Source organism: Podarcis muralis, chromosome 7 (assembly GCF_964188315.1).
Source record: "Podarcis muralis chromosome 7, rPodMur119.hap1.1, whole genome shotgun sequence".
NCBI lineage: Eukaryota > Metazoa > Chordata > Lepidosauria > Squamata > Lacertidae > Podarcis > Podarcis muralis.
This window is the reverse complement of record NC_135661.1, coordinates 38362072-38434160: the sequence shown is the minus strand read 5'-3', so window position 1 is coordinate 38434160 and position 72089 is coordinate 38362072. Positions and strand designations below refer to the sequence as shown.

At 43.3% G+C, this 72089-nt stretch overlaps 1 protein-coding gene and 1 non-coding gene across 2 annotated transcripts; one reads left to right on the top strand and one right to left on the bottom strand.

Annotated features, from left to right (window-relative positions):
- Positions 1-36544: 36544 nt before the first annotated feature.
- On the bottom strand, positions 36545-36737 carry LOC114603641 (U2 spliceosomal RNA). The gene has a single exon (XR_003708118.2). It is a non-coding gene; the product is annotated as a U2 spliceosomal RNA (small nuclear RNA).
- Positions 36738-40015: 3278 nt separating this feature from the next.
- Positions 40016-71512, top strand: MMP2 (matrix metallopeptidase 2). The gene is made up of 13 exons (XM_028740122.2): positions 40016-40421; positions 45398-45624; positions 49462-49610; positions 51695-51823; positions 52635-52808; positions 57305-57478; positions 57974-58147; positions 60384-60539; positions 61336-61465; positions 63447-63583; positions 66833-66992; positions 68161-68270; positions 69539-71512. Exons 1-13 carry the CDS (start codon positions 40218-40220, stop codon positions 69640-69642), a joined length of 2028 nt encoding a protein of 675 aa, XP_028595955.2. The 5' UTR covers positions 40016-40217; the 3' UTR covers positions 69643-71512.
- The last annotated feature ends 577 nt before the right edge of the window (positions 71513-72089 follow it).

Sequence of the window (72089 nt, the reverse complement as noted above, 5' to 3'; positions counted from 1 at the left end):
AGCCACAGCCCTCCCCCAAGGCCCAGAGGTTTGCCTGGCATGAACAACTAGGATCTTGCCCCGGGTGTCGAAATAACTACTTACAACACTGTACTAACTAAATATATATTGGCGATGATTATATGATGATTAATGCTAGAATGCCTAACCTCTCTTTCCCAGAGCAGGTATCATGCAACCCAAAGAACCTGTGCATCCAAACTGATACTGATTAGTTCGTACATAATAAATTATCCCAAAGCAACCTTTGACGCCACACATCCCCTAACACTTTAAAATTAAAACTAAATTCAATTTAAAGGAAAAGGGGGGAGGGAAACGCTCCTGCAAACCATTTTTCCCTTAAATTAATCTTCAATGAACTTGCCGTTTTGGCCTTCCCGCTGGATGCAGATAATCAATCTTGACACGGGGAACGGAAGCCCTTGCAAGGAAGTAGAATTAGAGCAGGGATCTGAGGCAGCAACATGAAAAGAGATATTATCAGTATTTTATTAGGAACAATTAAGCTAATACTCAATTAGTTTCCATCCCCGAAGCCAAATGACAGATCGGAAAACAAAGAACGAGCCCCCGACAAGGTGTTCATTTTCTAATAAATGGCCGGTGCGAGGAATCATTTATTGGTGTTTTGCCCCCCGGTCAAAGTCTCTGGGTGACCTGCCTAGTGCGAGGCGATGGTGCTGGCCAGATGCCAACATTAACTGTACTTATTACACTCATCCCATGCAGAACGCATCCATCTCTGGCTCAGCTCTGACATCCCATTTATTCCAAGATTCATTTGTCATGTCCCCCAATCACCAAAATGAATAGAAACTTCCCAGCATGATGGATTGCAGTCCTAATTAGGAGTAAAGACAAGATCTACACTCAAGTAGGGTTTTCTCTCTCCCTCTCCCTCTCCGGCACTCTTTCTTCTAATACAAAAAGGGTGCCCAGCTAATGTCCTTCTGAAGTGCCCGGATGCTCTAGGTCAATGGGTCGTCAAGGAGTTGTCACCCTCCCATAAAAGCTTGATTTCCCTGCATCAGAAACACTTTCCAAAGGGGATGGAACCATTGGACACACATTTTTCCCCAGACGTAGGATTTCTCATGGGTAAGACATTAAGAGAGAGAGAGAGAGAGAGAGAGATGGAATCCTCTGGAGAAAGCATGTTAACACTATTGAAGTCTATCAGATGCTCCCCAAGGCTGTGTAATCAGGCTGGGAAAAGACTCTACCAGTCAGTATAGATAATGTTGAGCTCGAAGGACCACTGCACAGCTCATATCTCCTTTCAAAGCTCTGCCCTCCCCACCAGGGACCAGTACTTGCAATGAGAAGAGTATAGGAATGTAGGAAGCTGACTTACACCAAGTCAGACCATTGGGGTCCATCTAACTCAATTTTTCCTGTACTGACTGGAAGCAGCTCTCCAGGATTTCAGACAGGGCTCTTCTCCCAGACTTACCTGGAGATGTCTGGGATTGAACTTCTGCATGCAAAAACACTTGCTTCACCACTGAGCTGCATCCTTTCCCTGACATGGATATATGCAATGATGTCATTTTGTATCATATGAATGAAAATATCACACACATACACCATATTCGTTACACAGGTATGAACATCCATAGCATAAATGAATACGAATTTGGAACACACATTTATATCTAAATTAATCCCAAGGTGGTCTCTGCTTTCCCAACACCTTTTGCTCATTACAACATCTTGTATCAAAAAGTGGCCATAAACCTTCTATTGATGGCAAAGAGCTTTTAAAAATGTGGAAATTCAAGGGTGAGACCTCCAAGGAGGCATAATATTTTATGTCTTAATTTATGGGAAGAAAGACTCCTCTTGTTGCCATTAATATAATAATAAAAAAATGGCAATGTCTTCCCTTGTGCAAAGCCTTTGCTTATTTTAAGCACTCTCACAAGCCCCTTTGGCTCCAGAACGGGTTTGCATTATGGAGCTACAAATCAAAGAAACTGGGATTTTAAAAAAGAAAACTTGGAATGGGTCTGACCAGAAATGCAAGGCAGAACTACACATTGCATTATTCTATTACTTACTAACAGTGTTTACATGCCACCCAGAAACAAGTGTTTCTTGGAGGGGTAGTGAAAGCATTGAAACTCACCAAAGATCACAGAAAAATAAAAAATATATGAATTCCAGGGTACAAATTTCAGAAGCATTGTGTGAAGCAGCACAGAGCAATAGATGCCATCACTAAATAGAGGAAAAGCTATAACCCATCTAAAATTCAATGGATGCAAAGTCTCACAATAAAGCTGGAAGTAAAAGGGTGGGCAGAGGGGAAGACCTTACACTGGAAATACCACAAGGAAGGTGTTAGGCAGGTCACTCTTGCCTGGGAGGTCATTCCCTAACTAGGATGCCACTACTGAGAAGGTCCAAGGTGTCACAAACTAGGATGCCTTAAAAGAGGACAGGGCAGATTCATAGATGATGATTCATCAGTAGCTACAAGCCATGATGTCTATTTTTCACAGAGAGTGCTGTTGGGCTGTTTTTGGACTTCCCATGGGTATCTGACAGGCAACTGTAGGGGTGCATTCAGACTTGAATAATATTGTGTTAGTTTTTCTGATTATAATGCTATTGTAATATTCCTTTTCCACTGCAGTACCTGGAATTATGGCTTTTTGACCAAGTACACTGGCCCAACCCACTAAATTTCCTTCATACGGGGGGGGGGGGGGGAGTGTGGCACAACAATGACCATCATTGAATGATGCTGCTAGCCTCCTACTCTTCCCACACATGAGTGCTTCTGTTCCTTCATGATTCTCATGAGAGAAAAAGGGGGAAATAAGTGTATCTTGCAACTCCCTCTTCCCATATGAACCTACCCGGTCCCTGATATCATCTTTTGAGGCCCTTCTTCGTGTGCCTCCTCCTTGAGGGGTCCGGAGGGTGGCAACACGAGAGCAGGCCTTCTCTGCAATGGCTCCCCATCTGTGGAATGCTCTCCCCAGGGAAGTTCACCTGGCCCTTTATTATACACCTTTAGGCGCCAGACAAAAATGTTCCTTTACAACCAGGCCTTTGGTTGATCTTATTGACATCCAACACCCTTTTAGAATGTGCCTTTTGGGGAGCGGGGGGGTTTTGGGTTACTGCTTTTGGTTTGATTTTATATGTTGTGATCTTGTTGTGAGCCGCCCTGAGACCTCTGGGTATAGGGCGGTGTATAAATAATAAATAATTATTTGAATAAATTGAATAAATAATAATAATAATACCATCTCAAATTTTGTCATTTTGCAGTGTCAATTTTCTGAGTGGTGGGAGGCTGCAACCATGTTTTTTTCTGAATCAAATAGTACGGAAATGAACACTAAAGATGTGTTATATTCCATTGGTTGTCCAAAAGTGGCTTTTACATCATGTTAAAGCTCAAATATAATATGGAAATTAACAGTTAGGGAAATGGAATAAATTGCTGTAGGAATGCTGGATGTTATGTCATCTGAAGGTTCTGGGTAGGAAACAGGAGGAAAAGAAAGAAAGAGGGGAGAAACTGCTATCTATAAGCACCCCTAGTTCTGAATGCTGTTCTGAATATTGGTGTTCACTATGGAGGACCAAACAGCCTTTCATTCTCCTGCTATGGGCTTGTACTACAAAGGATCACCCTCCTTTTAGTTTTCGCTCTACATCCTGTTGCAAGCTCTCTTTTTAAAAGAGATATCCAGGTACTTGCTTCATGGGCAGGACGTGATCTTTGCTCTCATTTCTTCCTCCTTTAGGTAACTTTGCATCTTCGCCTCTAAGGGTATGCATTCTGTCCCTCTATCTGTCTTAACTACAATTGGCCAGATTTTGGCACAATTTAAAGGATGAGCCAAATGAACTGATTTAGTCTGAATATACCCTAAAAGCAAAATCCTGAAAACCACTTTCAAAGCAATCTTTCTGCTTCTGCGAAGATGGATAATTTAATCTTCGTCATTGGCCTGTCTCTGTCAAAGAGAACAATGGATAGTCTATTCACAACTGATGACTATATAGAAATTAATATTAGTAAAAGGTGTCCATTTAGTGTCTCACCTTCTGTGCTAAAGGTGACAGGTGTGATGGATGCCTCCCCAGACAATGGATTTATCTTTAAAATGGGGTAATTACACAGGGGATGCATGGTTGACATAATGACATTGTGGTTTTATATTAATAAAGGAAAGAAAGAATCCTCCTCCAAGCAGAAGACAGTATGGTCAAGCCAAATCATATTCTTGACTGTGGTAAGGGTGAAATTTTGTAACTTTAGTAAAAAATAATAGCTGTTTCCCTTGTGTATGCATATATAACAGGTTCTTTCTCATGCACTGTCATTGCAGCTGGGCTAAGTTCAAGGTGTTAGTGCTGGTGTATGAAGCCCTATACAGCTTGAGATCAAGGTGCCATAGCACCGGAAGATCCCTTCTGCTTGAGAGGCAGAATCAGGCCATAAGTGAGATGGCACCTACCCTCCTGTTACGTATCAAGACAGGTGCTGCCTCTGTCGTCTTATTGGCTTTTGTTGGAGATCTTTTTGTTTCAACAAATCTTCTAAATGAATATTTTTTATGCCAGCCAATATCTGCATCGGATTTGAAATGGTTCTTAGAAATACAATTGTTTTCAACTGTTTTTATATATATCCAGTTCTTTTACATATGCAAATTTGTAGGGTATTGCAAATTTGCTTTGGGTTGTTTCGTAGGAAACAATTCACAAATGAAGTCAGTCAAACCCTCCTTGTGTTTCAGGAACTGCTGAGGTTAGAAGGACCATAACTCAATAGTTCAGCTTCTGCTTTCCATGGGTCCCAGTTTCAACTCCAGGTACGCCTGGGAAAGACAACCCCCACCTCTGCTTTGAAACCAGCCTGAATGAACTTCAAATTGGGCAGGGGGAGCGTCCCCTATGCTTCCACAGCTCCTTCTGGTGGTCCATACCATCTGGAGAACACTGGGTATTCAAAGGCTGGATTAAGCCGGGTTGGAAATTACTGTGACTTCCCATGAGCCTTTGGGACGAAGTGGGATTATTTGGGGGGGGGGTCTTATGAAACAATAATATACACAGGACATATGAGACTTATGGTGTATTCAGACATGGGGAATTGTGTTCGTTTTCTTGGTTATGATAATAGCACTTGTGTTCTCTTTTCTAATGTTCCTTTCACACTACAGTATCTGTTGTTTCATGAAATGGTGACTGATACAGTGGCACAACATGTTCAGTTTAATTCACAGCAGTGGGTGTGGTGCAACACAGCAACGAAGGTCTTTGGACAACATCACCGCTCCCCCCCCCCCTCACAAGTGTGTGCTTATGTTCCCCCATGATGGCCCCATGAAAACAGCAGGACTGTATGCCAGTATATTGCCCCAAATTTTGTCACTTTACTCCCACAATTTCCCAGGTTAGGGGGGCTGCATATTCCATTAATGTTATGTACTGAGTTGAATAGGATCCAAACTGCAGCAGTCTGATTGGTCCTAGAACAATAGGATTCAGAATGCAGCAGTCTGATTGGCCCTAGAACAATGCAGCAGTATGATTGGTTGGCAGGAACTACCCAATCATGCTCCAGATAGAAGTGAATCCACAACCTGATTGGCTTACAGTAGAATTCCGGAATTAGCCAATCATGTGCAGCCCATTGTGTAAATAATGTATATAAAGCAGATACTTTGAGGGGACATTCATTCACTCCTCCTCACCACTATGAGCTGAATAAAGAGCATGAAATCACTTTGCGACTCTGAGTATATTTCAATTAACTTTCTGGAACTGGCTTTTATGTCTTGGGAATGCTCAAATACAATGCAAACATTAACAACTGTGGAAACATTGGTGAAATAGCCTTACTGGCACCTGCTGTTATTTGTACCAATAAAGATAACCAGATGCTTTGATAAAATAAAATAAAATATAAAATAAAATATAAAATAAAATAAAATATAAAATAAAATAAAATATAAAATAAAATAAAATATAAAATAAAATAAAATAAATATAAAATAAATTAAAATATAAAATAAAGCAGCAAACCTTTTGGGAAAATACAGCCATCACTGGGATTATGAACAAGCTGATCTTCATTTAATTCCCTCTGCAGTCACCACAGAATAAATGCCTGATAATTATACGCCCCCAGGTGCCGTGATCAGAAATATTCTATTTAATGTCTCAGCCATATCGTCAGGAAGGCGTCTTATAAATAGCTGTTGATTTCCCTGTTCAGGCAAATAATCTCTTTGCAGGGAAAGAGCTTCTTAGAGAGCAGAAGTGCCACCTCTCTCCTCAAATTCCATTTCAAATGTTTGATTCCCAAGGGAAAAGGAATTGGCTCACATCAGGAAGGAAAGGAAAGAAGAGGGGTGGGGGGAACTGCGGGCTAGATTAAGGATGTTATAATAATATTCCTTTGTTCAGCATCTGCGTGCTGGAGAGATTACACAATCTTTGCCCGATCTCGGTTGAGGGGATTTGAAACTACTTGTCGACAATCTTGAGACTGGATGAAAGGAACATACAGTCCTTTCTCGTGTCCCCCATGCTGACCTCTCTGGGTTCAGAACAGCAGCTAGAATTCATGAGCCCCTTTTCACCATTCAGTTTCGTATGTAGTCAAAACATGCTGCAGTAACACTCTTGGGCACACTGGGAAATGCAAACTTCTGAAAATGTATCCAGTATAGCATATGCCAGGAAAACTATAAAACTACTTCCAAGCTGTGACTCCAGCTTGAGACAGAGACTGAAGCTCCATCCACACTATGCATTTAAAGCTTTAAACAGTCATGGCTTCCTTCACAGAATCCTGCAAAATGTGTGCGTGTGTGTGTGTGTGTGTGTGCGTGTGCGCCTCAGCTGCAAATAGCGCCAAAGGTACATTCACACCCTACACACTATCATCTCACTTTAAATCGTCATGGCTTCCCCCAAAGAATTCTGGGAGATGTAGTTTGTTAAGAGTGCTGAGAGGTGCTCCTATCCTCCTCCCAGAGCTTCAGTTCCCAGAGTGGTTCAACAATCAGTGCCTCTTTCACAGGTAAGTCTGGGAGTTGTAGTTCTGTGATGGGAACAGGTCTTCTCACAACTCTGTGCACCCTTAACAAACTGCATTTCCCAGAATTCTTTGGGAGAAAGTCCTTACTGTTTAAAGTGGTATCCTGGTGCTATAAATGTACAGTGTGAATGTGGCCTAAGTTTGGAAATGTCTGCTCTTAATTCTGTCTGTGCTCACACTCCCTTAGGCAATGTCATTATGTTATTTTGGTTTTGTTTGTTAAAGAAGAAAGGTTTACAATATTGTAAACCTTTCTTCTTTAACAACAATAAAGATCCCAGACCATAACGACACCGCCTGAGGGAGAAAAGGGAGGTTGTGGGGGGATATATTAGTAGGAAATTTGCCGACCACTTTTAACGAGAAGGAACATGTTGAGATGAGTGAGACAATGCATACCAAATGAATTTAAGCAAACTATTAAGAGAAGCCGGCCAATATTTTTTCTTCCCTCCCCTTTTTGCAATGTATTTGTCCAATTGCAAACAAGGCACATACGAACCTTCCCCAATTCCAATCTCCTGGAGAAGAGCCACTTCACTGGATGCTGCCAATGATTAACATGTCAGGCGTGCAATTTCCGTTTGCAGAAGACTGACGCCAAAGCACATGTGCTGGTGGGCGTGAGGGGTTCCAGCAAGGATGGAGGGCTATGTAAAAGGTTTGCATATGATGGACACCTTTAAGGATTGGAGAGAAATTTTGTGATGGGCCTATGCAGCTATCCTTTGAAATATATGCTGCTCCAAATTTTCAATGCAGTACTCCGGCCCCCAAAATGCATATAAAAATGCATATGAAACGGGGAATGTGTGCCTAAAAATGCATGTACTACTGAAGAAAGCTCCCCCACAATACATTGATTTGATTTATTACCTGCCCTTCACAGGGTGGGTCACAGCAATGCAAAAAATACAATATTAAAAACCAGTTACAACTCTTCATCCATCTCTCTCTTACACAGAGAGGCATGTAGCCTCCCCACTCTTTTTTCACACAGACAACTTTACCCCCTCTCACACATACAAATATTTCCTCTTTTTGCCCTCTCGCCTTCTCTCTCTCTCTCTCTCTCTCTCTCTCTCTCTCTCTCACACACACACACACACACACCCCTCTCCTCCCCCCCCCTCTCTCACACACCTTCCAACACAATGTGGCCCAAATCTGGGATGCCATCTCCTGGGTCAGAAATCCTGCACAGGTCACGTGACCCACACGAGATTGCGGACACAGAAAAAACACTTTTCCCGGGGTGAGATCTCAGCTCAAAATTGCACGAGAGAAAGACACCTAAAATGGCCCTGTGCTGGATGTCCCAGTTATTCTGTGGCAGTTGACAGGTATGCGCACGCACACACACACACACCACTTATCCACCCCCCCTCTCTTTCACACACATACACTTTAATCTCCCCACAGAGCTCCCGACACAGCCAATATGATGCTTCCATGCTTGTGAGAAGGTTAAAGTCTTGATTTACCAGAAGCATGAGCGCAGTGATGCTTTGTATATCAGAATTTCTGGAGTGTGGAGGCTTTAACTACCACCACCCCAAAATCCTGATGCAGCCAAGGAAGGAGCAGCATGACCAACAAGATCTGTGAGAAGACTGTTCAGGCAAATGCTAATTTCCCCTCCCTGCAGAGTTCTTATTGGAGGGGAGTGGGAGAAAAAGTAGCTCTGTTTCGAACTATCCCTGGCCTGTAACCTGACCTTCAATTTCCAGGGATGATTTTACTGGCAAGGACATGGAGCATGCCCTCCTCCTTCACATTGTTGTTGCTTCTGTCCCACAGAAGTGTATAGAGGTAATGAATGGACAGAGAATGTGACAAGCTCTCCCAATTCCACAGCTATTTGTTTTGCTCAGAGTACGGAAATAACCCACCGCAGGAGCCCAGACCTTGCTGGCAGCTTGGAAGCCATGATTGTGCAAAATCTGTCTGAAATGCAAACATCTGGTATTCTCATTATACCAAGCTTGCTCCTTCTACAGGGACTAGAAATGTATCTCCAGGAGGGAACAAGTTTAAGATGTTGCAACAGCCCATCTTTGTACATAGAACATAAAGGCACATTTCTACATAGAGACACATACATGCTCTCCCCCCTGCATGTCTACAAATGTCATTTAGAATTGCACTGGAGCCACTAAACAAAGAAAGGAAAATCTATCTTGCTGGGATGATGTTCACCCTATTTGCCCCACTAGAGTTATTGTGCTGTCATGACATGCTGACTGTTGAGGAAGCATTGCCCTCACATTTGCTTCCTCAATGATACCATTATTAGCCATTGGGCTAAGTTCAAGGTGCTGTTACTGTGTGTAAAAGCCCTATGTAGCTGTGCCCAGATACCTAAAAGATTGCCCCAACGATACACCCAACCAATAACTCCATTCTGCAGAAGTGGTCCTCCTTCACTTTGATCTGAGCCATAAGACCTCCAGAATCATAGCATTGTAGAATTGGAAGGGGTACCAAGGGTCTTCTAGTCCAACCCCCTGCAATGCAGGAATCACAGGTGACAGGTGGTCATCCAACCTCTGTTTAAACCCCCCCAACAAAGTAGGGTTAACCACCTTCTAAGGGAGTGTATTCCACTGTCTAACAGCTCTTAGCCATCAGAAAGCTATTTGTAACATTTAGTTGGAATCTCCTTTCTTGTTCCATTGGTTTGAGTCCTACCCAATATAGGAACCAGGTCTTTGGTGTGGCAGCACCTACTCTTTGAAACACCTCCCCTTTCCACATGAGGCAAGCACAATCTCCCTTGTTCTTCCAGTGACTCCTGAAGACCTTCCATGTCCAGCAAGCCATATATAAAGTGCTTTTTTTCTTTTTTAAAAAAATGTTTAGGGATACTCTCATTTTCTCTCATTTTGACTCAAGCAAATCACCATTTTATAGTTCAAATCGGGGGAAAGAAATACAGTAAATGGACAAAAGTACAAAGATTCACAAAATATTTAGGGGTATTCATACCCCTGCATCCTCCCCCCAGAAGAAAAACACTGTGTTTGTGTGTGTGTGTGTGTGTGTGTGTGTGTGTGTTCGTTCGTGTGTTCTTGACATTTTTATTGATTTGTAATGTTCTTACTCATCACCTGGATGTGTTTTATGGGAAGTGATTGGGAAATGAAATAAATAGTGCTAGCATTGGGGAGCGTAATAATAAGGTGGCAAAGCAGCAGTTAGGCTCAGCATTAGTAAATGCAGGGAGACCTTAACAAAAGAAAACACAAGCAGGTGACAGGTTTGCAAAAGGGAAGGGGGCAGAAGTATTGCACAGAACTCATTGCTCATGATCTGCGATGCCTTCCAAGGCGTATGGCAAGCATTTATTGGCACACATGCTAATGTGGATAAAATCTATTGGGTTCTTGGAAAAATAATCACTTCATCCTTGTTACCGGAGGGCTGAATCTGGGTCAACAGATGCATTTTGGATAGGCACCAATTCTTAAATGATTTAGGATTCTGATCTGGGGAGGTGGGATGGGAGGGGGAAGGTTAGACTCTACAACAGTTCACAGCAGAAGGAATGCCCTTTGCTCAATGTCCAATTTTGTTTGCTTGCCTCCTCTTACATCTCTGTGAGCCCTGAATGTTATAAAACACATCTCTCATAAACAGAGAAGGGATTCGGCTAAACAGCTCTAATGGGCACCAATGCTCCGGATTATAGCTTGATACAAGTTCAAGTTATTTATATGTGTTTCAACTGAAAACATCCCGTCTGGATTTTGAATATCACAAGATTAATCTTGCTAAGGCATAACCGTGCAGATGGTCAGACAAGAAAAATTAGACAAATATGAAAATAATAATAATATACTCTTCTTGTGCAACGGAAAATATGATTTGTCTTCCAAGGAGATTATAAACGGAGCTACTGTAGCAAAGAAAATCTGATCTTGCAGAAACATTCTCTCTTTTTTTGGCTCCAAGTTTCCTTTGTCTTTTAAACACATGCCTCATTCAGCCAAAAGGTGATCAAGAAGTCTAAAGCTCACCTCTACTCCTCAAACATGTAAAAAAAAAAAAAAGGTTTGATAAGCTAAGCAGGCATTTCTACTCTTTGTAACCTAAGGGCTGGATTACAGTAATGCACTGTAAACTGGGATGTCCTTAAGAACATAAGAATTGTTTTGAGTGATTCCAGCTAAAAGTTTCATTTTGCAGGCAGCCAAGAAAACTATTCTTACTGGGTGACTGAAAAATGGAGTGAATCAATAAAATTGAAATCAGGACCAAGGCTGCTCTTCAGAAGGATCTGGCCCTGTTCTCTCTAACCAGGTGCTCTCTACATGTTTTGGACTATGATGCCCAGGATTCCTGACTTGCTGCCTCCGGTTGAATGTCCTGAATCTTCCAACATTTGGCTTCATTGGATCATAGAATCATAGAGTTGGAAAGGACCCAAAGGGTTGTCTAGTCCAACCCCCTGCAATGTGGGAATCTTGAAATCTCAAAAGGCTTTCAATTGCCCACAATTGCCCATCCCAAATGTGATGTAGATATCTGAGCCATGGGGGACCACAAACAGTGACTCCCTCAAAGATCTCAGTGATCAGGCAGAGATATTATGGGACAGTCCTTTGGTATCCTGGTATACATGAGTGACATTCAACTAAGTTTTATTCTGAGTAGATGCATTGGAATTAATGACTGTGACTAAGAGCTTGTCCACACTTCCTCTTGTCCCGCTGCTTTTCCCCAAGGAAAACTGTTCTTTAGTGCTCAGTTGGAGTAAAAAGCAATTTGGGTTTCCCCGGGATTACTATTTGTTCTGGTCTATCTATTATTTTCCCTTGTAAAGGAACAGAACAAGGGGGAAGCCACTCAGACCCTTGCTTTTTAGGCACGGCACAAGCAGAAGTCTGAATGAGCCCTAAGTTTGGTTAATTTCAATGGGGCTATTCTGAATAAAACTTAGTGGAATAATATGCTTACTTTTGTGTGTGTTTGTTACGTTTTATTTATTTATTTTAAAAAAGACAAACCTGGAAATGGGCCCCAATGATGCAGTTTGCAATATATTATTGAAACATGGGGCCTCAAGGTCTACAAATCAACTCAGGTTTGGCACGAGGAACCAAAAGGAATATATCTCTCCACCAGGAAAGAGTGTGAATGCTCTAAAAAGCCAAGGCAAAGATGACCCATATCCAATTTGCAACAAAGCACTGGAGCGCTGACAAATGGCGGATGCCAGATCAAAGATGGCTGGCAAGGACCAGTGCAACTCACATAGAGCTATTGGGGGTGGGTGGGTTAGGGGGTAGAGAGACCAAAGGATCAAAATATTGGCAGCAATCTCCTTGATGTCTTTCCTTTCCAAATCAACTGGGCAAATGGCAAGGAAGCCTTTCCCGTCCAATCTCTGCTCCCTGATGATCAGTGTTCTGTAGCTGTAATTACAGCCTTACATTTGTATATCAACTGACTAATATACTGGGCACATTCTATTGCATCGGGAACACATTTGCATGAAGAGTAGGCTCCAAAACCCACACACAGCCATAGAGTGCTCAGAGTGCAGTCCCCCCCCCCCCCACAGCTGGCCTGAAAAACTGCTGACTGCCAGGAGATGTTTGTTAGTGAAACCTTGGAAGTGGACACCTCGCTTTTATAAGAAGGAAAGATGGTGAGGAGGGTTTCATCAATCCTGCATTTGTTCATTTATTTTCCCTTGCTGCTTTCTAACTCCTTTGATTCACCTCACCTTAATCTCCGTAGGTTCTCAATGGTGACATCTGCTAGGAGCAGGCAAATTCCCAGCAAAAGAAAACAGCCATCAATCTTGAACTAGTACTAGCATTGGTGCTGCTACAGCTAAGTAGCTATTGGCGGAGGGTGACCTGATGCTGCTGCAAAATGGGTGCTGCCTGTGCGCTTGCTGCTGCGCCTCTCTAACATTTGTCCAGCTTATGCATCTCTAAAGGAGCACATTATAAAGACTCAGGGTTGCATCCAATGCTAGTACAACTCAAAAGCAGACCCGTGGAAGGTGATGGACACGACTCGCTTGGTTTCATTAGTTCAATAGGTCAACTTGGAGGATAATGTAGTTGGGTGCAATGTAGAGCACATCTCTAGTGATTCAGCCAAAAAAAGGTCATTGACTCTGGAAAGAATAGCCTTCCACGTTGAACCATTCAGTGAAGAGTCAGCACAAAACATTGGGAGAAATGTAGTAGACACAGTTAAAGGAAACCAGCCAGCCACTTGCCTTTCCAAGGGGCTGGCATGGTATTCAGAAGAGCATTCGTTTTCCTGAGAGCTTAGCCCACCAAAGGCCATTAGAATGGGATATCATGGGTCTAGTTTTCCAAACTAGTTAATCTATGGGTGGTGTGTTCTGACTCCTTTGGGCTTTGTGGAAACACACACACACGCGCGCACACACACACACACTATTCTCCAAAGGATTCCTACAATGTCACGTTTATATAACCTGGATGAATCCCAACTTAATTAAATTGCCCGGGGACCAACTGCCTGTGTCAATATAATATTGGGACAGGCTGGGGGGAAGCTCTCCATTTATGTGGATGTGTCATGGCTCAGTGGCTGCTGTTCTGTCAAGCATCTGGCAGAGTCGTCTCATCCGATTCGTAGGAACAAGCTCTGCTTTTGCATTTTGGAATTCGACAAAAGATCACCCAGCTGCCAGTGGACCATCAAAGCCTAAAGACCAAATAAGTGCCTGGATTGCCTCCAGCAGCCCTTTTGCAGGCCTTATTATTACTGACAATGGAGTCGGAATCACAAAAGCAGCAAGACTGCAAACGTAACCGTGTGCCAGGGCTTTGAACATCACCGGCAGCTGTTGCGACAGGAGTTCTTGCAGGCAGGAACAGCAACGATGGTGGGCAACATCTCCAAGCAGATGCCTGCAAAAACCTGACCCCATATTAGAGCTGCAGGACAAATCTCTCTTTCATTTTCTTACTGGAATGTGAAATATGAACAAGTGAAAGATGCCAAAGGGCTCTCCAAATCCGGAAAAGGATTTGTGCTTCCATGCATAAGCTGTGGCTGCACAACTTCTTCTCTCTTGCCTGGCAAGAAGCAGGACAAATCCTAGCAACAACCTGATTCAGAATGACTTCCTATGGGAAGTGTGGGGAGTCTCAGGCCTGGAGGCCATACGCAGCCCACCAGGTCTCTCTTTATCCCCAGGGCCAGGTGACTGACTAGGCCCCTTTTATCTGGCCCCTGAGACTCTCCACAAGCCACACTCCTCTCCCTGGCCCTTTTTGGAGCCTTCCTCAGTTACTTTTATTTGACTGGATTGTGTTCTTGAACTGATGTAATGCCTCCTGTTTGATGGGATGGAGGACTCTAACTTTCCACAGCTGAAAGAAAGGTACTGAGTACATCAGTTGCCCTACCCACGTCTCCCATTGGCATGTGGTCCCCAGAAGATTGCTCATGAGGGAATGAGGTCTTTGAGCTGAGAAAAGTTTCCTCAGCCCTTCAGTTGTTCCTCTGTCTCCCTCCCTCCATCCCTTCCTCCTTTCTTGCTTCCTTACTTCCTTTTTTCTCTTTTTCTCTCTCAGCCCTTCAGTTGGTGACTGACCAGATATTGTGAAGTGGTCCATTGATGCAACACACATTCTTACCTTTTGCTCCTGCATTGCAGGATGTTGGGGTGCAGTCCAACTCGACAACTCTCAGATTCTATATTCACTACCTGCCATCTTTGTTGAATGCTTTTTGTCTCCCCATGCTCCTCTTCCAGTTCTCTCTCCACCCAGCTCAGAAACTCTCCATTGACTGAAATCAATCTCACTCTATGCTGGCCAGCATGTAAATGCATTATCTTTCCCTTTCATCCCCCTCCACCCAAATTTAATAAGAGAAAACAGAGCCTGTGGACTGTTTTGGCATAGTTTTATATGTCCCCTGAACCACACCACATGTGAGGTAGCAAAAATGGCAAGCAAAATTGCAACCCCTTTAAAACATGGCCAGAAATTTGCACTTTGCAGTGTCCCCCACACTCTCTCTATCTCTATCTCTTATTTTAAAAAAGAAATACAGCCTTTCCTCAAAGTTTACACTATCTGTGTAATTTTGCAACTGAGGATTAGAGAGGATTAAGTCATTGCTAGACTGTGTCTCCCAGGGAGTGTTGGCAAAGATATTTCTTTCACACATTTCCAAGATGAGTCAAGGCTTTGGACTGGTTTCAATAGAGGTTGCTTTGTATAGAGTATCATAAAGGAGAGTGTGGCCCAAAATTGTAAATCTGGTTTCACAGTTTGCCCATCCTTACTTTTTAAAATGGGGGGGGGGGGACCATTATGGAAATCATCAGTGGAAAACAATCTCCCTTTTGCCCATAGAACATATCACATCCATTAAAAAGGTATATATTCTGCATGTATTGTATAAATAAGATAGTATGTAAATATAGGCACAAATAACAGCTCAGAGCCTGCTCTAGCTGCCATTTCCTTTGCTCCTGCTGGATCATTTACCATCAAGTATCCTGCAGGAAGCATCCCAGCAGACCAGGGATAGTCAATATGGTGCAACTCTCATAATCGTCAACCATTGGTCATGCAGGTTGGGGCCAGGGATGTGGTATAGCCACATCAGCACCATAACAAGCCTCCTCCACTAATATGTCATGTTTATTTCATTCATAAATTTTATGTATTTGATTTGTAAAAAGACCAAACCTTGAAGCAAAAATACCCAATAAAAGTATAAATAAAAACAGTAAAAGACAACAATTTAAAACCCTACCCTGAAAAAAGTATTAATCAAATGATAAGCTAAGAATCAGATTAAAAGACATATCAACATTCTACATGTCTTTGTAAAAAAAAAGGTAAAGGACCCCTGACAGTTAAGTCCAGTCGCGAACGACTCTGGGGTTGCGCCACTGATCTCACTTTACTGGCCGAGAGAGACGACGTTTGTCCGCAGACAGTTTTTCCAGGTCATGTGGCCAGCATAACTAAGCCACTTCTGGCAAAACCAGAGCAGTGCACAGAAATGCCGTTTACCTTTCCGCCGGAGTGGTACCTATTTATCTACTTGCACTTGACGTGCTTTCGATCTGCTAGGTTGGTAGGAGCTGGGACCAAGCAACAGGAGCTCACCCCGTAGCGGGGATTCGAACTGCCGACCTTCTGATCAGCAAGCCCTAGGCTCGGTGGCTTAGACCACAGCTACGTGTCTTTGTAGGCTTGCCTAAACAAAAGTGTTTTAGCAGATACCTAAAAGAGTACAGTGAATGTGCCTGCCTGATGTCAATAAGCAGGGAGTTCCAAAGTGTGGATGCTGCTACACCAACAAATCAATTTCTTGCAAATGCAGAATGAATATTACATGATGCTTGTAACAGTGTCATTTCTGGAGACTGAGAGCAGCTAAGTTAGCATATGTGGAGTAAGATGATCTTGCAGGTAAACTGGTTAGGGGCTCTTTTGTTACTCCAATGCATTTTTTTTTCTGAATTGAAAGTGATTCAGATCTATAGCAAACATTTCTTTCTGTCCTTCCTAGAATACCCACTGTCACTGCCTCCTGTTTCCCTCCACTTTTGAAACTGCAAAATGTGACTTTGCTCTTGAAAGTCATTAAGGAGAGATAATATTTCATTCAGGTGAGCATTGCCTTTCTGCTTGAAGGGGGTGGGGGACCACCATTGTGAGCTTAGTACAGAATTTAATTTGATGTATATCTGCAGGAAGTAAGCCTGACATAAAAATAAAATAATAATTTTATTTTTTTTTAAAAAAAGTAAGAGCTCACAGCTGGGTTCAATATGGGATTTGACACTGTTTTCCTCTAAGCTCTTTACCAAATGGGTACACTTTCTGAAATAGCCACATGTCCACCTTATTATGGTCTTTCCTGGAAAAAGCAACAACCCCAGAAATACCTTTAATCTGAAATATGACATTCACACGCTTACTTTGCAAAAGAAATGACAAAATATGAATGGTTTTATTTACCGTGTGCGTGCGGTTTTATTAAAAGCTGGGCTGTCATCAAAGCACTGCTGTTAAGTCGTGTGCTATCAGTGTGCCCTGTTCTTCATTAACACAGGCAGGATATCAAAGCAAAATGCATACAAACACATAAATGGAGAGAAATTTGAGGGCTGAGCTGTAATCTGCACAATGGCAGTGGCTAAGGATCACCACCAGTGATAAAGGAATTAAGATCTGGGCTGCAGAACCAGAACTTGGAACAAGCTCTTGGTGGCTTAAGCATCAAGATTGAAAAAGTTTGCTCTAGCCATTAGCCACAGAGTGGACTGGAATGAATGGTAACAATCATGCATATCCAGCCAGACAAGCCAGCCAGCTGTGGACAAAATGGGATATTTCTCGTTGGTTATGGGAAGATGTGCCATAGGCCAGTTTATAAAGCTGGTATGGGGTCAATGTGCTCCCCACCCCCACATTCCCATCACCCTCCAGCTTGCAAAATCCAAGAAATATATCTCCAGAACACAAACTGTTTCTGTCATTTGGAATTCTGTTTCAGTGAATCTATCTGGTACAACAGAACCTCAGAGTCTGGCTTAAAATCTGGCAGAAATGGATTTTGTCAGTATTTCTACCCAGTATGTGATGCCCTCTTGAAGATGCAGTGAGCACCCCAAACATCAGCCATAGTAAGCATTACGCCTGGTTAGGCCAACATTTAAGAACAGGCCCACAAAGGCCTCCCGTTCCCATCTGGCTGACGTCTTCTGGGCCTTTTCCATAGAGTTCTTTATCCACCCCTTATCCGCCCCTTATCCCTTTCAAACATCTGGTGCTTGAGCTCCATCAGTGGCTCCTGCCTCCTGCCTCAGTTGTTTTCATGCCAGAGCATTGAACATCTTGTAGTATCAAGGAGGACACCAGCCAAAGCACCAGCTTCCAGAGGGGACACCGATCCAGTTTTCCCATTGTCAGCACAATTCCTCCAAGCGAGAGCTAATCCAGTGACATGCTTGTCTGATGGGCTTCTTGCCATCCGTGTACATAGACAGAGGCATGACCTGAGGCTCTGGGCCATTCCAAGTGGTACTAACGAAACCTTCCTAGCCAGAACTCTACCAGGCAACTCTGGGCATTGTTTGGGTCTGCCAGAGCCAGGAAAGAGAAGCTTCTGCAAAATCATTATCCAGGAAAGCTAACAGCAGGGGCCAAACAAAGCATTAGTGGAGATCCAAAGCAGCTAGTAAAGTATTTTAAAAATGGAAGAGGAAGCTAAACTTTTCTGAAAAAAATGGTGTCGACCAAAACAGTATTCATCATATAATCAAACTGGCATGTCTGGATGGGTTATTCATCCCATTCTCCAAACTGGGCATGAGACAGGACCAGCCAAAAATGGGGCCTCCTCATTCCATGCACGGAAGAGGCCTTTGCTCAGTGGTAGAGTATCTGCAGGGTAATGCCAACTGTAAGGAAGGGGAAATGGCACAACAGGGTTTTTTTTTTTTGTTTTTTTTTTGGCTATGGAAGTGTGTAGGGCATATATCAGGGCTTGGGGGCAGTATAGGATTTTTTAAAAAATAAAGATTTGCCCTAAGGCTTCCGATAAGAAGTTTGCAAGGCGATTGATTGCACTTCATCCCACCTCCTCAGGCGGTCATTACCCAACCTTTTCCTTGGCTCTCTGAAGCCTCTAAAAACACCAAGGGCTCTCTCAATAGACTTTTGGAAAGAATCCCCATTGATTTTGGGTTCTGTGCTATTTCCAAGTGCTCACCTAGAATACATTCATGTGATTCTTTAAAGGCTGAAACGATCAAATTAAACCCAGCGCTCATTAACACTTACCTTTCTAGGCACAGTTCCAGGTTCTCCAGGTCCTCGTCTGAGCTGTTGCTGTTGTTGTTATTGTTTGTTCTGGTGCTTTCCCCAGGAAAACCCAGGTTTTACCACTGGGTTGCTGTTTACTCCAATTTGGTGGTAAAATGTGGGTTTCCTTGGGGAAATGCCGCCAGGACAACACACACACACACCCCTGTTTGGAAACAGACCTGGAAAGTCTGGACCTGTCCCTTGAAAGCATGGAGCAAAAGTAAGGGCTTATCAACACTGACCTTTCCTATACTCTTTCCAGGCATGGTCCACAATTTAAAGCTCTCTGTTCAAGTACTTTTAATTTTTTTCGCACTAGAGCTTTACTGGCAAAAACCCACTCTTTAAAGCTCAATCGGAGCAAACGTCAATCTGAGGAAAATCTGAACTGATGTTTGCTCCGATTCAGCTTTAATGAGCAGGTTTCTGTGGGGGAATATCTGGGCAAAAAGAAAAAGAAAAACCCACAAGCAGGGCATAAGGTAAGTGCGGATAAGCCCTAAATGTGAACGAATCCATAGTTCATTAGTTCAGCTGTTTCATTCTTTGTGTCCACTAGATGGCATGAGGAAATCATTCTCTTCATAAGAATGCACTCCCGACTTCCTGCTTTGACTGCCTTTCAAATCTGCAGACTTTTTAAAGACAGATTGAGTGTGAATAGAACAATCTATTTTGCTTTTCAAAATTTTAATTCGTTTTCCTGAAAACTGTAAGGTTCCCCAAAAAATTATGAACGAACCAATCACATGATATATGATTATATGCAACACATAACATCTAAAGCTGTTTATGCTGAGTGTATATTGACACGTGAGAGAATAAGGGCAATCATCCAATGAAATAAAAGGTGATCTAACTCACTAATCTATCAGCTGCATTTGCAGGCGTCTAAAATAAAGACTCTGTGGCAGGGCAACTGCTTTGCATGTGTAAGTTCCCAGGTTCAATCCTATTGTCCATGGGTCAGCAAACTTTTTCACCAGGGGGCCAGTGCACTGTCCCTCAGACCTTGTGGGGGGCCAGACTATATTATTATTATTATTATTTTGGGGGGGAGAAAAAATTCCTATGCCCCACAAATAACCCAGAGATGCATTTTAAATCAAAGCACACATTCTACTCATGTAAAAACATGCTGATTCCCAGACTGTCCGCGGGCTGGATTTAGAAGGCGATTGGGCCAGATCTGGCCCCCGGGCCTTAGTTTGCCTACCCATGCTCTTGTCAGCTGGACTCCTGTAGAGAAGGGCATCCCAATGCTGTATCCCATTTGTGGACCACACAATCTTGAGATCATTTTCCCTATTGCAAATCCAAGAGCGATACCAACAGAAATGTCATTGGCAGGTGGTGTTGATGGAAACAGCAGATGCTCTTTCGCTCATTTCCCCTTTGAAAAATCCCTAGCTTACCAGCTCAAGAAGAAAACCTGGTACAATTGAATTAAGTAACACTGGCAATTTCCTTTTGGACTTTTACAAGGACATATTTAATAATAAAAATAACATTTTAAATAAATAAATGTAAGCTCTTCAACAACAACAGTTTCGACCAAGTATCTGTGAGTAATAGCCTGGATTCAAAAACAGAGTTACATAAACTTAAACCTTTGCTTGAGGGGTATTGAATATACTAGGGCCAAGACTGCATCATAAATGTACGCAAGTACTCAATGTGCTTTGCTTTTTAATACTAGAAAATGAAAGAGGATAAAAAGGAGGAGAACTCCTTTAGATCAGACCAAACCTCCACCTAATACAGCATCCTACCCCAATGTTTTATGGAAGTCCTTGAGGTCAACACCTCTCTCTGGGCGGCTTCCAACTGAATATTAAAAGCAACACAGTGTCAGACATTAAAAACTTCCCTAAACAGGGCCACCTTCAGTTGTCTTTTAAAAGTAAAATAGTTGTTTATTGCCTTGACATCTGCTGGGAGGGCGTTCCACAGGGCGGGCGCCACTACCGAGAAGACCCTCTGCCTGGTTCCCTGTAACCTCACTTCTCACAGCGACGGAATCACCAGAAGGCCCTCGGTGCTGGACCTCAGTGTCCGGGCTGGATGATGGGGGTGGAGACGCTCCTTCAGGTATTTGCCATTGTTTGCCACCTCAAGCAACTGGTGAAAAGAAGTCTGCTGCCTCTTAATTAGAGCCAAGTGGACCCACACTACAGGAACCTGTGTGATCCACAATTGCAGATTATGTATATATCGGAAACATTTATAGATCATCTTTTATAATGAATGTTAAATAGTACTGGGCCTCATATAGATCCTTTTGTGTATGGTGGGGGGGTCATCTTTGGGTTGCATTAGTCTAAACAGAATTAGATGATGAGGATGACAATGATGCAATGCAACAAGAGAAATCCAAGCTGCCACCAGAGGGCACTTCATACTAAGTTGTCACTTCATATTACTAAATTAAAGGAGAGGAATGGGAATTGTGATTCTTCATGGAAATACTGGAAGGTATTCAATGCAAAGGTTGCAGCATTTGTGGCTTTTTAGTTTGGGAAGAGGTGAGTAAGAGGTGCAAGGTGTGGAGCAAGTAAGTAGATAAAAGTTTGTTTTTTCTCCCTCCCTCCTTCACAATACATTGGGAACTTCCATTGAAGCTGAATGTTGGAAGGGTGAAGACATATAAAATGCTTATTCACACAGTGCATAGTTTTGGAACTCATCTCTTGCAGGAGGCAGTGATGGCCACCTATATGGACAGCTTGAAAAAATAATTGAACAGATTCATAGAGGAAAAGGCTATCAATGACTACTAACCAAGATTTCTACGTTCTTCCCCCATTGCCAGAGGCAGCAGTCATTCTGAATATGAGTTGCTGGAAATTGCAGGAGCAGAGAGTATGTTTCTGCTCAGATGCTGCTTACAGCTTTCCCACAGGCATCTGACTGGCCCCTGTGAGTACATAATGCTGGTCTAGGTGGACCTTTGTCCTGATCCTGCAAGACTGTTCTTGTGCTGTTATGATTTTACTAGGCAGCACTTTGTCATTTTAGCATGCTCATTAGCACATGCTAATGCAACCCAGAACTCTCTTGTTTCCTATGTTGCTATAGTACTGCAAACGTTTGCGCCATAAATTGAGCTGCACAGCTTCTCAAGCCAATGTGTTGTGGGCTTCAATGTTCCAGCAAGAAGCACTCAGCTGGCAGCGCACCAGGAATAATATGTACACTGAGGGTGGTGCTGCAGCCTTATGAAAACCTTGGACCAGCGAGAGTTTTATATGTATTTTAAAATAACATTAACGTGCATTGAACAACCACCAGAGACTGGCTTGGCTTTCAAAAAAGAAAAAAGAAAAAAGGTGGCTAGAGCTAACATACCGGTAAATATCTCTGCACATATTATTCAAGAGACTTTGTAACACCTCAGTTACTTGGCCCATGGCCCACTGTTCAGTTGTTAGACACAAAGGAGTGAGGCATTTTCACTCTGGAATAGGACACAAGCTGATTCCTGTTCCTCCAGCCTTGCTGAATCCATGGTGCAAACAGGAACAGAGAGTAACCGCAAATGCCAGGTGACTTGTCTTCGACTCTCCCTCCAAATGGATGACTTGGTGAGAGACCGCCACCACCTCATTTTTCTCTTGACGAAACTGCCCTCCAGTATACTGCAAGGGAACAGCCTTCTGGTTTCCAGCTTACACCATAAAGCATTGTAACTGGCAGCTCTTGGATATGAAATCCTGTTTGGCTCTCTGGGTGCTATACTTACATGTGTGCAGCCGTGAAGAGTTCTCAGGCTCCTCGTGTGAACCAAACCATCAATTTGTAGTCACTTTCTCCTTCCAGGTGCTCTAAACATCTCTCTGCACCTTGTGACAGGGAGCTAAACTTCTGCCAAGGACACCCAAGGCAAGTTTGCACCCAAAGCTTTTAAAAACAGACACATGATTTTCAGCTGGCAGGCTTATGAAAAAGTCAGAAATTACTGGGTAAAAAATATGTTTAAAATATAGGGTCATCTCCAACTGAGGGGACCGACTGAAATTAATGCACCTAAGTTTGTCATGTCTGCTCATTTCAATGAGTCCGCTTTGAGTATTGACTAACACCGGAGACAACACATAGAATATATGATTTGCTACTCCATAACATTTAATCCATTATACATTTTTTAGACTATTTGAAATATGACAAGAACACTTTAACCCAGGGAAAAGGAACATTTTTTCAGCCTGAGGGCCACATTCCCTTCTGGATAACCTTCCAAGGGCCACATGGTTAGGGATGGAAAGTCCAAAGGCAAACGTGGGTGGAGCAATGAATGGAAATTTTGCGTTGGTATAGTAAACTAGTATCTATCTCCCGTGTATGGAACGCGGGTGGTGCTGTGGGTTAAACCACAGAGCCTAGGACTTACCGATCAGAAGGTCGACGGTTTGAATCCCCGCTACGGGGTGAGTTCCCATTGCTCGGTCCCTGCTCCTGCCAACCTAGCAGTTCGAAAGCATGTCAAAGTGCAAGTAGATAAATAGGTATCGCTCTGGCGGGAAGGTAAACGGCATTTCCATGTGCTGCTCTGGTACGTCAGACGCGGCTTAGTCATGCTGGTCACATGACCGAGAAGCTGTACGGCGGCTCCCTCGGCCAATAAAGCAAGATGAGCACCGCAACCCCAGAGTTGGTCATGACTGGACCTAATGGTCAGGGGTCCCTTTACCTTTTTATCTCCCATGTAGACAAACAAGAACACATTCCACACAGAAATACTCTGGGTGCAGAATACGGTAAGCAAGATGCCTGGCCTGGGAAGAGGATTATGGTCTGGGCCAGATAGAGAGGTGTTTGCTGTTTGCATAGACTAGACCTCAGTCTCACAAGGAAGTGGGTTTCAGACTAAAACTTTATCATGAAAGCTCAATTGAAGGGTATACATTACATAACAGTACTAAGCAGAGAGTCTTGGGATCTAGAAAGAGGAAACTGTTGGAAAACGTGACAGGAGCAGGAAGTCTGAGAAAAGAACGTTTCACTTACTGCAAGCCACCTCATGTGAGCACACTTGGAACTCTATTTTATTTTTATTTTGCTGAACAAAACTTATAGCCCCCTTAATAATAATAATATAAATAGATAGAATATATACAATGTCCCTAAGACAATCTGGATAGAATCAACAGGATCCAAAAACAAGTAGGGAATAAAATATATTATTAAAAATATAGATAAAGGTCGACAGAGTTAAAGAACCACTATGCACAATAAAATTACATGTCTGGGTTTGGGATTGCTGAAACAAAAACCAAAAAAGGATTTTTGCAGGCATTGAAAAGAACACAATGAAAGTGTCTGCCTGATATAAATAGGTCTTGCCACTAATCTAAAAGCAACAAGGACTTTATTTAATGAAACAAAATACGTTTCCTCCTATTTGGGTAAGTATAAGATATCCCAGTCCACAGTTCCATAGAGTTTTAAAACAAACATAATTCCCACCACCTTCTTGAGTGAATACAGCTCGGGGGGAGGGGGGGGCAAAGCTTACATGCACACACATCCATGGCTGATACATTTCCAGATTTATTTATTTTGTTTATTCTTGTAGTCTATACATGTAAAATTTGGATGCTGGAAGATTTTACATGGAGGCTTTTAAAGGAGTAGAATGACCAGATTTGTCATCTCGAGACCAATTATTGTACTGGAGGATTTAAAACACATGATTGCGGAAGCCCCAGACAGTATTTTATGGATTATAAAGTTCCCCTTCATTAAAAAAAATAAAAATGGGGAAATGTGTGTAGTTAATGTTTGATCAAAGGTGACGGAAACTCAGTTTTCATGATTTTGTTTCAGAAATTACTGCCCTTGATATGAGCACTCATCAATTTTTATTCTGTAAGTTGAATGGCTTTAAAACTGCATTTTACAAATGTCTTGAAGATGAAGTTCTGCCATGCTTTGATCCACCTCTTTGTTATAATACGTTCTATGAATTCATTTGGATGACCTTGACTTCTTTCATCTCCAGAGAGGGCAGATATTTTTCCCCCCTAGACCTGCCAAAATTCAGTTTTCCTTTCCGACACTTTCTGAATTTGGAATTTTCTGCAGCAGAAGTGTTATGAAGTGGATGTAGTCAGGTGTGGGCAGATTTCAAACGCTGGGACTCCTCCCCCATTGCTCCAACTCCCAAGACCATAAAACACAGCAAAACTGTGTTGGGGGTGATAGGCCAGAAGCCCGGTGTCAGATGCTGTCGGTATCTATGCACAGCTTCCCTGTGTGGTGAGCCACTGAACTGCAGGCAGAAACTTCTCGGTGAAGGACTCTCAGGCCCTGGTCTGGCTCCATCCATCCTGGTCACTGGATCCTCCTGGGAAGGACAGTTGATTGGCTTCCTGTTCCAGCTGAGCCTTGCTTAAGCAACAAAGTCTTCCTGAGCTCTGGTGTTCCCCTGTGTCATTTGTTGTTGTTCATTCATAGTAATAGAAATAGTAATAGTAATGCCCTTCAAGATCAAATCAAATGAATGGTCCAGCATTCTTTTCTCACAGTGGCCAACTGGATACCTCTGAGAAGCCAACAAGCATCAATCTCCTGCTTAAAAGGTAAAGGTACCCAGTCGTTTAGGTCCAGTCGTGACCAACTGTGGGGTTGCCAAGGGAGGCAGCGTACAGCTTCCGGGTCATGTGGCCAGCATGACTAAGCCGCTTCTGGCGAACCAGAGCAGTGCACTGAAACGCCGTTTACCTTCCCACCGGAGCGGTACCTATTTATCTACTTGCACTTTGACGTGCTTTTGAACTGCTAGGTTGGCAAGAGCAGGGACCGAACAATGGGAGCTCAGCCCATCGCAGGGATTCGAACCGCCGACCTTCTGATTGGCAAGCTCTAGGATCTGTGGTTTAACCCACAGCGCCACCCGCGTCCCCTCCAATAGTTCGTATTCAGAGGCACATTACCTTTCACACTGGGGTTACCGTAATTCACAGTCATCCTGGCTAGTAGCTGTTGATAGCCAATTCATCTAATCTTTTTTTTAAAGCCCTCTAACTTGGTGGCCATCTCTACACCTTATGATATAGTAATGACCACCAACTCGGATGCCTTTAAAAAGGGATGAGACGTGTTCTGTTTTTTCATGGCTAAACTGGGATGTGAACTCTGATCTTCCAGGTCCTAGTCCAGCTCTCTAACACCACAGCAGCTTCAGCCATTCTTGATATTCAGGCTAATATCTCTGAATGTACCAGACTTTCTTGAATGTAAAATTTAAAAAATAACATCAGAAAGACTACAGTGACTGGGTTTTTCAAATGCTGAAATGATGTGATGAAATCTTATGGCTGACTCAGTGAACAACTATGTCTGACACAGGATTAAATGGATCTAGGCTCTTGGATTTGACTGCTGCCTTGTAAAAGTCAATTTTGCTGAGGTGCAGGATTTATATTTCCTAAGAAACATGTTAATTAAAAGCACCCATGTTCAAACAGAAGCCAAGAAGGAAAAAAGACTGAGAGGAACATTTGGTAGGGGTCTAGCTCAGTCCCTGCTCCTGCCAACCTAGCAGTTCAAAAGCACATCAAAGTGCAAGTAGATAAATAGGTACCTGTGCTGGTCCCGTGGGTTACCTGAGAGGCGAGGTCCAAGTCCGGTCTGTGGACAAAAGTGCAACATGGAGGCAGTCCATAGTAGCTGAAGCTGGGTGCTGGGCAGGGAGTCAGATGAAGTCAGGAACAGGCATGCAAACAGGGAGCAGGGGCGGGACAGGAGCTCAGGCAGGAAAGCAGGACAGGGTTCAGGAACTAGCAACCAACAATGATGCTCCCGCAACTTGGGACTGGGGCTGGCCGACTTTTATCTGCCCTGAGGTATAGGGCGGCCCCGATCCTCTGGTGACTCGCCTCTCCTGGCCTGGAGGTGAGCACTCCTCCTATGGGAACTTAGTTCCCTCCGCCTCTCTGCCCTGAGCCTCTGGAGCTCAGGAGAGGCTGGAGGGTTACCGGACCCAGAGGCAACCTCAGCTTCCTCTGACAGGGCTGAGAGTGGAGCACCTGCAGGCAATGGGTCCTCCATCACCTCAGGAGCCAGAGCAGACTCAGCTGATGCCTGCACCTGAGGATCCAGCACAGGTGAAGACCCTTCAGGCTCATGCCCCAGACCCAGCTCAGCTGGTTCTGGAGGTGGGTAATCCTGTGCAGGCTGGGATCCCTCAGGTTCAGCATCTGAGTCCGAATCCCAGGCCATCACAGTACCGTTCCGGCGGGAATCATAGAATCATAGAATCATAGAGTTGGAAGAGACCACAAGGGCCATCGAGTCCAACCCCCTGCCAAGCAGGAAACACCATCAGAGCACTTCTGACATATGGTTGTCAAGCCTCTGCTTAAAGACCTCCAAAGAAGGAGACTCCACCACACTCCTTGGCAGCAAATTCCACTGTCGAACAGCTCTTACTGTCAGGAAGTTCTTCCTAATGTTTAGGTGGAATCTTCTTTCTTGTAGTTTGGATCCATTGTTCCGTGTCCGCTTCTCTGGAGCAGCAGAAAACAGCCTTTCTCCCTCCTCTATGTGACATCCTTTTATATATTTGAACATGGCTATCATATCACCCCTTAACCTCCTCTTCTCCAGGCTAAACATGCCCAGAAGGTATACAGTGGTACCTCAGGTTAAGAACTTACAGTGGTGCCTCGCAAGAAGAAATGAATCCGTTCCGCGAGTCTCTTCGTCTTGCGGTTTTTTCGTCTTGCGAAGCACGGCTATTAGCGGCTTAGCGGCTTGGTGGCTATTAACGGCTTAGCGGCTTAGCAGCTTTAAGAAGCAAGCCCATAGGGAAATTCGTCTTGCGGAATGACTCAAAAAACGGAAAACCCTTTCGTCTAGCGAGTTTTTCGTCTTGCGAGGCATTCGTCTTGCGGGGCACCACTGTAATTCATTCCGGAGGTCTGTTCTTAACCTGAAACACCATTTTAGCTAATGGGGCCTCCTGCTGCTGCTGCGCCGCAGGAGCACGATTTCTGTTCTCATCCTGAAGCAAAGTTCTTAACTTGAAGCACTATTTCTGGGTTAGCAGAGTCTGTAACCTAAAGCGTGTGTAACCTGCAGCATATTTAACCCGAGGTAACACTGTACGGTGTTTCCGTGTGCTGCTCTGGTTTGCTATACGTGACTTAGTCATGCTGGCCACATGACCCGGAAGCTGTACGCTGGCTCTCTCAGCCAATAAAGCGAGATGAGTGCCGCAAGCCCAGAGTCGGCCACGACTGGACCTAATGGTCAGGGGTCCCTTTACCTTTACCTTCTGCATTCATCTTTACTTATATTTACTGTCAGGAAAGCACTGGATATATTTAATGAATGAGAATATAAAGGTGAATGTAGAATGGGAGAAATTATTGATAAGTATCACACAATGTTTTTGAAACATCTGAATGGTTATATCAATACTATGCTGGATTTGCCAGGAAATTATAAAAGAGAAGCAGAGCCTGCAACAAAAAGTTGCAGTGTGGAGTGCTCCTGTTCAGAGTTCCAGACAGCCATGCCCTTTTCCAGGAAACTCCATTCCATTTCTCCTTTCCTTGAGTTCCCAGCCCTCTTCCTGAAAGTCATCCAGCAATCCACCACTGCTAAGCATGCTCAGTTTTCATTGAACCTGGGTAGGATATCTTCCTCTAAATCAGGCTTCCGCAAGCTTGGCCCTACAGATGTTTTGGGACTACAATTCCCATCATCCCACTGGTCCTGCTAGCTAGGGATCATGAGAGTTGTAGGCCAAAAAACAAACACACATATCTAAAGAATTTGGGGTTTTGTAGTTCTCCAGACTTTGGGATTCCCCAAGCTTCTGCATTAATGGTTCTGTCTTGGCTACATACGGATTAGCTATTATTATTATTATTATTATTACCCCAGTCAGTATACATACTGTATTTGAAATTGATTTTTTATATAATTTGTTTTAATTACTTTTATATGTGCAATTTGGTTTACATGTGATATGTGTGTGTCTGTCTATCTATCTATCTATCATCTATCTATCTATCATCTATCATCTCTATATTTATCTATCATTACTTTGTGATGCTTCATAGGAAGCAATTCATAAATGGCATTATTATTATTATTATTACTGTTATTATTGAATGTATGAATCACCATTCTCAAGGCAATTTACAATCCTAAACTAAAAACAACAACAGCTAAAGAGGGATTTTAAAAGAATACAAATAAACATCCAAGCCAGAGACCTAAATGCAAAACAAAAAACCCAAGTTTCCACCCAGCTGGAAAAGTTTGTCAGAACAATAACGTCTTCCATGTTTTGCTTTGCTTTGCTGTTGTTTTTTTAAGTACAGAGTGTGGGAGCCTGTTGTTTGATATTAACCTATATGTTATATTGAATGCAGAGATGGGTGGAGCTACTCTTTTCAGCTTTGGAAAAAGTTCCCCCACAGATGTGGATTTCCCATCTGAATGCCTTGCTACATCTCTGCTACTCATTCCCGGAAGCTGACTCAAACCCATGTCTGAAAGCTGCTCATTTTGCACAGAACTATAAGCTGTCCTCTGTTCAGGGCACATGAGGCCAAAGACCAACTTGCCGCCAGCAGTCAGGCAGACCAGAAGGCTGACCACCAGAGAGATAAGAAATGAGTTGTTTTGAATCAAACTATCAGTCCATCCATCCCTGCACATTCTGACACTGGACAGCTCAGCGGCAGAGCACATGTTTTGCATGCCAGAAAACCGCAAGTTCAGTCTGTGCTCTCTCCAAATGAAAAACAAAACGAAATGAAACAATAAAATCTTGGGTGGCTGGCAAGACTTTGGGGCCAATATCCTGGAGAGCTGCTGCCTATCAGAATAGGCAGGGCTGGGCTGGATTATTCAGCTTCCTGCAACTAAACATTGGGAATAACTTTACAACAGCAAGAGTTGTTTGACCCTGGAACTGACTACCTTGGCCATGGTCTCTCCATCACTGGAGGTTTTTAAACAAAAGCTGGATGGTCATCTGCCAGGGACTCCTGCATTGCATGATGACCAACCAGCAGGAAATGCTTCAGCTCAGCCTTTGGACTGTTGACTGAACACCCCCTGCTGTGCAGAAAATGGAGAAAGCTCATAAATTGTATCAATTCTTTCATCCTGGCCAACTCTATTACGCTGGTGTAAACCCTGGTGCACCAGGAAGTCAGAATAACAGCAAATAAAGTCCGCTCATACGTCAGCGACTGATAAGACTTGTCAACCTGTTATTCCAAAGTCTTCCTAGATTATAAAGCTCCAAAATATAGGCCAAAAGAGAGCAGGTCTGGAAAGAGCGAGCCATACGATGAGCACCACCAGTGAAAAGGCCCTGCTCCGTGAGGATCATATGCCTTATCAATCCCAGCGGGTATATAACAGGAAGACCCAGCCTGCCCAGGCCGAATTCCCCATCAGATCACATAGCATGTCCATGGCTACAGCCTGCACCAAACAAATCACACATCCATTGTTTCGTGGGGCCACAATGGTGCAAAAACGTGGTTACAAAGCATGGATCCACATGGATTCTCAGGATTTTTGCACTGGGCTACCCCAAACTCACCGTCAAATCCCATATCATGTATGTGGCCACATCATGAACCACAAAAATCATACATCCACTGTTTCGTTCAGAATATTTTTTTTCTTGTTTTCCTCCTCTAAAAACTAGGTGTGTCTTATGGCCAGGTGCATCTTATGGAGTGAAAAATACGGGATACACACACATATATATACACAGTAGTACCTCGGGTTACATACGCTTCAGGTTATAGACTCTGCTAACCCAGAAATAGTACCTCGGGTTAAGAACTTTGCTTCAGGATGAGAACAGAACTCATGCTCTGGCGGCACGGCGGCAGTGGGAGGTCCCATTAGCTAAAGTGGTCTTCAGGTTAAGAACAGTTTCAGGTTAAGAATGGACCTCTGGAATGAATTAAGTACTTAACCCAAGGTACCGCTGAAATATCTATATATATTAGCTCTAAGCTATGCACAGAAAACTGAAGCAAGAACAGACTACTTAAACAAAATTTTAGAAAAATACACTGTTACATATAAAAATGTTACACACACACACTTATTTTCTTTCTGACAGACCCTCTCAGCCTCTGAGTTTTCACTCAGGGTCTGTCAGACCTCATACAAAGTCTCATAATGAAAAGAGTTACTGGAAATAATGGATATCACCCTAGCCTCTCGCTCCAGACTTGCTTTTTATGTGCAGGGCCAAGGTGTATGGTACTTCCTCAGGCTGCCCACAACTTCATCTTATTCAGCTGCACTTTCCACACCCAGTTCCAGGTACAGCAGGTTAGCAGATTTCCCAGAGGTCCAAAGGATGTGGAAAGGGCTCCCCCTCCACTCACAGCTCTTTCTTCACCCTCTGTCCTCTCCCTCCATCTTCTTCGATGCTGACTGCTGCTATGACACAGGCATGCATCACAGCCAAGATGGCCTCCTGAAGTTTGACCTCACTTGGTATATAATATCTGAGCCAGAGGAACACTTGCAATCCAAGTCTTCTGAGTGTCATAACTCATCAAGCAATAAAGCAAAGTCAAAAGAATCAGAGCGACAATCGACAAAGCTCTGTGCATCATTAATGAATGATGAGGGCAAGAAGACAGAAGATAACTTTCCATGCATATAATAATGATGGCTTTGCTTGTGATTCTCTGTGTCTCTTCATGTTTAATAAGACGTATTGGAATTAAAAATTTAAAACCTAAGGCCATGCATTCCATAAAAGATGAGGGGGCAAGTTATTCTCTCACCAAAGTTAAGATGTCACCATTATACATTGGATTAAAATAAGGACCTGTATGGAGCACGGAGCACTGCAGACTGGTGCCTGTTGCAACTGGTAGGGAAGTAGGCAGGGAGCCCAACAGTAGGTGGCACCAGAGACAGGTAGAGCCAACTAATTCTGGTTTTGCACCCATCCTCCTCTCTGCTGAGTTCTACAAGGAACAGCACTGAGACTAAGGAGGAGAAACCTGACAGGCAGTGCCACCCCCTTGGCTGGTTGTAAGTAAGAAGACAGGCAGGCAGGTGGTGGCTGACTAAGGGTGGACTGAGGTCAGTGGGGCAGTGCCTTACTGGTCTCTGAGAACCAGGCTCCACTAGTTGTTCAAGTAGTACAATGGGATCTGCGATAAGTAGGGTGGGAGTTGCAGGTTTCTCAGACCTGGTCACCGAAGGACACACTTTTCTCAATTAAAAATGGAAATGCGATTCCACTCTAGATCTGCTTACTTTTTTATAATAGTTTAGAAGGCATAGATTTCCTATCTCCTGGGTTTGAAAAAGTCCCCCATTTGAATTGCAGGGCTGTCTGTTCCAAATCCAGTTTAACAGTAAGGAACCATCAGAAGGAAACTGCGTGGGAAGGTACACAGCTCACACTGGTCATAGTCCTCCCCACTATGGCAAGCAGCACAGCATGTCTATTTAACTTCAAGTAACAGTTTCTCGTGCATGCATGCAAATGCTATGCAAATCTATGCCCTTTTTTGGTGGCTCCTTTTCTCCTTTTGTGGCTGCACTAATTGCTGTTGTCACAGGGTGGTCAGGGAATTCTGTTTGGTGGCATCCCACTACAACAGTGACTTGTACAGCAGTTGTGATCAGGGAGCAAACGAAGGGGGCTGTTGCAAATCACATTGTTCAGATGCCCTAACTCTCCTCCTCTGTGAAGAATATTTGCAGCCCTTGAGACTTTTTAGTTTAGAGAACCTCTGTCTGGTTGAGTCACTGCAGCATACCAGAATGAAAAAGGGAGAGGCCCAGTAGCAGTGAGGTCAGCATGGTGCAAACACACTGGCAGAAGTGTAGGATTGGATCTGTCAGTTTGTTTGCACCATGCCAACCTCACCTCTGCCATGCCCTTCCATCGCCTACAAATGCCTGCTGGAAAAGGTGCTTAGCCAGCTGCCTAAGACTACAAATAAATGAGGCTTGATATGTGCCACTGGTGCGGGGGATAAGTTTGGTTATATGTTTTCTCTTTTTCTTTATATTTGTTTTCTTATCTTGAAGATCAGTGAAAAAAATTGAACTGCCAGATCATTTTGGTAAGGCCCTCTAGAAAATGCAGCCTCCCTGCGAGATGGACTCCGTGCTCCCCAATCTAACCTGGATGCAGTTTAATTCAGTTAAATAAACATGGAGTTTAATCCAGCCTCAATGGAAAAGAAAAAAAGAAAAAACTTTGCAACTGGCTGAGGTGAATCTCATGATTTTACCTTAATATCTTAGCTATGCCAGGGGACTCCTGGAAAAACCCTTTGGTGTTGTTCTTGGCACTGACCAGTGTGACTCACCCCAAAGCTATGGAGCATCTGCTCATTTCATAAGCACTTTTGCGTCTGCCTTTTATATACACAGCTGGGGACAATTTCCCCTTTTCCATTTAGCGCTGCGTCTTTTCATCACAAGCTATTAGCCTTGCTGTTTTGATTGCTTCGGGGACAAGGACATGCAATTCTTTTAATACTTATACTTCCAGCACCATCACAACTGAAAGCTTTCGTCAGATGCCCCCAAACAGCAGAAATGTCCCTTTCATCAAATGCTCCAAAGTCGCATTGGAGTAATACCGTGATTAAGGCCAATTAAAATGCGAGAAAATAGCAAGCAAGCCTTCATGGGGTCTCCAAAACTCTTCCATGGGCTGAATGTTTAGCAAAAGCAAAATAAGAAAAGTGGTGGCAGGGGAAAGAGAGGCAGGAAGGCCCCCTCCAGACATCCTTCTTATTGTGCATTCATGATTATTTGTGCTCACAGTGCTGTTGGGGCAGTCCTATGTGAGCCCGCTTTCAAAACTATTTGCATCTGCAATAGTTTCAGAGCAGGCACACTCCATCCTTCCCAATCGGTGCATGTCCCAGAACTTTCTTCTGAAATACTGTAACTTCTGAAACCACAGATGTTCTGGTTCACTTTCGTTCTGCTTCTGTTGTGCTCTAGCTCCTGGGGCAGCAATAATGTGGCAGCACTGGAGAAGCATTGCAGAACGAAGTAAAGCAGAATATATTCAGCACTCAGTCACTATTATTGTGTTGCAGACACAGAAGACAAACTCCAGCCAGGCAAAAACACACAAAGATGGGGCAAAGCAGGGGTGGGGAAGGGTGTGACTGAGGAGGAGGTGTGTCATAGGAGAGCAATTAAAGACAGTTCCACATGTACAGTTAAAGACAGTTCCAGTGCAGATGTAGACTGGGATTAAGATCTCTTTTTAAAGTGTTGAAAGAGGAAAGGTATTTATTTGGTACTGAAAGGGCCATAGAAATGGTGTTCTTCTAATATTTAATAGGAGAGAATTACAATGGTAGGTGCAACCACACGAAAGGCCTGATTCCTATAACGTACAGTGGTACCTCAGGTTACAGATGCTTCAGGTTACAAACGCTTCAGGTTACAGACTCCGCTAACCCAGAAATAGTACCTTGGGTTAAGAACTTTGCTTCAGGATGAGAACAGAAATCACATGGTGGCGGCGTGGCGGCAGCGGGAGGCCCCATTAGCTGAAGTGGTACCTCAGGTTAAGAACAGTTTCAGGTTAATAACAGACCTCCAGAATGAATTAAGTTCTTAACCTGAGGTACCACTGTACTGATTGGGCATCCTGATAAGGTAGTATCTTATTACAGTGCAGTGATTGATTGGGTATATAAGGAATATACCCAAATGTATTACTAATAAGTAATATATATGATTGTGTGAATGTCCACTGACTCTCAATATTCCAGTGCTAAACCACTGTGTGCCAATTTCTCTTTGATTAGATTATCCCCCTCCCCACAGCCAAAACAAGGAAATGATTTATTATAGAACAGAAATTTATTATAGAACAGAAATCGTGCGGTGGCAGCGTGGCAGCAGCGGGAGGCCCCATTAGCTAAAGTGGTACCTCAGGTTAAGAACAGTTTCAGGTTAAGAACAGACCTCCAGAACGAATTAAGTACTTAACCCTAGGTACCACTGAATGTCAATTCTCCCATTTCCCTGCAAAACAGTTGCAAAATAATAATTCATTTTACTTCTTAATTTTATTCTTTAGTTTCAAAAAATACCTATAACATCCCCACATACACCCACACCCAGATATGTTCTATGCATGTACAAGGCAACTAATGCAATCAAACATTAAGTAAGTTTGCCAATACTTTAGAATTGGTTACATCAGTTAGGTCTGTTTCTACTCTCCATCTTAACAGAGGGTCCCGGAGTGAACCATGGGGAGCTGGTAGTGAGAGAACAACATTGCCCATTCCAGTGTATCGAATAGACATGGACCATGTATTGATCTTGGTGTTCCTAGTTAGATTCTTCAACTACTGGAGGACTCCTGAAAGATAAGGGTAGAGCGGGAGATGACAGAGGTCCTTTTGGTCATATTTGCACCTTGTGACTCCAAGACAATAGGGGAACTGTTTGCCAGATGAAAAGCAGATTCATTCCTCCCCACTGGCTCTGATGAAGGGTAATTTGCATGCTGTCTGTAACACCACTGGTCAGAGGGAATTGGTTTCCCATCTAAGGCAGAACACTCTTAAATCCTTTGCCATTTCCACTGCTATCCATTTGATTTTAATTAAAGCACTGCCATGAATTATAAAAGAGCAGATCTTCAAAGCCATTAATTACAGCCCCCTTGGTGTCTTTGTGCTAACATTATAATGACAAGTGGGGTGGGGAAAAACACACAGTCTATCAACATGCAGTGGGGGAGATGGCAGCTAGAACTACCCAAGCAGAACTATTATTCTGACATCCTTGGCATTGGGCTTTCTGATTGGGAGAGGAGGCACATCTCCTGTGAATATGGGCAGACCTGCAAGGGGGATTCGTTCAGTCTGGGAATGGCATCTGCCTGTATGGAGCACCTCTTTGGAAATGGGTCAATCCATGACAGGGATGGGCTCACCTGACTATTGGGGTTTCCCTCAGTTTTTCATTTTTCCACCAGTCTTCAGTTCTCCATATTTCCATATCAATTTGCAATTTTTTTAAGTCCTCATGAAAATTCACCAGCATTTTATTGGGGATTTCTCCCTATGTATAGCTTTTTTTTTACAAAACAATTTCCCCTAAAAAATACATTTTAATTGATTTTAATTAAAGCACTGCCATGAATTATAAAAGAGCAGATCTTCAAAGCCATTAATTACAGCCCCCTTGGTGTCTTTGTGCTAACATTATAATGACAAGTGGGGTGGGGAAAAACACACAGTCTATCAACATGCAGTGGGGGAGATGGCAGCTAGAACTACCCAAGCAGAACTATTATTCTGACATCCTTGGCATTGGGCTTTCTGATTGGGAGAGGAGGCACATCTCCTGTGAATATGGGCAGACCTGCAAGGGGGATTCGTTCAGTCTGGGAATGGCATCTGCCTGTATGGAGCACCTCTTTGGAAATGGGTCAATCCATGACAGGGATGGGCTCACCTGACTATTGGGGTTTCCCTCAGTTTTTCATTTTTCCACCAGTCTTCAGTTCTCCATATTTCCATATCAATTTGCAATTTTTTTAAGTCCTCATGAAAATTCACCAGCATTTTATTGGGGATTTCTCCCTATGTATAGCTTTTTTTTTACAAAACAATTTCCCCTAAAAAATACATTTTAATAAGTTGTATTCATCAACATATGCATTTTACCCTAATATATACTTTCTTGGGAGGGCGGCGGCTGGAAAACTATGTTGCAAAATTCAGAGAAGCACGAATTTTGTGTTTTCCATCCTATTAAACTGACAAGAACAGATACTACACTTGATCTTAGCCAAAAGGCCGAGAAGTGATGTGTTTTCCATTCTAATATTGATTCGGTAGCTGCAAATTGTTGCTGTTGTTGTTACCCACTCTTCCTATCAAAGGAGCCCAAGGCAGCAAAACAACAAACAATTAAAACATCTTTTTTTAAAAAAATAATTTTTAACTGGGAAAGTTCTTGACTTAAAAGGCTTGTCTTCAGTAGGTACTAAACAGACAACAGTGATGGTGCCTGTCTAATATTCAGTAGAAGGCATTCCAAAGGTGCCACAGTGCTACAGACCTAATTCCTACACTGTGTGGAGCAGACCTCCTGATAAGATGCAAGGGGCCCTCAGCAGCAGAGCAGAGTGGTGGTTCATTATCATATATTTATTTATACTCCACCTTTTCCGCTGACAGGGACTCAAAGCAGCTTACAGATAAAAATGAGAACAGCTTAAATATACGAACAGGATGTATTGGGGTGAGAAAATCCTTCAGCTATTGGGCAAGTATTCAGATGAATTAGGCAGGTCCTCCATTAATTGTGAACTGAATCAAATTCCCTCCCCAGTTCCGTAATCCATATGCATCTTTGCAGAATGAATCTGTGGAAGCAGGAAAGTCAAATAAGACCACATTTGGAGTTTCATTGCTGGGAGTGGCAAGTGGGGAGAGCACAAGAGTGCTCAGCAGTGCCGGATTTATGTATAGGCTAAGTAGGATGAAGCCTAGGGCCTCTGAATCTAGGGGGCCTTGCCAGCCTGCCCGCTTCCCAGCAGGCAACCTCCCCCTCCCAAAATTGCAAACCCAAGACTTCATGCAAGGGCAGGGCAACTTATGCTAGCCAGTGGGGCCCAACTTTAGTTTTTTAGTTTTTTTGTTTGTTTGTTTGTTTGTTTGTTTTTTTTTTTGTAGGATGCCAGTTCACAGCCAAAGTCTGCAAAATCTTAGACATATAAATAAAATCCATCTAGATTGCTCTAGTGCGGGGGGGGGGGCCCTTAGGAGCGGCACGCGGGGCCCAATTTGGCCAAATTGCTCCAATTGCGTTAAGGTCAGCCCTGATCAGACTGGACAAGCCCTGTACCTTCTAGGTCCCTGGTGTCACTATTCAGAGTACTATTCAAGGACTTGTTATGGAAATAAAGGGGGGGTACTTATTGGAAATCAGTTCTGTCATCTCTCCCCCCCCCAAACCCCGGGGACGATGAACCCAGCCACCTTTTATTCACAGTCGCATAAGCACTACATTACAGCATGGCCATAAACCTGTATGTTCAACCGCTGAAATATACACTCAATATGTAGCAATGGAGATTTATGTTACTGCATTATGGATGAACACTGTGATTTATTAATGGACTCTGTATTTTTGGAATTACCTAAGAGCCACCAAGAGGGAGCACTAGAATCTGACAACTAACCAATCGGGTACTGCCAAACAGTGACCCCTATTGCTGAAAGCAGGTAACCAGCAGGAAACGCTTCAGCTCAGCCTTTGCACTGTTTACTGAGCACCCCCTGCTGTGCAGATAATGGAGAAAGCTCTAAAAATGCTTTTGCAGTTAATCAAAACTATCCAGCAATATCAAGTTGTAGGAAAACTGGTGTTATTAGCAGTAATCCTTCTAGTTGGTTAATTGGTTCGGCAACTTCCATGGACATGACATGTAATGCTAATTATTTCCCCCAAGAGTTAAATGATAACAAATCAGAGGCAGCTACAGTTGCAAATGGCAACAAAATATATGTGAAAGGAAGAGGAGCAAATTTCCTCAAGTGTGTTGCAGGTAGAAATACTGTTTGTAATGAAGTGAGAGCAGTAGTTTACTTGCTTGAATTAACAAATAATAAAGTTTTGAGAATTTATATTCTAGATTAAAACTGATTACTTAATTGAGAAGGAGATTGTAACAAAAACACTGGAGCCTAATTTCAATAGTAGAGTGCCTGGTATCTGGTGGGCAGACCAAAGCACTCGTTAGGAGAGCTATGAGATTCAGGTGAGGGTCAAATGCCTTGTCAATCCCAGCAGGTATATAAGAGGCCTGCGGTGAAGACAACAATGGAAGTGATTCCCTTTATGGGTGAGTGCATGAATTAGAGCTAGGTTTGTGGCCGAGGCAGTTAAAGCATCCCTCCACTTATGCAGAGGTTAAGGCCCAGGCCTTATTTTAAGTATAACATTACAAGTTCATTTTCCTAAGAAAGAATGCTTATTCCACAAAATGTCCTTTAGAAGAGAAATTGTGAATTGCAGAATTTTAAATCCCCATCATCCTTGGCTTCACTCAATTTTGTTTATAACATTCTTCCATTTTCTTTTAGTTGTGAGGGTGGGGGAGGGGGAGGGGCCTCACAAGTGGAGTAGCCTAAGGCCTCTCTTCATCTAAATCTGGCCCTGGTGCTCAGGTTCTGTTTTTAGGCCATAGGTATCTGGCTGGCCCTGTGAGAATAGCATCCCTGGTCACCCAATGGTCAATCTAACTCAGCTGCCACTAGATCTACAGGTCTTAGGGATAGATGAGTGCCATACAGCTGCTGCACAAGATCCTTTAACTGGCACTTAGCATCTAGGGCCAGCATAAGAACATAATGACTCCATCTAGTCCAGAATTCTATTCTCCCAGTGATTACCAGATGCCTGTGAGAAGCCCGCAAGGAGGCTATGGGCACAACAGCATCTTCCACTTATGATCCCCCGCATCTGGCATTCAGAGACATGTTGTCTCCAGTACTGGAAGTAATATACAGCCATCATGACAAGCAGCCATTGAGAGTCTTGACCTCTGTGAATTTCAGAACCCCAATCATGGCAAATTATCCAGTAAGCCACCCCTCCCTGGTCTTAAGTTCTGCTCTAAGGCATTCAGAAATTTAAGGACATCCTGAACACACTTATCCTACTCCCTGTGGATCGTTGGTATCCTTCATCCAGCTCCGACTCAAGGAAGGGAGCAACGTCCATATCCTTGGAATGACTCTCCTTCAATTGGAAGCCACAACTCAAGGGACATTTTACCAGTGTGGCTGGGCCCAGCCGGCCTCGTTATCCAGTCTCAGAAATGCTGCTTAAGCCCCCCTCTGTATTCATCTCCCAAACAAGCATATGATTCCTTCAGCAATGCATCTCAGCTGAAACTTTACCCAAGTTGTAGTATGTAGTAAACTGGTCCGTCAACTCTTGTCTCTTTTTCTTTTCACTGTTCAAAGAGAGATCTGTCTGTTGCTACCTTAAAATCTTAGCAAAACACACATCTGGTAACTGCCCCTTCTCTTCTCCCCCCCCCCCCTTCATGTTTCCACTGGTTTTTCAGACTTCCTCTTGCGGTGATTTGGAGACTGCGCATCTGGATTTCTTAAACATACAAAGGAATTGCTGGAGCAAGCAAAAGCAGAGAGAGCCCTGAGGAAAGTTAAGATGTGTTGATAAGCAGCTGATGGGACCTTGTAACTCAAGACACTGACAGTGCCAAGCTCTTTACGAAGACAGGGCTTCAGGGAAATAATACGAATCGAAGCAAAATGAAGATGCACATCTCCTTCAGCTTTGCTGGTTGCATGCTTAAAATCCTGTTGATCCACATCTCCATTTTTCACCCAGCCTCAGCCCCACCACCACCAACTTTGAGGCTTTCAGAAGACGTACCAGGCAGAGAACTGATCCCATCACCCATCATAAAGTTTCCAGGGGACATTTCTCCAAAAACTGACAAAGAACTGGCATTGGTAAGTATGTGTTTGTTTGTTTGTTTGTTTGTTTGTCCCCCCTCCCCCACTTATTTCCCTTTGAATAATATTTTGCAGTGTCTGTCTTGCTAATTCTCTGATTCTCTGTAACCCAATAGCTGCTGGTTTCCATCTCTGAGGTTCCTGGGTGGGGAATAGGAGCTGGCAAAATTATCAGCTTTCAAAATGTTGAAGCAAGCTCTGTTTCCCCTCATAAAACTTTTAAAGTCAGGCCAGAAGTCTGTATTTTTGAATGGCTGCCCTCTGCCTCTGCAAACAAAGTTCATCAAATTGCTGAAGATTTAACAGGGGAAGGGGGGTGGCAGAATTGTATAGAAAGTAAACAGAGGTTTTTTTTAAAAAAAAAATGTTTATGAAGCATAGCTTAAGTATAGCCTGAAAGACAATTACTGTACACAGGTGGCTTTGTTTTTTAGCAGATATAATGACTAGTCTCGACCAAGATCTGCTTGAAGCAGTAACTGCCCCTTGAAGCTATTCTCAAACTATGTTCTATCACCATTTCTGAAGCTGCACTGAAAAAGTTAGGGAGGATGTCTGCTCTTAGACATTATAGTTAGTTACAGATTTATTTTGTCTGTGTTTATTTGATCTGTCATAAAAAGCGATCTTACAGAAATGAAGATTTTAGGGAAAAGGGAACCATGACATGTGCAATGCAATCTGATGCATTTAACTGAATTGTGCTCCATGGGGCTTACTCACAAGTAGATATAGTATCCCAGCCTAACAGGGTAACCCTATGGATGTTTACATGGAAGGAATCCCATTGATCTCAGTGGGGCTTACACACTAGTACTAAATATATCTTAGGCTGCAAGTCAGAGTGGTGCAGTGGTTAGAATGTCGAAATAGGATCTGGGAAACCAGGGTTCAAATCCACACTTGCTCATGAAGCTCATTGGGGCAGTTGCTGCCTCTCAGCCTAACCTATCTCATAGGGTTGTTGTTGGGAGAAAGAACCATGTATGACACCTGGAGCTCCTTGGAGAAAAGATGGAATAGAAATGCAATCAACCCATCTTTACAAGGGTGCAAGCCCCATTGAGCGTAATGGGACTTCCTCCTGAGACAGCATGCAAAGGTCTGTGCAGTTAGGGCAGGAATAGCCAATGTGGTACCATCCAGATGTTGCTGATCTCCCACCTCATCTTTCACTATTGACCATGCTGGCTAAGGCTGATGGGCATTGGGCCCCATCTGTACCATACATTTAAATAACTATCCTACCACTTTAAAGAGTCAAATATTTTCAGGTTCTAGACTGGCCCCACCAGGCCAGGCTGGTAACTGAGCTGTGCTAAGGAAAGGTCAGCATAAGGGCTGTTCAGGCTGGGACCTTGTTCAGGCTGGGACCTTGTCCGAGCAACAGGCTGTCTTCACCCTGGTGTGTTTCTGTGAATCCTTTGGCTCTGATTTCCTGGCTCTCCTTCAGACTCCTCAAAATGCTGGGTCAATTTGGGCTGCCTGAGCCCAAGCCCAGACACCATCACCACACAAATTGGCTTGAGTTGGTTTGGGATTCAGGCATTGGCTAAATCTGGTGCACAGCCCTACCACATTCCTTTGTGGGCGGCCTTCCAGGAGCCACATGCCAGGGTCAATGAAGATCAGGGGCAAAAGTGAGTAGTGCAATCAATGTGACTCTTACCTTCACACAGCTAGGTACATTCCAGCCATGCAAAAGTCAGTGTTTGCTACACCCACCCACATCACCTCTCCATCCAGGCATGATCATGCAATTCAAGCCAGGCTAAAGCACTGGAGGAGACTAAAGAGCATTGCTGTTGAGGGGTGTGGCTTTGGGCATGGCTGTCCCATCCTTGAGGAAGATACCCCAGGACATAGAATCTGCAGGCACCCACCCCTTGTCACTTCCAGGGCCCCACAAAATTGTGTGGAAGCCTATGGAAGATCTTGTGTGGCTCTCTTGTGGTCTTCCTGGAACCTGCAACCTCACAACCCTGGTAAGTGAGGCTTTGGCAGGGATGGCAAGCAGGGGTGAGAAGTGTGTGCACAGGGCAGCACCTTCCCATTTCTCCTCAGGATGTGAAATGGGAGGTGCTACCACTGGCTTTGGGAGAGGATACAGCTTAAGGAGAGCCCTGGAGTTGGTAGCCAACACTGTCTCCTGTGAAAGTGAGTTCCATAGTTCTTCACTGAGTGAAGAAATGCTTTCTTTGGGTACGGAAGTACTGTTGTTGAGCTATGGGCCCATCCAGACTGGGGGTGGTTATTTTTCGCAGATGTATTCTACAATATGTCATTGACACAATAAAAGTGCATCAGTGGGGGATTTATACTAGGTAGCCCACACACATCATTTTGCTTTATTTGTTGTTCTGCAATGCTTCCCCATTGTTGCCATTTGGTGGGACACACTTGCATGCTAGTGCAACTAAATTGGGATGAAACCACAACAACCCTAGTAACAGGATTTCAGTAGGAAGTTATAGGGTCGGGGGGAGAGGGGGTTTATTGGTTTGTTTTCTACTTGTTCTTATTTGTATTATATATCTTCTGGGGGGTTTTCTTGTATTTTTATGTTGTGAATCCCCCTGAGATTCACTGATAAAGGGCGGTATACAAATTTAATAAATAATAATAATAATAATTAATTAATTAATTAATTAATTAATTAATATAGGATATGCTGTGAAGCAGCATGTCCATGCCAAAACTTTTGCAGACACAAATGATATTGAGAGCAGGACCATGTATAATTACCCCAAGACCTTCATAAGCACCAATCATCATGGTGATGACCAAAGTGTATCTGGATGAACCCTACATAAGTCAACGTTGGCTGGAGTTGCAGGGAGTTGAAGTCCAAAACATTTGCGAGGCAATTTGCAAGGCATCAAGGTGGAGAAGTCTGGTGGAAAGCACAAAACTTAGCTTAGTGTTTGGGAGGTGGCTTTGGTAGTACAACACAACAGAGTTTTTCTGGACAAGTCTGGAATGTGAATCCCATAGCAAGTAGCTGTCTATTTGTTTAAGGAAGGGAGCATCTGGAGGGGACCACATCGATTGCTTCTGGCTTATGTTATAAAGCCAAGAAAAACATTACTGGGAGGTGGGCAGGGAGTAACACTGTTTTTCTGGCAACTGTTTGAAAAACAGAAGAATCCAGCCAGGCAAGCTTCCCCCCTCCTTCCCCTGGTGAATTGGCATGGCAACTCTAATCCCACCCACACTGTGATTAGCGGACTGTTGCCCTGATATTATCAGTGACTCGATTAAGGTGCAGAAAAGGACAGAGAAAATGCTCAGAGGGATGGGATACCTTCTGTACTTGGAGAGGCTAACAGCACAATCCTATGCAGGTCTACTCAGAAGGACGTCTGAGTATGGGGAAGCACTGTAACTCAGTGGTAGAGCATGTGCTCTGCATGCAGAAAGTCTCCAGTTCAGTCTCTGGCATCTCCAGGCAGGGATGGGAGAGACTGCCTGCCTGGAACTCTGGGGAGCTGATGCCACTCCTTGTAGACAATACTGAGCTAGACTGACCAAGGGTCTGACTCAGGACTCAGTTATACAGCTGCAAATAGAATGTTTTAAGTGTGTTGCAAAGTGCTTTATACAAATGTGACACTAGATGGCGATGCTGAGCTATGACAAATTCAATATATTTTTCAAAATGTTTGTTTAAAGCATTTTCACAGCATTTTTAATACGGTGGTACCTCGGGTTACATACGCTTCAGGTTACATACGCTTCAGGTTACAGACTCCGCTAACCCAGAAATATTACCTCGGGTTAAGAACTTTGCTTCAGGATGAAAACAGAAATTGTGCAGCGGCAGCACAGCAGCAGCAGGAGTCCCCATTAGCTAAAGTGGTGCTTCAGGTTAAGTACAGTTTCAGGTTAAGAACGGACCTCCAGAACGAATTAAGTACTTAACCCGAGGTACCACTGTATGTGTCTAGATTCTACCTCAGTATAAGGCAGCATTATTTGTTCCTATCTTCAGCTGTACTGAGTGGGCTTACTCCCACATAAGTGTGAATTGGGTTGCAACTTAAAGTATTTGGAACTTTCAAGTTTAGGCTGTGGTGGGTGGGTTGGTGGAGAGAGAAATCCACTCAGTTTCACATTTTAATGCAAACCTACCTAATGTGAAATACAAGCCAGTGCACAAAATGCAGTTATATTTTGAAATTATGTGATGCGGTTCTCAGGCTGAAAACCATGCACGAGGAAGCACAGGTGGAGAGCTGTACAAATATGCATGGGTTCATGAAAATAATGTACCAAATGCGTTGTATTAGGGAGAAATTGCCTGCAAAAAGGTAAGAGATGGGGAAAATGCATATTAAAGTGCATATTAGCAGGGATGTGCACGAAAATGTGGTTAAATAAACATATATAATTGGGACACACACGCGCGCACACACTGATATAGAATTGAGGCAAACTGAGCCTAACAACTTCTGGAGGGCACCAGCTTAGCTACATCTGCTGTCGGTTTTTGAAATCTGCATGAGCATCATCAAGCATGAGCAATAATTCTGACCCCTATTTCCCCCTCATGCTAATGGGAATGCAGACTAGGCCCAGCCCTGTTTAGACTCTCAGGCCCTGTTAACTACTCCCCTCCCCACCACACTTTTCACCTACCATCACATGTACTTGGACCTTGAATGTTAGTTACATTCATTTATATGCTTTGCTAGTGACAAGTACAACTTAAAGTGTATAGTCCATTGTGTCCAAAACCCTTGCAAACATGTCCACAATTCATTGTTCCTTTAGAAATATTTACCAGCTCACCTATTCACACATTTTCATTATGTGTGTGTGTATGTGTGTAACAGCTTAACAATTCCCATCTACAAAAGCTGCCCTCTCTGGTCACCTTGAAATAATTCCTTCTCACCACTGGTGAGTCATCCAAACTTCATCGAAAGCCTGTTGTGACTGATTGTGCTGCTCTCCTTTCTTTTTGGTTGAAGCAATACCTCAACAAGTATTATGGGTGCCCGAAAGACAACTGCAACCTCATGGTGCTGAAAGATACCTTGAAGAAAATGCAGAAATTCTTTGGGCTTCCTGAAACTGGAGAACTGGACCAAAACACCATAGATACAATGAAGAAACCCCGTTGTGGCAATCCGGATGTGGCCAATTATAATTTCTTCCCGAGAAAACCAAAATGGGAGAAAAATCTCGTCACATACAGGTATGCATACATACAATCAGGCAAAACATTCCATGTTAGGGTGCAATCTTAACCTCACTTATCTGGGAGCAAGTCCCATTGAGTAGACAGGCATCATACCTTGGTTTTCCCAAGAAGGAAGCCATTTTATAACTTCTAGCAGTTTAGCAAGGCCTTCTCACCAGCTAACTTTGGAGGGGGGAAGGAGATCTATCTATCAGATTCACTGGTCCCAAGCTGTTTATTTATTTATTTTATTTATTTAAATTTTTTATTCAAAATTTTCTAAACATTTATCCTCCAACACATATAACCCCATCCCCAACAATACAATAAACAGACAAAAAAGAAAAAACAACAACAAAGAAAAACATACAGAAAAGAAGAAAAAGTTATAACATCATCGTCAATTTCTTACTTTCCTCGCTTTTGGACTTCCTCACGTCTTTCGTTCCCGCTTTCCAAATTTATAAAATTCTAGACAGCAAATTATCACCTTGTTTCAATTTCTTAGTTATGTTTTTCCCATATTATGTCTTCCAATTTTAAATTTGTTTTCCAAAGTCTTAAATACTTAGATATGCATAATATTAACCAGTAGATTTACTTATTCTCAAATCTCATCTATTCTCAAACTCTTGTCAACTAATTTACTGATGCCACCTTTATCCTTACTCTTACATCATCTTAACATTCATACAGTTTACAATGTTTTTGTAGATAGTCCTTAAATTTCTTCCAATCCTCTTCCACCACTTCTTCTCCCAGGTCACGGATTCTGCCAGTCATTTCTGCTAATTCCATATAGTCTATCAGTTGCATCTGCCATTCTTCCAGCGTGGGCAAGTCTTGAGTTTTCCAGTGTTTAGCTATGAGTATTCTTGCTGCTGTTGTTGCATACATGAAAAATGTATAATCCTTCTTTAACACCCTCTGGCCAACAATGCCCAAAAGCAAGGCCTCTGGTTTCTTAGGGAAGGTATATTTAAATACCTTTTTCAACTCGTTATATATCATTTCCCAGAAAGCCTTAACCCTAGGACAAGTCCACCAGAGGTGAAAGAACATTCCTTCAGTTTCTTTACATTTCCAACATTTGTTATCAGGCAAATGGTATATTTTTGTAAGCTTGACTGGGGTCATGTACCACCTGTATATCATTTTCATAATATTTTCTTTTAAGGCATTACATGCCGTGAACTTCACACCGGTGGTCCATAACCTTTCCCAGTCAGCAAACATAACATTATACCCAATGTCCTGTGCCCATTTTATCATAGCTGATTTGACCGTTTCGTCTTGTGTATTCCATTTTAACAGCAAGTTGTACATTTTGAGAGAACCTTAGTTTTGGGTTCTAACAGTTCTGTTTCTAACTTTGACTTTTCCACCTGGAAACCTATCTTTTTGTCCATATTAAAAACCTCTTTAATCTGAGCGTAATGTAGCCAATCTCTCACTTTATCTTTTAGTTTTTCCATACTCTGCAACTTCCAAAGGTCTCCATCTTTTTCTAATAATTCCCAATATTTCGGCCATTTGGCCTCCATATTGGGTCTTTTCTGGGCCTTAGCTTCCATTGGTGACAGCCACCTTGGGGTCTTATTCTCTAGTAAATCTTTGTATTTTGTCCATACATTAAATAATGCTTTCCTGACAATATGGTTCTTGAAGGCCTTATGGACTTTAGCCTTGTCGTACCACAAATATGCATGCCATCCAAAAGCATTGTTAAAACCTTCCAAATCTAGGACATCAGTGTTTTCAAGAAGTAGCCAGTCTTTCAGCCAGCAAAACGCTGCTGCTTCATAGTACAACCTTAAGTCTGGCAGGGCAAACCCCCCTCTTTCTTTAGCATCAGTTAATATTTTAAACTTAATTCTGGGCTTTTTGCCCTGCCAGACAAATTTCGAAATGTCTCTCTGCCACCTCCTGAAACACTCCATTTTGTCCATAATCTGTAGGGTCTGAAACAAAAACAACATTTTTGGCAATACATTCATCTTTATAACAGCAATTCGACCCAAGCTGTTTAAAGCCTTACAAGTCCACATGAATGTCTTAAAGCTAGCTTGGTTAGCAAACCAGCAGCCAGTATGCTTGTAATGATAATATTATATTGATTTGTTCTTGTTCTTATTATGTATTTTCTGTTCTCATTTTGTATTTTTATGTTGTGAACTGCCCTGTGATCTTCAGATGAAGGGCAGTATACAAATTTTGATGATGATGATGATGAGAGACAGAGAGAGATAAAAAAATGGAAGTAGATTTGTAAGAGTAGTTTCAAAACATCTCCTCCTCTTTGCTTCAAATGTATAGGAGGAAAAGCAAAGCATGAATGGGTTACCTCTGAGACGCCAGTGTTGTACAGGACAAAGCAAGCCTGGGGTGCAATGTAGCTTTCCCAGAATTGAAATCTCAACACTAAGAGATGTCCTACTCTTTACACAGCTGGAGCAATCCTAACCCTCAATATTCATCATTAAAAAGAGGGGGAGCATCTTTGGCCTTTATTCTAGAACACCATGAGTTCTTCTGGGAGAATAATGGCTATCCCTTTCTTTCAAATGCTGTTGTTCCATACAACTCCACAGAACAAAACACCACAGGCTCCACTTTGTCTGCCTCTCTCTCCTTCTGCTTCTTAAAAAATAAAATAAAATAAATGTAGTTTTTTTTAATCTGGCACTTTGAGCTGGAGAGATTAACCCCACATCCATGTTATGCCTGCAGAAAGAAAGCCGAACCAAAATTACCCTGCGATCTGGACAGCAAATAGTTTAACAAGCACTTCATCGTCCATTAAAGTCTGGAGGGATAAGTCTTAGGCGGAGGAAGTACAGCAGGGCTCTTTTAATGATTTCCATATCTATTTAAGTCCTGTGGCTCAGCTTTTTAGTGTGTGCATCTTTTTCCAGTGCCTCGTGCAGACAGTGTTGCTGGCCAGAAATTAATAATGGCACACAAGCAAGGTTGTGTGTGTGAGAGAGAGGGGGGGGGCTGCAATTCTGTTCAGACTTATTTGGGAATAAGCCCCATTGAACACTGTGGAACTCGCTTAAAAAAACCCCCAAAGGATCAGGCTGTACATTTCGTAGGAACTTTGGCTTAAAGCAAGGATGGGGAACATCTGTGGTCCTCTAGATGTTGTTGGGCTACAGCTCCTGTCATCTCTGAATTTGGGCTTCTTGGGAGTTGGAGTCATTTGACATATGAATAGCCACCACCAGGTTCTCTATCCCTGGCTTGAAAGGCTGCTTTATGCTTTCTTTCAGGAGCATTTTAGGGACACGATCCAAGCTTTGGGTCTTTTCTATTAAGCCACAGATCCCCTGAGTTTCTCTTCCTTTAAACACTTTAAAAGAAATTGTTTAAAGGGGTTGCTACTCATGGTGCAAATTGCCATGCCAGTGAGATCCAAGGTACCCCACTATCTTAATTTGCACATATAAACTAGTCCTGGACCTCTCCAGGTGGACCCAATCTGGCACAACCTGTTCAGGCCAAATCCCAGGTCAACCCCAATCTGCCCAATTTGCTTTTGGATTTGGCTATACAATAGCTGGTTCACAGCTCTAGTAATATAACCACCACCACCACCACCAGCAGCAGCAGCAGCATTACAAGAACACTGTGCAACAAGGAATTAGAACAGACGTTAATCCTTCACACACATACCCCCCCCCCAAATGATGAGTCTTATGTTAAAAGACTGATTAGTTAGCTATAGGGCTCTTTGTATTACTTTTGCTGCAAGAGACTTAATGTGGCTGCTATCCCTTGGGGGATTTTCTCCAACTGATCCATACCCTTCTCTGTTTTCTCACCCCACCCCACCCTACTTTTATTGTGAAGGATTTTAGGCTACACCCCAGATCTGGACTCAGAGACTGTGGATGATGCTTTTGCCCGAGCCTTTAAAGTCTGGAGTGATGTCACACCACTGGAGTTTTCCCGAATTCATGATGGTGAAGCAGATATCATGATCAATTTTGGACGATGGGGTAAATATCTCCATAGAGCATTAAGGATAAGAAAACCTGAGGGACAATACAGCTCTCTGTCCATTTCTGCCTTCTCCCTTCTGTATCTATGTTGGTCTGCACAGGGGATTTATTACCTGGTACTTTACCCTTTCCCACCAGCTCTCTTCCAATGCATGAACAGCAATACATTCAGGAGATCTAGGTATGTAGACCACCCACCCACAGAGCACTTGACTGGACCAGTCCAATAGCATATATATAGTGCACTTCAGAACTGTTCAAATTCACCTGGTACAGTCATTATCTCAGTTGTCCTTACTTAGAACCCTATGAGGGAGGTCAACAATACTATTGTGCTTGAATTGCTGAAGCTGACAGAACATCAGGTAGCAGAACTAGGAATTCTCTCAAGGGGAAAGGAGAAAAGAGTAGGGCCAAGAGTGGTTTGGGGTGGCTCTGAGGGCTGTTCAGAACAATTGGGGGCAGGTTTGGAGGCCATGACCAGTTCAAAACCACCATTGGTGGGAGAGTGACAGCCACTCCTGTCTTTGAGGCCCTCCAGACAGGTGGGGCATTTTTTGTGGGTGTCTTCTGCAACATGTCTTTGATGCAATAATAAGGCATCAGTGGTGGATTTATACTGGGCGTCATTCCACTCTATTCATTGTTCTGGATTGCTTCTCTGGTGTCCATCCATTGTTGCCATTTGGAGGAGGACCATAGTGCAACAAAAGCAGGATAATACCACCACCACCCTGGAACATTTGGGGTAAAAAAAGTTACAGGATTTCAGGACGAAGCTAACAGGACATGTATCAATTGGAAATGAAGCAGTATCTCTGCCTTGAAACATCTGCATGCTCAAACAGGACTGAAAGTGAGATTGCCTAAAGCTGCCCTGATGCCATCCTGACCACAAATCCTCATGAAGGAACAATGAAAAAGGATATCTGGAGGGGCTTTTATTTCAGCTGACCTGAATGTGGGCACTTGGGCACATGCAGACATATTAACCCAACCAGGCCCATTTTGTTTGTTTGGTCCATTACAATGGCATCATAGAATTGATTATTTGGAAGGGATCTGGTTGTCCACTGTGAGAAAAGGATGTTGGGCTAGATGGGCTTTTGGCCTGAACCAGGAGGGCTCTTCCTATGTCATTAAGTCTGCTCCATTCTTCTGGGATTCTGCCCTTCTATCCCTAGGAAAGAGTTTCACTTCTCAGCTATGCTCTGCCAGTGTGTCTCCAGCTGGCCTTGCTCTAACCTAAGGTACACATAGCTGAGAACTCAGGGTTTGGATGGGAGCATCTGACATTTGTTTCCAATGGCAAGGGATCAAACCCAGAAAGTCCTCAGTGATGCAAAAGTGGTCACCGCAGGCAGTGTCATTGGCCAGGCTGCTGGTGAGAAACTGATTAATAACAGGGTTATGCCCTTGCCAGGAGGTTGCTTTTCCAAGAAAAGCTTTCTGTGAAATAACGGGAGAAGCCAAGAACTCGGCCTTCACCCGAGGAGGAAGGAGAGACTTGAAATGACTTGGTGCAGAAAATACACACAGCTCTATTCATAGACACCCAAGGGGAGGGAGGGAGGGAGGGAGAGAGAGAGAGAGAGAGAGAGAGAGAGAAAGAGAGAGAGAGAGAGAGAGAGAGAGAGAGAGACCCTGAATAGCTCCAAGGTAGAACATCTGCTTTGTATGCATAAGGTTCCAGGTTCAGTTTCTGGCATCTTAGTATAAGCCAGTTTCCTATGTTGGTGGGGAGACCACAATAAAAAAGGCAAAAAAGGAAAATGCAGTGTTTATTTATATATTTCAGAGGTGTGTTTTCCCGCTACTGCCAATAGGTCCCAGAGAAGATTTTTCATCAATAAAATGTAAATCAGCACAAGAGATTAAAAATCAAATATAATAAAAAGAATTCCTTAACTCACAACGCACACGAAGTAAAACAGAAAGGGAAGCATTAAATGATTCATCAGCCCATAAAAAATTGTAGAAAAAAACAACCTAGCTATTTTAAAGAGGGCATGATTATTCAACCATTTTAGATATTTGTTTTCCTGTATTTAATGCCACTTGATTTCTTCTTTCTTCTGCAGAGCATGGTGATGGGTATCCTTTTGATGGCAAGGATGGTCTCCTGGCTCACGCCTTTGCCCCTGGGCCTGGGGTTGGTGGGGACTCCCATTTTGACGATGATGAGCTTTGGACTTTGGGTGAAGGACAAGGTATGGCAGCTGCTGATGGATTCAAAACATCGCTGAATGTCGACTGTTACCAGAAAGACTGGACAGCAAAACAGTGTAGATCAGCCTTCCCCAACCCAATACTATCTAGATGTTGTTGGAGTCCAGCCCCCACCATCCCTGACCATTGACTATGCTAACTGAGGCTGATGGGAATTGGAGTCTAAAATACACAGAGCACACCAGGTTTGGGTAGGCTGGTGTAGATTTAGGGCTGATCCCTCAGAATTACCTTCAGGTGACCATTGGCAATGTTGGCTCAGGATGATAGGCGTTGGAGTCCAGCAACATTTTCATATGCTAATATTTAGGAACTTATGCAAAATACTATAATTTAAATGCATCTCACACCAGAGTGGGGAAGATTAGAACCAGGTGAACGGTGAGCACCAGCTCCCTTTGCTGTCCAGGCAATAAATGTTGATGGGCAACTTCAAGGCATCTGAAGGCAGGAGTAACTCACCTAGTTGGCTCCTTGCCTTCTGCCCTGCCAGTCTTGAAGGGCTGAAGCCAGCACTGCCACTGAGCAATAGCCAATGTCAGGAAGGCATCAGATAAACAATAAAATATTGTTTTTTTAGTGGGTCACATAAGGTCTTCACAGATTATCTTACATTAAACAGCTTCTACTATTTAAATGTATTTCCAGATGACTCTCCTGTAGTTCAATGTCTAAGCAAGTTCTGCTTTTAGCTACAGTGTTCTTTGACACCCCGCTCTAGAAATTCTGCTGAGAAACTCACATTTATATTTTGACCCCTCCTGACAGAGTCTCTCTTCTTTCCCTTTCAAGTTGTTAGAGTGAAATACGGCAATGCAGATGGGGAATTCTGCAAATTCCCATTCCTGTTCAATGACAAAGAATATAACAGCTGCACTGACGCAGGTCGGAGTGATGGATTCCTTTGGTGTTCGACAACATACAACTTTGATGCGGATGGCAAATATGGATTCTGTCCCCATGAATGTAAGTTGACTGACAGAAGCAGAGAGCTGTGCTTTGTTTTAATTTGGAAGCATATTGTGGCCTTTCCCAGATGACATGTATGATGTCATTTAGTTTCTCATTGGAAATATGGGGTCAATGGTTGTATCAGTGTGCCTCCAATTGTGTAAGCTGGCCAGGTCCCTCCCATGCAAAATCCCTTTGGAGACATCAGAGTGCTGGTCTGGACATGATAGTTTTGGGGTGCACTTGTGGTATCATAGTGCTTTAAATAGAAGGTACAAATGTGGCTGAAATCTCACCGCTATGAACATGAAACCAATCAGCTTTTTGCGTTTAAGATTTTTGCCCACTCCATCCCAGATATTTAGCAAAACTAGAAAAATGACGTATTTAATCTTGTTTTGTTTGTTTGGTGTTGTTTTTCCAAGGCTATGTTTCCCCATAAGCTTGCCACAGAAGGGGATTCCCACCATAGGTGATAAGATGTCCCCTGGTGTACTCCAAGAAGCCAAAAAATTAGAGACAGGCTCTTACTCAGTGGTCGGCAAGGCTTACTGGGCATGGGCTGGATCATTCCCGTGGAGATCCTCCGTGGGCCGGACCAGTGCAGTGCTACACTGCAAATCGCTTCTGCGCATGCCCAGATGTCAAAAATCACGCCTGCGCAGAAGCGATTTCCGGTGCTGCAGACATGCACAGATGCAATTTCCGGGGTCTGGGCATGCGCAGAACCGATTTCCGGAGCCGTGGAAGAGAGTCCCCACGCCACTTTAGTGCAGCACGCAAGGACTCGCCGAACGGGCGTCTCGGTTTGGGATTGGCTCATGGGCTGGTTAAATGACCCTCATGGGCCACTTCCCGTTTACTGGAGCATTATGCCAACAACATATAATTTGGACTTGGGAATCCCCGCAACTGGTTTTCTGAGGCAAAACTCTTTCGGCAGTGGTGTTGCTAGTAGCCATGATGGCTATGTACTCATGGATAGTTTTATCCCCTGTGAATTTATCTACTCTCTTTTTAAAGCCTTCCAAGTTGGTGGCCATCTTGTGGCAGTGTATTCCCTTGTTTAAGTATGCACTATGTGCAATGCTTAAATTTGTCTGGTCTGAATCGCTCACCATCGAACTTCACTGGATAACCTGAATTTCTAGTATTATGGAGAGGGAGAGGGAGAGAGAGATTACTCTTGGCTTGCTCTTTAATTCTTTTTTAAACTAGAATGGGTGGAATTTGAACCACTTGTATTCAAAGCATGCATTCTGCCACTCTCTGCTCGGGGAAGTGGGTCTGGAACCTGAAGAATAGCGGTGCTAGCACATCACACTAATAAAATCTCTGCGAAATAAGAGCAATGCTTTATCTTGGGCAGGTACCAGGAAATAGACCCTACTCATTGTAAGTACAGTAGAAAAATATGAGATGCGCTTTGATGAGTTGCATGTGTCCACTTCCATATTGTAAGACAAGAATTATAGAGCTCTTATCGGTCTCAGAGATATAACTGTATGTTGCCAAAGATAGGAAAAGTGAGATGAGACCATTAGATCCCAGTTATCTTCATTCTGCCACATTTTGTTGTACGGGAAACCTTGAAGCTTTCAGAGGCAGAAAATGATTTTTAAGCTCAGCAAATATCTTGGGGCTTTTCTTCTTCTTACAAAGCTCTTCAAGCTGCCCAGTTTTTAAGCAGAGAAAAACTGACGCTCTATACTTTGAGAAACCGCACATTCAAATACTGAGGGGAAAGTTCTGTGGAATCTGGCAAGCTGAGCTTCTATTTGGTTCCTTGCTCTTGCTAGCTGTGGATATAGAAAGCCAAGATTTACAGACAATTTCTCTCTTTGAAATTTGGAAGGAATTCTTAAAGGGGAAAAACTTGTTCACAGATTGTAAAATTGGTGCGGTCTGTTGTTCTCAAGCCAGGATGTCAAATGTGGAGACAATTTTTAGGAAGGAGGAAAGTTAGATGCTAAATATATATGTATCTACTTTCTCTCTGCCAACACGCTTCGCTCTTCCTAATAAAATATCTCTCTGGCTGGTCCTGTAGTAGGAAATGATGTCCCTGTTCTCTTCCAGCATAATGTCCTTCTATTTCTTATACACTAGCAGCATTGCCAGATCCCTTAAATGTCGAACCTGACACTTGGGAGGTGCAGCCTTGGAGCTAAAAGGTGATGCTTGGCAGAATTGGGGGTGGAGACTGTGAGAAAAGGTGCAGCCTAGTGGTACATGAGGAGCACAGAAGGTTGGACCATGCCTTGTACCAATGTACCACCTACTAAGCTACCAGGAAATGACTCAGCACAAACAATACAGAGAGAGTTTGAAGGAGAATGCAAGCTATTACTCCTGCTTGATTCTTAATGATAGCTCACACCACCTGAAAAACGGCTGACACCTCCAAATGAGGCTTGTGGATGAGGTGAGGTGGAGAGAATTTCAGAAGCAAAGAAGTAGCTTGCTCACTTGAATCTTTCCACTCATCTTGATAGCCTTCCTCCATCTTCCATGGAGGCAAATCAGTGGCATTATCACAGTTCAGGTACACATTCAGGCAGGCAAAAGCACCTGAGGAGGATGCAGAGCAGGGTTGGTGAGTGTGTGGTCTTGGAAGAGAGGCATGGTCAGAAGAGGCCTAGGGACAAGATAGAAAGCCCTGTGGAGCCACATCTGGTTCTCAGGCCTGAGGTTCCTACCTCTTTTTAAATACTAAACCCCATGGCCCTTATGTTTCAAATGAGCACCTTCCAGCTTGCATCCTGACCGGGACAGAGTGACTTCTTTCTTTATGCTTCTCATATCATTAAAGATTTCTCTGCTGTTCACACAGCAAAGAAGGCTAAAGAAAATGGCAGAAAGACAAAGGACTGTTTGACTTTTCCCTGTGTCTTCCTGTGTCAGCCAGGAGCCTACAGTCACTCCAGGATGAAGCAACATTGTACTCAGTTTCCATATGTTTGTGATGGATTTGGGTTTGTTTTTTTGCAACTTGTACATGGCTAATAAAATGTGCCTTTGAAAATGTGGAGGCGTACAGCTGGAAGGAGCTTAAGTGGAAAGCAAGTGACTCATCTTAGCTCACTCATCTTTTTTTGTTTGCTCCAGCAAAGATACTTTGCAGAAAAGGAATTAAAACACAGGCCTTTGGATAGCATTTCTTCTCCTGGAACTGCTTTGCCCTAGATCAGGAAAAGTGGGGAACCTCAGACCCAGGGGCCAAAAGTGGCCAACTTGTGAGCAGAGGATTCCCTCCTGTGGTGCATTTGAGGTCTTCCCTTGGTGCTTCCCTCTCTGCCCCATTGGTCATTGAGCTGAAAAAGAAAGTTGAGAGAGTGACTCTTTCCCACTTTCCCTTTCAGTTCTGTGTGTGTTTCAAAGCTCAGAAGAGCCTTGGATCTTACTTTTGCCCAGATCTCTTGGGAGAATCTGTGCGTGCACGTGCACGTGCGCGCGCGCGCACACACACACACACACACACACACTTTCTCTCTTTCTGTCTCTTGGAAGGGAGTTGATCTGAGGGAGAGAAATGATCAAAGGACGTGCTGCCCACAGCATTCACTCCAAAATCCAAATGTGCCTACATTGAACTAAAAAGGTTGACATCCTCTGGTCTACAGTGTTTAACTGGACTTCCTGGCAGACCAAGAATGATTCATGGGCTGCAGGTTCCTCGCTCCTAGAAGGTTGCAGGTCCAATCCTGGACAACCACTCTCAGTCAGTGTCAACTGTGCAATGGTAGCAGCTTTCCAGGGTTTCAGGCAAAAGTCTTTGCCAGCAGTACCTGGAGATACCAGAGACTAAGCCTGGGACTTTCTGCACACAAGGCACACACTCTACCATTGAGCTTGCATCAAGTTATATAGCAGCAAATCCAGAAGTGCAGGATCCCTTCATCATTGTTGCAGGCTGGATTATACAGCTTTCTAAGATGATAGAATAACCTTACAATTATACAACAGTAAGGGGTGCATTGCAACCATCAATGCAGATCCCCATGTGTTGCCTTTCAGCTAGATCTACTATTTTCTGTGCATGTACATGGGCAAATGTTTTTGAGTGCTCCAATATCATCTTTTGGGGTGACTTGAGTTGTGTTTTTCTTGAAGTTCCATGGTATGTAATAGAACTTGTGCACTGTCCTTGTGAAACAGAAGCACCTTGTGTTTTCAGTGTTCTTAAATGTTTAGCTTTGGAGCAGACAGAATAACCCTGTGGTGACCCCAGGAGTCAATCCTCAGTAGCTGATTTACCTCCTTTCACTCTGATTGGCTCCAATCAGAACAAAGAGTGAGAATACTTCTTCTCAGTGGCTGCAAAGCTCCCCTTTCATGCTGATTGGGCAGCTCTAGGAGATGGGGACCCTACTGCAGAAGTAGTAATAGGTCTTGGCCTCATCACTGATTCCAGACCACTATACCTCTGGCCACGTAGCCACATGTGCAGTGGATTAAAGCACAAATGATATCTTCCAAAAGTTTGAAATGTCTCCCTCCTTCTTCTGCAGTGCTATTCACAATGGGTGGAAATGGTGATGGGCAGCCGTGCAAGTTCCCCTTCAAATTTCAAGGCAGCACCTATGATAGCTGTACCACGGAAGGAAGAACAGATGGATACAGATGGTGTGGGACCACTGAAGATTATGACAGAGATAAGAAATTTGGATTTTGTCCAGAGACAGGTAGAGTCGCTTTGCTATTGCATGGGTAGATTTATGCCAATGAAAGCAACCTCTCCCCTATGACATTGGTGGCTGTGTGTTAATGTTTCTTAAATCGTTACTCTTCTTTTGGAGAGAGGACCTTTTCAGGTTTCTTAATCTCCTAAGGATGGGAGGATGGAAAGAAGCAGTTGTTACTTTTTCATGCCAGATGATGATGTATGGTAGTGGTGGCAGGTGGCCTTTGGGACTGGTGGGGTAGAAGGCCCAGGGACCACTAGTAGGTGGCGCTAGAGCCAATGACGGGCATAACCAGAGTCATCTTGCTCCCTGCTGAGTTCTGCAGGGGCAACACTGCAAAAAATAAGATGTGGGTAAACTGAAGGAACCAAAAGCTGAAACAAACTAGAATTCCAGGAGCACAGACAGAATGGCAGAGTGAATCCACAAAATAATGAAGAGACTGAATGGGAAAGGGAGACATCAGCTCTTATTTTTGCTTCTTCTTTTCTGCAGCAATGTCAACGGTTGGTGGAAACTCTGAAGGAGCACCCTGTGTTTTTCCTTTCATATTCCTTGGGAATAAGTACGAGTCCTGTACCAGCTCTGGGCGTCAGGATGGGAAGATGTGGTGTTCCTCAACTAGCAACTATGACGAAGACCGCAAGTGGGGATTTTGTCCAGATCAAGGTAGCTCTTTTCCTCATATTTATTATTTGATTTACATCCCGCTTTTTCTCCAAGGAGCTCCCAGTGGCACACATGGATCTCCCTCTCTTCATATTATCCCCACAATAACCCTGTGAGGTAGATTAAGCTGAGAATTTGTGACTGGCCCAAGGTCACCCAGAGAGCTTGAACCCAGGTCTTCCAGATTCTAGTCTAACTCCCTAACCACTACACCACACTGGCTGTCATATATGCATACTAGCTTCAGTTCTCTAAAGTAGGAATTGGGGGGTGCACAATCACTCTAGTTCCAACATGGATAGGGATAAATTCAACACAGTTAGCATTTAAAGGTGAACCTACATATCTTGACCTTTCTCAAACAATATAGAAATTGAATCAATGTCATCCTTCAATATTTGCACTTCTCTGAATTTTGCATTGTGGTTCTCCCATCATGTAATATATACAAAAATGCCAATGCAGGGGGTAAAGTGTGCATACATATGCATATCTTTGTAAAAATAACATACAAAAATATATTGGGGGAAATTACTTTGCAAAGATATGTATTCTATATTAGGCAAAATCACACACAAATGTGTGCGTTAGGAAACATTTGGAATAAAATGGTGGTGGAAACTGAGGTGGAAATATGGAGAACTGAACTTAAAAGTTGCAAAATGAGAAACAAAACTGCTGGTCTCCTCCCACCCCTAGGGAAGAAATAACAGGGCTGCCCTCTGGGGTCTCCCGGGCTCTACACATGCCTGGAATGATTCAGAGGGGGGGGGGCATTTTGTGATTCACCTCAGGTGCCAAAATGTCTTCAGCCAGCCCTGCTTGTGGACATTCCACTATGTCTCTGTGTGAATTTGGTTAGGATGATTCCAGGGGTTCCAGGGAAATCCTAAAAACAATATGCATCTTAAAACAGTCACCTGAGCAAAAAAGCAAATTGAAGTGTACCTATGAAGCACACAGAGAGTTGTTCTGCATTCCCTCTTCTTCTTAGTCTTGCTTTTAACAGCATATAGCTGCTTGGAACAGCTTCTGAATGTGGCACCTCAACAACAACAGATAAAAATTATTTAAAAAATAGTGCAGGAAGTGACTGTGCACTATTTTCTTCTCTTTTATTGTACATACAACCCTCATGCTTTATGGCTGGGTGCAGCCATTTTGCTGTGCATACAACCCTCCCTCCTCTTAAACATGTTGGTCTTGGGGGAAGCTTGCAAAACAGATTGAAGGTCCAGATTGTGGTTACGTTTGTCCTTGGTGAATCAAAACATCTCACTTAGGCACTTCTCAGAAATACGACCTAGAATATTATGCAGAATAGATTGCAAAACAGCAAAACATAAAACAAATGAGTTGCCTTCACAACAGGAAGAAGAGTTGTCTCATGAAATTTCCTAAGTGATGACCTTTGAAGAGAGGAACATAGGCAGCATTCAACTGAAGGCCAGAACAAAGTTTACAAGCAGATGTGGTCACATGTGGTTATTTCCATATTAAATTGAACCCTGCTTTTTTGGTAATTCTGATAATGTGGAGTGAACCTATACATGTTTCTTGTTGTTGCTGCTGCTCCTGCTGCTGTTCTCATTCTTCTTCATTATTCCTTGCAAAATTACAACATACAATGTTAAAAACAGTTAAAACCAATTTCAGTCAAGAAAATAGGGTGGGTCCCAAAATATACATTTATCAAAGGCCATGGTAAAGAGATTATATTCAACATCTGACACAAAATACACAATGAAGGTGCCAAATGCACCACCATGGGGAGGGAATTCCACAGCTTAGGGGCCACTACCAAAAGCGTATGTAGGGAAGGAGGTGGTCCTTCGGATATTTAAGGCCTAAGCTGTTTGTGTATGTCAGAGGCCAGGGCACAACACAAGATCCCACTCTGCTTTCCACACTCATTCAAAGATTTCTGAAAAGAAGCTATAACAGTTGAATGATACTGTAACTGCAATGGCACCTCTTTTCCTTTGTGCCAACAGTGCAGTGTCACCTGTCCCCGGGCTTTCTTTGCTGAACACCTGGAATATTTTTAAACATTCCATAGCACCTCAGAAGCTTTGCTAGCACAGCTAGGCTATGTCTGATTTCAGTACACAGAAGCCGGATCTCTTCCAACCCCTAGTAGCAGAGCTTTTAAGGAATAGTCAGATTGGCTCTGCAATTAAATATAGAGATAGCATTATGTTCAAGCTGCCCCAAACCCGGTTTGTTTTTCTTTCAGGCTACAGCCTTTTCCTGGTTGCTGCTCATGAATTTGGTCATGCCATGGGACTAGAGCATTCTGAAGATCCTGGAGCACTCATGGCCCCCATCTATACCTACACCAAGAACTTTCGGCTTTCCCAGGATGACATCACGGGAATCCAGGAACTTTATGGTAATGTTTCCACTTGTCCAAAACACATGTACTACATTTTGGCATATAGCAGAACACATACTGTCCAAAGAAGCTTAGCTGATACAAAACCCCCTGAGACATAGGTATTCTACCTGCCAGGCTGCTACAGATAAGACTGAATATCGCTTGCCACAGGGTTGGCCCTACCATTAGGCTGAGTGAGGCAGACTCCTTGGGCAGAGAATGCTGAGGGGCAAGAAGCAGTGACAAGGTGCTGGAGGACAGATCTGCGTGCCTTTCATTCTGCCGTGGGGCCCATAGGCTCTCAGTTGCAATGGACGTATGAACCCAGGGACATAAGAAGTTGCCTTATACTGAGTCATACCTTTGGTCCATCTAATACAGAGTGATGGCAGCTCTCCAGGGTTTCAGACAGAGGACAAACCAAGCCCTACCTGGAGGTGCTGGGAGTGGAACCTGGAGCTTTCTGAATGCAAAGAAGATGCTCTGTCACTAAGCTGCAGCCCTTCTTTTTACCACTGGATCATGCTGCCCCATTTCCAATGCTAACATAAGATACAACTGCCAGTCTGGTCAGCTTCTGTCTATGGAGCAAGGGAGTAGTCATTTGTCCTTTGCCTCATGATTCAAATGGTCAACCCTTTCCATCCACCTCTATTTGTTGCCCTGATCCTCAGGCACTACATTTTACTTTCACCAGAAATAAATTTGGAAATGAAATTGTGTTGTTGTCCTCTTGTTGACATCTCCTTTTTAAAAAAGGAATAATCACATTAAGACCTCATTCCTTTATCAACCTTCCCTTTATTTGCAGGGGGCTCTACTGATGTTGGTCCAGGCCCAAGTCCAACACTTGGGCCAGTCACCCCTGAACTATGCAACCAAGACATTGTATTTGATGCTGTTGCTCAACTCAGAGGGGAAATCTTCTACTTCAAAGACCGGTAGGTGGGAGGAAATAGCCTGTTTTACTCAAGTTATCTTGTACCGAAGCGAAAGCAGAAGCCGAGGGCCTATGATCAAGTCTTATTCATGTTGTTGGGTTCTGCGGGGTCAGTCTGGATGATGCCTTGAATCAAGTGGTATAGATAAATAAATGAAAAAGAGGAGCAGCATCTGATGAACTACATTCATTGAAGGAAGGGACTCTTGGAGATAAACTGAAGTTGGCATGTTTGCTGTATCTGGGACTTCCTGTCTCTCCCTTTAATTCTCTACTTAGACTAGCTCTTGTTTTGCTATGGCAATAAACATGTTAAAAGTATTGTCAGCAGTACTGCCAAGAGAAGGAAAACCCCAGTTCCAATGTTACAAAACTGGCAACGACGAAAATGTCAGTGGATATTGCATTGTTCCAGACATTCAAGAACTGTGTACATTTTTAAAATGACCAGATTTGTTCCAACAGTTTTGGAAGCTGACCCAGTTATGTGTGGTGCAGAAACATGAGAGGCTTGGATGCTTTGACTTAAACCAAATAACCCATCCAGGCATGCTCAGGAAAAGGAGCTTTCAAAATCCAAGCCACTTAATAGTTGTTGGTGCCGGCTGCATGCCCAGAAATCTCTCCCCTGTTGAATTTTTCAGCTGGAATTCTCTTGGATTTTCCTGAAGTACTAAAATGGCCCTTTCTAACTTGCTAACTCTGGCTTGGAAAAGAAAGGCCCTGTTATCTTGTCTCATCCCTCCCTCCACTGCAGAGAGACAGAATGGTTCCATATCTGAGATCAGGGATTGGGATCCTGTGGCCCAGCAGAAGTTCATGAACTGCAGCTCCCATCATCCCTGACCATTGGTCATGCTAACAAGGGGTTGTTTGGAGCTGGAGTCCAGCAATATATTGAGGGTAACAAATTGCCATCTCTTAATACAAGGCATTCAGTAAATTAGTTGCTTGTGAGATTAGCTCACTGGTGTCAGCTTCCCCCCTCCCTTTGAACAAAATATGGAACCTTAGATGGAATAATATCTAAGGTAAGTTTTCTGCTCTGTCAATGGAAAAACTTATAGAGCTGTATTCACTTCATGGTATACTTGTTGTACTGGTGAAATGTCTTGCAGTGCAAGAGAATGCATGAGCAGATTGCTGGTAACTTTGTTGCACAACAGATGGCACAATCTCTTGTGCAATGAGTTTCTGCCAGTGCAGCTGTTGTCTTGGTTCCATCTACTGTTGAACATTAAAATTAACCCATCCGCTAGCACAAAGGCCCTTGCAGTAGTGAATGGAGAACACTGGGTACAACCCAAAATTTGCTTCCCCTGTGATGACACGTGACCACTGACCTATGATAGTATCTTATACATAAAACAGCTCCTAAATTACCCGCTTTATTCCTCTGATGAGCGGTTTTAATGCTCCAGGCTTCATTTACAGCCAAGCTGTTTGATAGATGATCATTAGATTTGATCTTTTTGGTTGCTACAATCATAATCATCCAGAGTAATGCACCCAATACAAATGTTGGCATTTGCCAAATGCGTATCCATCTGTTCAATGTGCAGCGACGGGGATGGTTGAAAGGGTTTAAGTGCCTTGTAAATGGGTTTATTTGCTGGGATAATTGAAGCACCAAATACATTCTTTTTTTTCTGTTCTGCGGTAAGAATTAATGTAAGTGCTAGAGAACTTGTTATAAACCATCAACGGCTGTGTGCGGCGCATTAAGGTGTCTATGGGACAAAAATGCCTCCCAAAGAAAGGAAGGCTCACCAACCTTTGATGCAATTTTGTTTTAAAAAAATCCTAATAGTTATGTTTGTGTTGCTGATGGATTGTGTGTGTGTGTGCATACACACACACACACACACACACACACACACACAGGCACTTAAATACACACACGCACCTTTGCCAGCAGTGATGAGAAACAGATGTGCCAATGAATCAGCCCTTTGTAAACTCACTGTGATTTTTCTGCCTAGATTCATCTGGAGGACGGCAAACCAACGAAACAGGCCAAGTGGTCCTTTGCTGATTGCTACGTTCTGGCCAGAGCTCCCAGAAAAAATTGACGCTGTCTACGAGGCCCCTCAAGAAGAGAAATCAGTCTTTTTTTCAGGTAGGCTTGGCTGGAAGGTGTACAGTAAGCACAGTTTGCAGAAGTATGGCATTCTGTATCCTTTTATTCTGTAGACCACCTTCTTAAATGATAAACTCTGGATGGCTAGCTCGGGGCCCTCCAGATGTTGTTAGACTGCAACTCCCATCATCCCTGGCCAGTGGCCAAGCAGGCTGGGGCTGATGGGAGATGTAGTTAGGCAACATCTGGAGGGCTAACCCTGACTTAGAGGGGGAAAGTCATGATGAAACACAATTCATGCCATCAAGAAATGCATGAAAGACCTTTAAAAAATAATAGGTTAGAATCCTGGTGGTGGGAAAGGGGGCTTTAACCGTTTAACCCATTATAGTCCTCTGTCCCTTGCTATGCCTGCTGGTTGTTTACTACTACTTCTTCTTCTTCTTCTTCTTCTTCTTCTTCTTCTTCTTCTTCTTCTTCTTCTTCTATAGCAAAGTGCTTCTATCTGAAACCAAAATATACAGCGATAATAAATTAAATATAAAAGCACTGCATGCCCTTTTGTGACTCACAAATCTGCTGGTTGTGGCAGCAACTTCCTTCTACCTAATGGTAGGGCTGGACCCGTGACTTGGGCTTTTCATATTTTGCAGCAGCAACTCCCAGCTTGTTGTTAGGATAATGTGAAAAGGACCCCAGAGTTCTGGGACAGACCAACAGGCCACTCCCTGTGAAGAGGAATTGACTATTAAACCTTTTGTGTTCTGTTTTTGTTTTTCATTTGGTTTCGGATTTGTTTGTTTCAAAGTATTGTAATTTTTTCTTGATTTTATTATTTTATCTTTGTGTAAACCGCTTTGAAGGTTTTCCTTTTTAAAAAAACATCAAACAGTGCATACATTTTAAGAAATGAATAAAGTAAACCACCAGGAACTGTAGCTCTGGGAGACGCTCAGCACCATTAAGAAATCTCAGCTCCCAGGATTCTCTGGGAGAAGCTATGACTGTTTAAAGTGGTGTTATAGTGCTTTTAAATATATGGAGTGAATGTGGTCTCATGGGGCAATGAAAGCGAGGGAGAGATTGCATTTCCTGTTGACCATTTATGTGTGTGCCTGTTGATATCTGCTGCAGTTGTGCTGGCTGACCTAGTGGAGCTGGGAGGTTGTTGTCAATGTTTTGAATAACTGAGCCAGCAAAAAAGAAAAGTGTGTTGTTATCCATTGCAACATGACTAAACATCTCCAAGCATGCTAAAGGGAAAAAAGGGAGAGAAAACCTATGGCTAGATGCTGCTCAACAATTTCTTTATAGGGAAGGGGAAAGTCTGATAATGAATTCCACATGGCTGAAGGGCCGCTGAGTTTGAATTCCATGATAAACTGGATGTAGCCAAAACACCTCATTTGTCTGTGTCCAAGCATTACATCCCCACTCCCCCTGTGGGACCGTAGGGTGAAGTAGGGTTTTAAATACTCTTTGCTGAAGAAATTTACCGTAGTTAGCTCACTATATGGAAAAATCCAAAACAATGCAAACTGGCAAATTGCTAAGAGGTCAGCAAGCAAATCTGTGCGTTCCAAATGTTATCAAACAAAAACACCCCCAGTTCCCATCTCAAGTGAGTAAGAGTCATGTGGTGGGCCATTGCCCAATTTAAAATAATGTACAGGCTAACCTAAAACTAATAAGATGACTTCTTTTTCTTTAAAAAGAATATGCATGCATAAACGTTCTGGTTGCTTGTGCACATGGAAGCTATAAAGTATGTAGGTTATACCAGTAAGATGAAACAATAATGGGTTTGAGTTCTTGGTTTCTGTTTATACCATCTGCAGTGTGGCATCCATCTCTGAACCACTCCTAAAAGCGCAGGCCTCAAGCATGCTCAGTTCCAACTTTTCTAAAGAAACGCTTTTTCCCTGTTGCTCACTAGGTCACCGCCACATATATTACAAAAGCCTCTCTATCTCTTCCTGGAGGGTGTCAAAAGGTCAGAGTCAATGTGGCTCACTCTCAAGGAGAGGACTATGCTAACAGCACTACTCAAACTTGAGATCCACCAGGCTGAGAGGGTTTAGATTTGGCTAGTCTTGAGCTTTCCCAGCTCAGCCAAAGCTATACTGGCACAGGGGCAGACTTGGGTCTTTCAGATTTCAGCAGGCCAGAATTCAGTGCCCTCCCCATGCCTCTCGCCTTCCATTCTGCTCAATTCATAGCATAGTTGTGATGCCCCGCAGCGCCCCTTAGGCTTGGTGCCCAGTGTGGCAGAACCTGTAGCGCTGCCCCAAATCTGCCTTTTACTGGTGTAATTCCCTTAGCCCAGCTGAGCCGGAGATATGCTGGTGCAAATCCCTGGCTCAACTTCAGCCAGCGGAATTCTTACCAGCGGGAAGGTAAACGGCGTTCCGTATGCTGTGCTGGCTCGCCAGATGCAGCTTATCACGCTGGCCATGTGGCCCAGAAGTGTCTGCGGACAGCGCTGGCTCCCGGCCTATAGAGTGAGATGAGCGCACAACCCTAGAGTCTGGCAAGACTGGCCCGTATGGGCAGGGGGTACCTTTACCTTTTAAATCCCCCCAAAGTACCATTCCAGGGGTGTGGCAGCAGCATGGCAGGGACAGGACAGAGCAAGGAGAGACATCTATTCCAAACCCCTTTCAACTTGGTCCTATGAGCTAGCAGCCCAATGGATATTAGCCAGCAAAAAAGGGTAGTGTAAGTGAAATTCCAACTGAAAAGAGTTTGGGATAGGGACAACTTAATCTGGTGAAAATTACATTGGATTTTTTTAAAAAAATTGGGTTGCTCTGTTAATTTGTCTCTCTGGTACACAAACTATTGTTGCTTTCTGGTGAGTGTTCTGTTGAGAATTCATCTTGCTTCCTTTGCACAAAGTCTGAAGGGAAGTTATATGGCATTATGTTAAGCAATTGTTACCCCATACTTTCCCGTGAATATCCCCCATTGTTTTCCTTACCGGACAAAGTTCAGCTTTTCTGGAAGCAGGTTAGCTGCATCAAAATGCCAAATCCACTTCAGTTGCACAACCTGAATTTGCCAGGATGCAACTGTGTATCCCATTCACAAAACAGAAGCACCCCCCGAGCCCCAACTTTTGAGCTGGAAAAGTTCTGAAATGAACTTTTGGCTCCTCTCTACCCATTCCCCCTTTAGCTAAACTGTGAGGAAATCTGAGAAGCTCGGATCGAGGTAACCCTTTTCCCTTCCCGCTAACCTCATTTGTAAGTGAGATCATTATTAAACTTGATGCTTTTGTTTTCACAGGAAATGAATACTGGGTTTATTCAGGCTACAACTTGGAAAGAGGTTATCCAAAGAGACTCACCAGTCTGGGTTTACCTCCTGATGTGCAACGTGTCAATGCAGCTTTTAGTTGGAGCAAAAACAAGAAGACCTACATTTTTGCAGGGGACAAATTTTGGAGGTAATACCTTTTCAGCAGGCAACCAGTGGCTGGACAATACAATGCTGGGCACTTATTCCCTGCTAAGATTCAGATTTCAAGGCATTTTGCTTTTGCTTTGATGGAGACCAGAGCATCTCAGTTGCAGGAGAGTCAAAAGCAGTTTAGATTAGGGATACGCAGTTGCTTTGAATGAATCCCGAATCACATGTAGAAGTTGGGGATCTGTGCCTCAACAGAGCAAAACTGAGTTCCCGTGATACACACGACAAGGTGGAGATTTAGGCTGATCCATAGCTCTCTGTTGACAGTGGCTTAGAGAAAAGATAAATAAATATAAACTAAACCATATGGAGGAAAATGAAACACTTTTATTTCCTTCTCCCCAACCCAACCCCAAATGGCATGGAACCCGGATATGTATACTATTAAAATTAATGAGCTGCCCCCTAAGATTGCAGTCCTCAAGCTTTTTCTCAGGCAGAAACATTTTCCCAGGCTTTCTTCAGTGTTACTACAGGCTCATATGGAGCTGCCTTCTAGTGGGACAGACCATTGCATCATCTAGCTAGGGGATAGCTGATGTGGTATGTGCTACCTGTTGCTGGACTCCAGCTCCCATCAGCCTTGACCAGCATGGCCAGTACCCAGGGATGAAGGGAACTCTAATTCAACAACTTCTAGGTAAAGGTAAAGGGACCCTTGACCATTAGGTCCAGTTTGTGACTGACTCTGGGGTTGCAGCGCTCATCTCGCTTTATTGGCCAAGGGAGCCGGCGTACAGTTTCCGGGTCATGTGGCCAGCATGACTAAGCCGCTTCTGGTGAACCAGAGCAGTGCACAGAAACGCCGCTTACCTTCCCGCTTGAGCAGTACCTATTTATCTACTTGCACTTTGACATGCTTTCGAACTGCTAGGTTGGCAGGAGCAGGGACTGAGCAACGGAAGCTCACCCCCTCACGGGGATTCGAACCACGGACCTTCTGATCGGCAAGTCCTAGGCTCTGTGGTTTAACCCACAGCGCCACCCACGTCCCAAGGCACCTATTGGGCTACCCCTGATCTAGGCCATTATAGTCTCTTCTGAGCAGAGGTGATACAGATGGGCTTTGTGGAAGACAGCAGCTTGTGGCATTAGGTATTTGGTATGACTACTGCAAAACTCTGCTAATATTTAATATTTCACAGGTACAATGAAGTAAAGAAGAAAATGGACCCTGGCTTCCCTAAATTAATTGCAGATGCTTGGAATGGTGTTCCAGACAACCTAGATGCTGTGTTTGATGTGAGCGGAAGTGGTAAGTTGCCATCTTGTTCCTAGTGTCAGTTGCTGTTGCTGCTGCTGCTGTTGCTTCTGAGGTCGATTGCTCCAGTCTGCTGCATGAATCCTCAGAGACATTCCCTTTGGAGGTGGTCACCAAATCGGCTGATGGCTTGGCGTGCCGCCTGCAGCCGCAGAACAGCTTTTCTCTTCAATTAAAACGTCCCACTGCTGCAAGGAAATTTAGGAAGCCTGACCTTTCCTGAACTTTTCCGGGCTGTCTAAATAACTCATCTCCAGCAGAGTAATCAAAACCACTTTTAATGCAGCACAGATTGTGGTTAAGAACTGCTGCATTCATTGCTGTGCCGGCAACCAAGACTCCCCTTGAACTGAATCTCCTGAATAACTAAGGACCTTTCATGGGGGTGGGAGGAAAGAAAGATTAGACTCTGGTTCAATTTATATCAATTTTCTCCTTTAAAATAATATAATAAAATAAAATGGTAACTTAAAACCAGTGTGTGTGTGAGCATATGTGTGTGTGTGTGTGTGTGTGTGTGTGTGTGTATTGCCACAAGTAAATACTCAAATAGAAATTCTCAGCGTCTCCATAGAATCACAGTTCCCATAAAGCATATTTAATGTGACTTATGTTTGTACTACTGAAGCATCTTAATAATTATTTTTTGTAATTATTGTTGTTGGGGGAGGGGGTTTCCTAACACCACAAGGTGTAACTCAGTGGTTCCCAAACATTTTGGGGGCACCATCCCATTGGTTCTGTAAACTCATATCATGTGCTCCCTACCCTATAAAAAGCATTATTCAGTTTGCATGGCCCCCTAAGGAAGATAATAACACAATAAATTTCAATACAGTAACAATTAATTGCATGTTTGTTCAAAATCCAGTTAAAGCTATTTAGCTTAATTCATTCAACAAAATAGATGAATGTGATCCAGCAACACCAGCTTTTCAAAGTCTGATAGTCCTTTACACCTCCGTTGCCCCACCCCAGCCACCCCTTGCCTCTTAGCAGTCTCCTAGGCAATCTCACCGCTCCCCAGGGGGCAGTACCACTCATTTTGGAAACCACTGGTGTAACTGGATATCACATAGCTTGAAAGCCCCGGAGTTAACTAGTCATAATAGTTGTTCTAGACTGAACAAAGTTCAAAAGTCTCCAGCCAACGTCAGAATCATTGAGTTGAACCATTTTCCATGCTTTGCTGTGGTTTTTGTGAGTCCCATAAGTTTGTTTTACATGACAATGAATTGAAAACACTTACTTCTTCTTTACAGGCCACAGCTATTTCTTCAAGGACTGGTATTATCTCAAAATGGAAGACCAGAGTCTAAAGATTGTTAAAGTTGGCAATGTGAAATCTGATTGGCTGGGTTGCTAAGCATCGTGTCATCTTAATAATGTCAACTACAGCAAAATCTACACTTTTTTGTTTTTGTTTTGTAAAAGTCTTATGTCTTACCTGCAATTAGAGATAGATCTGTATGCTAATTCATGGGCCAGTCTGGTACTGGCACCAAGTCACTAAGTACCACTATTTGACAGAACTTTGTTTTATTATTATTAAATCCTTCTGTTTAAGCATATGTACTTAGAAGCAAGTTCCATAAAATGCATGGAATTTCCTTTTAAGTAGATGCATATAGAATTGGGGCACAGTAGATCTTTGTTTCTTCCTCTCTTCATTCATTAATTTAAGACTTTTGCAACTTTTTGGCATGCAGCAAGTTATGTTTACTTATGTAGCCTGACACTTGCTACATTTTTCTGTGTGTGCAGATTGGTGCTAAGGACAGAACAGCAAACTCTGAAGGAATTCTCACCTGAGCAGAGATCAGATGTTTGAATGTGCCTGCATATAAATAAATAAATCCGCTATACATTGAAAGCTAGCATTGCAAGGAGAAAGCCAGGGTCAAACATTCTTCCTGACATGCTAGCTTTCCAAGAACATTCAAACACTTGATCCCACAGCTACAGTCTGAAGTGTTGCTATCTAGCAACAGATACTTCACATGGAACTGCTGATTATGTAACTTAGTTCTTAGTCACTTGATAGTCAATGGATTTCAACAGGTCTTGGTGAGGCCATAGTAATGTACACTACTGCAGCCAAAGTAAAATTGTACTGTCTTTCAAAATCTAGCTCCATCCCCCCAAAAGAAAATAATCAAAATACTCGAGTACTTGAAATGGTTGTTTGCCATTTAAAACATATCAGCGCCCAAATATCCACCAAGAGGGGCCCTCAAATCTGTAACTTGGATTTCAGAATAAAAATGTTGACACATGTCCTTTCTAAGCTTTAATGTGTGTTTTCTGTTATGTTTTTAAACCCAGCTTCAGTTCAAGTTTGCCAAAGGGTTGGATGCAATATGCTTTCTACTCAGAGTTGACCCATTAAAATAGATGGACCTAAGTTAGTCATGACCATTAAGTTCAATGAGTCAACTCTGGGTTAGGACTAATGTTGCATCCAAGTTATGCTCACTATCTGTGAATAGTTCCATTCCTTTGTCATTCCCTGGAAAACGTCATTCTTTCTTTACATTTGCATTTCTTCACACACCAAAGTGGAAAGACTGACCAAAGGGGCACAGGATGCCTAGGAATTGGTTGGAACAGGATGGGATCAACAGGGACAAACTTGTATGAAATATATTGTTTTAAAGTACTTTTTACTGGAATGCCTTTACCTTAAATTAGCAAACTGCTTCTTGCACTTTCTTTCCTATTACAACCTCCCCCTCCCTTTCTTTTTATACGGTTATATCAAGGTGATTCCTCTTCTCTGTGGCTTCATTCACACGGCAGTTCATTCCATTTCCCCAGCTGTTAATTTCCACATTATATTTTGGCTTTCATGTGACACAGAAAGCCACTAAAGAAATATAGTGATATATTCAAGTTTAGCAATTTGCTTCAAGGAAAACAAAATGTTTGCAAATAACACATCAAGTTGCACAATATTCTGCGGTATTTCCAGAAGTAGCATTTATGTTATGGGAAGGCTTAAATATAATGCAGAAATTAACAGTAAGGAAAAGTGGAATAAATTATTGTGTGAATGCAGCCTCCATCTCTCCCCTGCTCCTTCCTTGTTAGATTTAAAGCATTGGGTGATGCCAAGTGTTCACTGTACAACCTGATGGAATATTTTATGTTCAGAAAGATTTTTTTAAAAAGGGAAAGTAAGTCTGCATACATGAAATGTCAGTGGTATAAATAAATAAAAGAAAATAACAGTTCCAGCTCACGTATGGTCAATTTCTGAACTGATTTGTATTTTGGGGGAATCTGGATAGCTTATTAACTTGCCCAATTCTCAGGAAGGTGGTAAAACTGTGCCTGGGCTCACTGGTGGAGGAAGGGGGTGCGGTGGGTGACATCACCGCCCTGCCCCACTGGGATGCTCACCGCTCGCCGGAGCAGCTAGCTCTGCCTCTGCCTGGTGCGCTGGTCCTGGGGGCTACTGAGAGGCGAGGTCCGAGTCCAGTCTGAGGACAATGGTGCGGTATGGAGGCTGTCCATCCAGGCTGTAGCTGGGTCCAAGGCAGGGAGTCGGGTGGGGTCAGGAACTCTGGCAGAAGAGCAGGACAGGGTGCAGGCAGGAACAGGTTAGCAACAACATTGCTCCTGCAACCTGGGACTGCGGCTGACTGGCTTTTATCTGCCCCAAGGCATAGGGCGGCCCCAGTCCACAGGTGACTCGCCTCTCCTGGCCTGGAGGCGAGCACTCCTCCTGCAGGAACTTAGTTCCCTCCGCCTCTCTGCCCTGAGCCTCTGCAGCTCAGGAGAGGCTGGAGGGTTACCGGACCCAGAGGCAAC

Excerpts from the sequence above, each read along its gene's own strand:
- MMP2 (XM_028740122.2), top strand. The coding sequence starts at position 40,218 with ATGAAGATGCACATCTCCTTCAGCTTTGCTGGTTGCATGCTTAAAATC. Across the intron at positions 40,422-45,397 it reads CTGACAAAGAACTGGCATTG|CAATACCTCAACAAGTATTA; the intron begins GTAAGTATGTGT and ends TTTTGGTTGAAG. Across the intron at positions 57,479-57,973 it reads TGGATTTTGTCCAGAGACAG|CAATGTCAACGGTTGGTGGA; the intron begins GTAGAGTCGCTT and ends TCTTTTCTGCAG.